This window comes from Dermacentor variabilis, chromosome 5, assembly GCF_050947875.1.
Source record: "Dermacentor variabilis isolate Ectoservices chromosome 5, ASM5094787v1, whole genome shotgun sequence".
Lineage (NCBI taxonomy): Eukaryota > Metazoa > Arthropoda > Arachnida > Ixodida > Ixodidae > Dermacentor > Dermacentor variabilis.
In genome coordinates, this window is record NC_134572.1 from 38,052 (window position 1) to 110,140 (window position 72,089).

The following is a 72,089-nucleotide window of genomic DNA, read 5'->3' on the forward strand; positions in this document are numbered from 1 at the left end:
TCTCAGAATGCGGACAGCTTCTTAAGCAAAGAAGGGAATATGAAGATAATGGTGGCACCTGTCATAAAAACGGAGCCAGGCAAGAAGACAGCTCGGGGTTGAAGAGCGTTATTTTCTGTGTGATAAAGCGGTACACAGAGCAGCTGATTGCTGGTCGGGGAGAATACAAAGTTCCGTCGCTTATGGCCAAATGAGTGGCAAGATTGCTCGTGAGAACGACAAGTACGGCATGGAAACGTGGACAAGAGAGAAGCGTCGCGTATGGTGGCTTTCGACAAAATGACGACAAAACCTCCAGAGAACGAGGGCTACGTCGTTCTTCAAGCCGGAGAGACGATTCTGATCGTTAGCACTACTGTGACCCGCCGTGGTTGCTCAGTGGCTATGGTGTTGGGCTGCTCAGCCCGAGGTCGCGGGATCGAATCCCGGCCACGGCGGCCGCATTTCGATGGGGGCGGAATGCGAAAACACCCGTGGTATTTAGATTTAGGTGCACGTTAAAGAACCCCAGGTGGTCGAAATTTCCGGAGTCCTCCACTACGGCGTGCCTCATAATCAGAAAGTGGTTTTGGCACGTAAAACCCCATAATTTAATTTAATTTTAACACTACGGTGAGCCGCCCAGCTGATGCTGGTGGTCTTAGCAAGATGCCAGTGGCCAACCGATTTCTTGATAAATATCCAGTCACAGGGCTGCGCGACACTGGCAACAAAATGAAAACGAGCCACATGAGCAATGGTCCCAAGATAAGGGCACGATCACCGAAAAGAGTATCCTCCACATTGATTTGAGGCGTCACCAAAGTGGAAGATTGTGCCTTCTAACGACAGAACTCTTTCAAAAGGGTATAGAAATGTGGTACTTCGTCTGCTGTAACATGGTCCTGCGCTCAAAGAGAAGTTTTGAACATGAAGGTTGTGTGTTTGTTGCAAGCGTCAAAAAAGCGCCTCAGCACACAGAAGCTGCTAGGAAAAATGAGCGGTAGTTTTGCGCTCGTCGAAGAAGAGAGAGAGAGAGAAAAAAAAGACGTGTTGAGACCACTGCGCAGCCGGTGCGATACAATGTGTAAACAGTGATTACATTGGTTTGTTGCTCCCTGATGACAGCCTGCACAGCGTTTGAGTGCTGATTGCAAGCCAATTCACGTGTGGTGTGTTGGGTAGAACCTTTAATTCTGTTATGCTAACTGCAACCAGTGTTTCAAGAAAACACTTGTAAAGAACTGCCGATTGAGTGTTTGGTGACTGTCGTGGGCGTTCTGACTCGGGACAGTACCCTGCCTGGCCAGGGCAAAGTTCAGTGTACTTTTGAATACATTGTTAGTGTTTGGGTGAAAAAGACTAAAAGCCAAACAAAATTGTGCACAATGATAAGAACTTTATTTCATTGTGGGGCGTTAGTTCTTGTTGCATTGTGTGCTACATTTCGTGCTGTTGTGCCATGCGCAAAAACAAGCTTTTCGGCACAACGTACTGAAAATGTGTAGAGGGGGGGGCGGGGAGTGTGACGAGTGGACGACGAAGTCGTTACGAGTGGACGACGAAGTAGAAGAGTGCGCGGTGGGGCGCGGCGGCGTGGCACGGGTGGGGAGCGCACGCTGTGATTCGGAATTGGTCAGCTCGGCAGAACGATCGCGGGACGGCGACGACCTGGTGAGACCTGTTCTGGAAGCGAGTGAGACGGCTACCGGTGCGTCTCAATCGCACAGCCGGGCAGCCCAAGCACGAGCGGCTAAGGGTCCGCTCGGGCAACCGGGCCCAGGGAACGACTCCGGTGGCTAGCGGTCCGCACTGGTGGCCGTGCCTGCTGACCCGCCTGAGAGCCGCCACCGAAACCGAACAGTACTGGAGTTTGCGTGGCCGCCAGCAGTGCTTCCGGCCCTGTTACGCTGGCAGGAACCAGCAGAGCTCGCCGCCAACGGGCCTGTGACGCTCCCCGAGCCCAGTACGGTGAGCGTCTTCGTCCTCTTTCCTGGTGCAGGGCCGTGGCTATGTCGTCCAATAGACGACATAGCCGCGGGCATTCGTAGTACCGTGAGAACACCACCGTGGTTCTGCGCGTGAGTTAGACGCCCGTCGGATGAAAGCGGACACTTCTCGACAGCGAACTTTGCCGCGTAGACACGGATGACTACAATAGAACCGCGAAGCCTGCCCTAGACTTGTTTAAGTGTTGTATGTACTCTTGTGTTTTGTGCGCATATAAATGCTCTACGCACCCTGGCATAGAAGTGATATAGAAAATGTCAGATATACATGCCTTTCTCGCTGTGTGCTGAGCCCTGGGCCCACGAATCACCATGTATATCACATAGCATAAGAACCCGACAAGCAAAGACACCAAGGACAACACATGTAGGGGGAATTACTTGTACTTACTAATTTAATTACAGACACGATGAATTAATCAAAATGAAAGTGGATGAAGAAACAGAGTGGTTTTCTTATCCACTTTAATTTTTATTAATTTATCATTTCTTTAATTCAGTTCGTAAGTACAAGTAATTTCCCCTGGATTGTCCTTGGTGTCTGCTTGTTGGCTTCTTCGACGAAGGCACGGAGGTCTTCTGGCGCTCGCCGCCGAAAGTTCGTCAGGAAAGTTCGCTCCATGTGGGTCGACCTTTATGACACATTATATATATATATATATATATATATATATATATATATATATATATATATATAAACTTTAGTCAATGTCAAAAGGGAAGCGGGAGGCCGGGAGACTAGCCCCACTGCAGACTCCGTCCCACAGGCAGCGGCCTGACCTTGAGTCTTCGCTGAGCAGCATGGCCTCCCACTGCTCGGGCGTGGTGATTTTGAATGTGGGACTGGTGCTGTGTTTGACGGTGTGTGGTGCTGCGGGGCATGCCCAGATAATGTGGTCGAGATCTGCGTGTGGCGCGTGGGATGTTTTCCCGCTCGGTGTGAAGGCATCGAGTTAGATGTGATGATAAAGGGACGGTGTAGTAAAGGTGCGCGTCTGTAAGAGCCTCCACGTCGTAGAATGACGCTTGTTGAGGGAATTGTCGGGAGGCGGGCTTTAGGGTAGTACGCGAACATCTCGCCATAGGTGATCGTACGCTGGTGCGCGTGGCTGCGCCAGGAGGCCATGGCCTCCTGATCAGGGGCTGGCGGATGGTGAGGCCGCCCGGAAAACTGCTGGCCCGACGTGGAATGACAGGCCCGGTAGACGCTTGCTCGGGCGGCGTCGTGCGCGGCTTCGTTTCCGGTAAGACCAGCGTGGCTCGGGGCCCAGATTAGGTGGACGCTACGGCGACGGGAGGGGTGTGCGCTTGGGACGAGATGAATCCTCCGGTGCGGTTACGTAAGGCCGTCTTGGAATCAGTGATGATGTACGATGCAGTAGTCGATGCATAGGCGAGAGCTATACAAGCCTACTGTTTACTAGCAAAAATGAGGGTGAGATCCAAAAACATCATAGTCCTGTAAACGGGTGCTTCAGCTGTTACAACAAGAGGCCTGAGGCATTGTTCTGCTAATTGTTAGTGTTAGGCCTGAGGCAAATTGTGTTCGTTGCCTCTCGGTCTCCTTATCAGAGAAAGAAATGTTTTTATCGCGTTAAGCGCCTGTGTCAGTTGAACTTGCTGGGTTGATTTGTTTGTGTGCCTTCCTTTTCGGAGAACCAAATGTTTTTGTCGCGTTAGCCGCCTGTGTCAGTTGAACTTACTGGGTTGAATTGTTTGTGTGCCTTCCTTCTCCCTTCCTTTTGTGCAAAAATGTATATATTTGTTCTCATGCAATAAACACTCAGTTGTTAGTGCTGTGTCCCGTCTGCTTCTTACGCCGTCTGTGTGCCTTTTCTGCTACTGTATAAATACAGTAACAACTAGCCCACCAGTCTCTCCCTTTGAACGCCATAACACACCCGATGAAATGGACGACCCTCTATTATTATCTGAAGCCTTGTACTGAGGGGCATGATGATGATGATGCTTGGGGTTTGAATGACGCAAGGGCCAAATAATTGACAGTCACTTAAGGATACGCCAAAGAAGGTGAAGGCGAAAGCCTGCGCGCTCAAGAGACATTCATGAAATTACTTGACATTCTCATTCGAATGCGTTGTTACTTGTAAGTTGTTTTCTCCCACCAAAGGTCGTGGATTCGAGTGCCTTAATTTACGTTACCTTAATTAACTGCGCGCCTTAACACCAAAGGTCGACGGTGCCACTCCCACCAAAGGTCATGGGTTCGAGTGCCTTAATTAACTCTATAATAACTTTTATTTGCATGATGAACGGCATCGGAGCCAGCTGTGGAAGACGACAACGAACACGCGAGCAGCGTCATGAGCGCGTCTCTGCGCTAGGCGAGGTGCCTTTTCAAGGCCGTGCACCGTCTGACGAGGCATTTAAGACTTTCGCCTTCATATTGACCAAGGAGCGCGAGGAAATGGTATGAGGTATTCTATGGTGCGTTCAATGACAAATGGTATACAGGGTGTTTCACGTAATTGTACCAACGGTTTTATGCGAAGCATATTAACGTAGGTTTCGAGCCTTCGCGCGACGCCCGGCGGTGGCCACCATTGACCCTGAAGTGGGGTCACGTGACATGACGTCACGTGATGACGTCACACAGGCTGCAGATGGGGCCTCATATCGCGCCGTCGGTCGCCTCCCGGCGGTGGCCACCATTGACCCTGAAGTGAGATCACATGATGTGACGTCACGTGATGACTGACGTCACGCCGGCTGCAGATGGGGCCTCATATCGCGCCGTCGGACGTCGCCCGGTGGAGGCATCCACGCTTCGGTTCGCGCCGTCGCGCGCAACGCGGCGGCGGCGCCACCATCGCTGCGTCACGTGATATGTGACGTCACGCCAGGGATGAAGCGGCGCGCGCCCGCCGTCGCGTCAGTCTCTGTGCCCGCAACCGCGCCAGCGTCTTTGCGCCGGGCGTGTATGCGGTCAAGATGCCTCCAAACGGTAAGGATACGCTAAGGTTAAGCCCAGTGGATGCGAAGCATCCACTGGGCTTAACCTTGATAAGCCTCCAATTTTCTAAAAAGTGGTTAACCACAGCTAAATGAAACCAACGAGATATGGTTTGCCATTATGTGACGCTCTTTAGAGTAATTTTTTATATTCCGCTGAATTAATTAATGAACTAAGATCAATTACGCAAACTATTTAATACTCACTTTAGGGCCAAGTGCGTTTCGTTGCGTGTAGAGGGGGTTCAGAAACGACCGATCCAATTTTTTGTAGCAACGTAGATGCTGCGTGGGGATTTTTTGGGCGTTTAAAAACAGCCTGCGAAATATGAAATCAAAACACGTGACTGTGCTTGTGCGTTATAGTATTGCAGCGCTCTCAACCGTGCGTCGAGCCTATCGCTTATCCGGGACGACGGCGCTTCTATTCCGTGTGCCACCATAGATAAATTCAACAAGAGGGGACACTCGGCGAAAACTGGCAACAGGAAATACGCCACGTTAGTAATAATGACGTCCGTTTGCTGCCGCGAGTATCGGAGTAAAAAAGAATGTGAAATTAAGTTTATAGACATTGTCTTATTTTTAAAAAAATTATTTCCCGCTAAAAGTAACAAGCTTTGCGTCTAAATGAACTTAAACTTTCTGACTTACTTTTCTTGTGTTACGTAGCGACAAGCTAACGGCACGCCAGACGCGCCAGATTCATGCGTCATGCGTCATGGTTTCTTACGGTGTTCTGCAAATCTGGGTATCATACATGGAGTCCTCAGCCAATAATTAAAAAGCTAGGTAATGAAACTTGAGTAATTTGTGAGTTATGGGGACAACCAAAAATTGACTGAGTTACTATAGGCTATTGCGAATAGTATGCGTTCGGTTCAATTCGCTCCCGACGCGCCTTTCATTTTTTAATTCTTGGCTCAAGTTATGTGGGACACCATGTATATGGCTAGGTGCTGAAAATTCTTGCGTGCGCGTACAGAGCATGTAGATCGAGAATTTCCCTCCACACGTTCTTCTGACGTAGTCATCGCCCTAGCGGCGTTATCAGCAGTTGCACTCTGGACTTGCCATCGGCAGGACGCGCGTAGTTCGGACGAACGTGCCCTCAAAGAGCGACAACGAGAGCAAAAGCGCGAATGAGCGCGAAAGCGACAAGAAGCCGCTGCCGCCGAACGCGCAGCGGCCGAATGGTCGGGACCATTGAGTAGCTGGTCTCTAACCGACGAAGAATAACAGCGTGCCCGTCCAGAGCCCAATCACTGCACTGATCTGCTCGATGAGTTTAGGCGACTAGACTCGCACCACCTTCGTACCATAAACAAAGTCTGCACTGACCAATTTAGCCAACCACATTCGTTCGCACTTGCCGCCTTAAACGTGCGTTCGTTGCACCTGCACTTCGCCGACATTACGCACGACGCCGTGCTTCAAGACATTCACATCCTCTGTCTGTCGGATACCTGGACGGACGTCCTCGTACAAGTGGACGGATACACCGGAGGGCAACAAGGGCTTGACTCCCGAGCCGGTGGCGTGGCGATGTATGCAAACAATGGCAACGTGGGCGTCTCACCCTACGTTCGCAGAGCAAGTCAAGTGTGCAGGCGTATGTGCCGTGCAGACGGAAGATGGGGCCGTCGTCGCGATGGTCCTGGTCCCTACGGCTACGTCCAAAAGAAGCATTGAGACCTTTCTAATACAGGCTGTCCGAGGTAATGCAAGGAAGACCCAGATCCGGCAGCGTTGGGTTTTGAACTGTTCTTTTTATTTTTTGTGTCGCACTGCGCCCGGTGCGCGGCAGCGAGCTAACTTCCTCCTCCTTGACCGGCGCTGCACGCGGAGCGAGTTGTAGCCTGCGGCCCGGGCCTGAGGCAAGGGGCGCTACAGGGCTCATCCCTCGTATAGCGGAAGCCAGAGGAGCCGCCCAGTGAACGTGCTTAGATGTGACCGCCTGGAGCGATGAAGGAATGGAAGCTAGGTTGAGTGGAAGGATCGCAGGAGCAAGAGCGGCGACATAAGCAGGTTTGACACGGTCAGCAGCCACGACGTCTTCGCGACCATTAACGTCCAGCGTGAACGTCTAAGGCATACGATGGAGTACGCGGAATGGTCCATCGTAGGCCCGGGTGAGGGGTGGACGCACGTGGTCACGCCGAACGAAGACGTGGCTGCAGGAATATATATTACAGGCTGACAAATACAGACAGGTGGTGCCGGTCAGCAGGAATTACAGGAGCAAGGTCACGAAACGTGGTGCACAGCTCCCGGACGTAGGTGGAAGCACCATGGGAGTAAGGTGGCGATGACGGCACGAAGAATTCTCCAAAAAGGCGCAGGTGAACGCAGTAGACGAGTTCAGCCGAAGAGCAACCTAGGTCAGCCTTCAGTGCTGATCGGATGTCCAGAAGAACGAAGAGAAGGTGGACGAGCCAACGTTCCCTTGGCTGATAAGTGGTGAGGGCAGCCTTCGGTTCTCGATGAAGTCGTTCCGCCATGCCATTCGTGGAAAGATGTGTCCGTGGCCACCCCGTCTCTCGTCACGCTCTGGCGACTCACGTAACCAAGCGGTCCGGCGAGTACAGGAACAATGGGAAGCTTTCCTCCCTACCGCCGTGTAAGCGGCGCTGCGGTTGTGACGATAATAGCGGCCATGTTGAGAAGGACGCGGGCACGCACTTTGTGACACTGTGGTAACGAATGAAACAAAATAAAGACAATAACAACCCCGAAGTTACGTGTCTTTATTCAACCAATATAGCAATAACCATATAAATTAATATAGTTGTTAATGTAGTCATACCAATACAGCTTCGCTGGTTATCCTTCTTCACAGAGTGGAAGGGCACTAATCTTTTTTTCTGGGTGTAGGCTGCTCTGGGGGGGGGGGGGGGGGCTCCCGGCGTATTCTTGCGTTCCTTCTGCACTTCGACACGGCACCGCTGCACTATTAGACTACGGCAAGCTGAGAAATTTTGTTTGACAGTCTGCGACGCATTTCAAGCAATTTTAGGCTTACGGCACAGAACCGAGACTTTCGCAGTTGGCGAAAAACAGCTAGGCTGTCCTGGCGCAGTTAATTTCAGTTAATGACTCATAGTAGGAGATGTTTGCGACGCTTTCTATCGACCCCAACATTATTGTAAATTATTTCGTCATTTTTTGGGCGCGCTCGCCGCACCCGGCTTTGTGACGCAGTTAGCGAAATGCAGCTCAGCCGTGTGGCGCAGTTTCGCGTGTACTGAATCTTACGGGGACAAATTCCTGACGCTTTCTGTGACTCCCAAAATTATTGGAATTAATTTCGTCACATTTTGGGATACTATTGAGGCACGCTCGCCGCGCCTGGCACTGTGACGCAGTTAGTTTCGCGTCTACTGAATATTACTACGGCACGTTCGTGACGCTTTCTCTGACAGCTCCTAGGAAGCTCGGAGGCCTTTGCTCTCGGATAGAAAAAGGAAAGAAAAAGAAGAAGAGGCTGCGTAACCAAGCATGGGCGACAGTTCATGAAATGTGCCGTAGGAATAGTTTATGAAATTCCCCTCTCCTGTGGTTGTTCCTACATAGGACAGACTGGGCGCTGTATAAATGAGCAGACCAGGGAACATGAACGAAATGTTGAGCAAAATAAAGAGAGCCCTAATATACCTAAGCACATTAAAAACTGCCTTTCGTGCTTTTGTGAGGCATACTTTTCTGACGTGCGGATTCTGGCCAGAAGCTAAAGTATGAAAGCTACGGAAATAATGGAAGCATTTTATATCACTAAGAAAGGTAGCTTGTGTGTTAGTAAAACGTCCTTATCATTGTATAAATCAGAGGGAACGTTCGTTGAACGTTCGTTAGCTTATCGCATTTGACGCTTGAATGTGCTTCTTGCACAGGCGCCGACTGAGCGTATATATGTACGCGTCTTCTGTAAAAGTGAGTAGGAGAGAATGGCGCTGTCCCGTTGTCCTCTGTTGTGTACTGTGTGTTGTTTTTTGGCGCCTTAAAGATAGCTATAATAAATCGATACTAACTTGCCCGGCAAAAAGTTCTCGCGTGTACTGAATATTACCGGGACAAGTTCGTGGTAATTTCTCTGACAGCAGTATAATTGTAAATAATTTCATTACTTTTAGGGATACTTTTGCGGCACGCTCGCCGCGTGCTGCGTTGTGATGCAGTTGGAATTCAGCAGCTCGGCCGTGGTGAAAAAGTGTGGCGTGTACTGAATTTCAGTGGGACAAGTTTGTGAGGCTTTTTATGGACCCGCAACAACGTATACCTTCTTTCGGTAGTCGCGTTGTCGAAAACGTGACGAGCAGTGGCCAAGAGTGATAACACGAGAGTGTGTTGCTTGCGCCGGCAGAAATCACAAAAGATAACGCCGAGGAGCTTAAATTCCAGGAACGTGTGACTCGAAAATTCTGCCTTCTGGAAGACTAAAAACAGGCTTTGCACCCACGCATTTGTCTCAGTGCGGGTATAAGGCATTCTGCGAGCGTCTAGAATGGTCTGGCTCAGGCACGTACCGAAGATTTTTTTTTTCGGAGGGGGGGACCGCGATATCTGCTCTTGACGCAGTGCTATGAATTTGTAAACTTCAGGCTTCTATATTTTCCAAACTTTCGAATTATTGAAATATCTTTAAACAAAATTCAGGACCTAAATCGAAATTCCGTTTCCAATAGACCCTAGATTTTACCGTTCTCTGTCAAATGCAATAGATTTCATTAAAAATTGGAGGACGCTTAAGCTTCGCCTTCAAGAGTGGAACGCGACAGCGTTCCCGTAGACCCGCCAAGGGGTGTAAGACAATGGGCTACGGCGCAGCGACTACGCGCCCCGCATCGGACGCGGTGAGCGTCGAGCAACGCAGCGTTCGGCGCGACAACGAAATGTGCGCCTGAGCAAGCGACGCACGCCTGAGCCTTAGAAACAGCTCGTTTCTAAGGCAACACCGCGTTCACTAGAGGCGCTTTTGTACCGCTTTGAAGCATCGAACTAACGTCTCCGTCTCACACTCCGGAGACCCTGGTTCGATTCCCACCCAGCCCATCTGGGAAGTTGCTTTTTATTTATGAAGTGCCTGCCGTGATTTATCGCTCACGGCCAACGCCGCGGACGCCAACGCCGACACCGACACCGACGACACCGGCTTTTCTGCGACACGAGCTCCTTAACGCTATCGCGTTAAAATCGGTCCAGGGGTTATCTCAGAAAAGCGTTTCTGCGTTTTACATGTATTTGAATAGGCCGCGTCGGAGTTGGGCCCGAGCTTCATTCAAAGACCGGTGACAGCTTTTCATGCTTCCCGGCAACTGCAGCTTACGCAACCGTAACGTTTACCGGGAAACGCTGGCGGCGAACGCTACGTATGAAGGCAAGCTTTCTGGTAGAAACTCGGCCTCTTGCGTGGGTCGATCTCCTGTTAAGAGGAAGATTTAGCTCGGGTGCTCCTATCTAAATATATGTAAAAGGAGAATTCGCTTTCTCGGCAACCACTGCACCAAGTTTGACGAGGTTTGTTGCATTTAAAAGAAAAACTTAGAATCTAGAGAGCGTTGGTTTCGAATTTTTTATTTAGGTCGTCATTTCTTATTAAATATTCGCAAAAATCCCGAATTCTCAGAAATCGAAACTGTCAAGTTTACAACTATGTAACTGAACAACGAAAAATTATAATACAGTTCTCTGAATTGCATCTAATAGTACATCTAAAGCGGACAAAATTCTTGTTAAGCTGAAACCGCATGGTGCGTTTTTCGCGAGCGAAAAACGCGACGGGCGGCAAACGCCCGCGTTGCCGCCGACGCGCGAGCACCCGTACGAAAAAAAGGAGCGGCGCTTTCGCGCCGCGTTTTCCGGGTTGCCAGACAACATAACTCTCAACGACATGTATTGTCTTTGTTACCGCATACATAATATGCCCTTAAACTTACAGAACACTACAATAAAAATAATCTGAGTGTAATTAGACAGCGACGTTTCTTTCCGAAGTGTATTTATCAAGCATAATTTCAAGCAGCAATATTGTGTGCGAAACTGCGACTATGTACCTTCCGCATGCTGAGAAGCCGCTGCTTGTTTACAACTTCACATATAAAAAGGAGGGCCGGCCGCTTACTACCGAGCAGAAGAGGCGATTGCTACTATTAAGGGGGATGCTGATACTGAAGCAAGAAAAAATGCGGGTCAGGAGGTACATGTGGGTGCGGCCTGCCTGGTTGAGAAGAGAGCGAGCACCATACACTGGTAATATTATTAGCAAATTGTCTTGCCAGTATTAGCGATGAGACGCGACGCTTCTCCACCTTAGTTATTAGGGCCTCGTTGAAGGTTGCTTTGTTCATTTTAGGTGAACACGATGCGCGAACGAAATCACGGTAGCACATGTTTTCCTTGACGCGCGCGCCAGTTCTGCCGAGAAAAAAAAATTTCCGCCAAGGAGGTTCCGTCGAGATGCGTAGAGAGCAGGGCCATCTGATGGTAAAAAAAGAACCAAAATATCACGTGACCAAATGCCACGTGACTTACCTGAACTCTGATTGGTGGACGCGACGCGCGACGCGTTTTTTACTACTCCGAGCAGCAGCACACGGCGGCGCGATTTTGTGACGGAACATACTGGGCACGCGGCAAAATGACGCGCGCGTCCCACCATCCGCGCGTCAATCGCGCCTGAAATCGCGCCATGCGGTTCCGCCTCTACACATGAATCTCAAAAAGATTTGTAATATTTAAATAGCTTTTGCAGAACCATTGTACACAACGTAACTAATTCACGTAATATATAAAATGGCATATCGAATTTGTCCGCTTTCAGTAGTCTGAGGGATGCCGTTTACAGAACCGCGATATGTGCTTTTGATGCAGAGCTATGAATTTGTAAACTTCGTGCTTCTGTGTTTTTCAAACTTTCGAATTTTTGAAAATTCTTGTAACATTCAGGACATAAATCGAAATTCCGCTTCCAACAGTCACTAGAATTGAACTTTATCTCTCAAATGCAACACATTTCATTAAAATCGTTCCAGGGGTTATCTCAGAAAAACATTTTTGCGTGTTACATGGATTTGAATAGGCCGCGTCGGATTGGGCCCGAGCTAAAGCTTCTTAATGGCTCATGCTCACTGCCACGGCGACGTCAGTTCGCAGATCATGTCACACTCCGCTAGGAGGCGCTCGTGAGGTGATCGGAGTAAAACCCCTCAATTTTTCAAAAGTAGCGCCATTAGATCTTTCCGCCACCCCGCTCACCCTGGCGCGTCCTGCTCCACGCCTCCTGTCGCCCCATTCTCCGCCGCTCCCCCATTGGCCAATCTGTGTCACGTGGAAGCAGGCGCCGCGCTTTTGTATATTTTTTTCTTTCCAGCGCGCGCCGACCTCCATTGTTGGGCCTGCGCGACGAAAGTACGGCAGGCGGACTGACGGAGTGCGTTGGCGTAATAGAATGTGTAGGGCCGAGAACTTAATTGCGATGTCATGCTGCTGCCCCTTCGGTTGCCGCAACAGGCACAGCGAGGGCAAAAAGCTTTTTGCTTTGCCGTCCGGCGGGCGCAACGCAAGAAGTGTGGATTCGCAGGATCGGGCGGGCTGACTTCGAGGAAGTGGCAAAGAACGCACGGCTTAGTGAAGTAAGGGCCACGGCTACTCACAACCTCTTATTTCGAGTCTAGTTCAAGCCTTCCGCTTCGAAAAAGTGTGTGTTCAAGCTCTGCGTGGTCTTTAGCGCGTTGCTTGACTTTTTTTTTCGAATGTGCTCTCTTTGTTTCTTGTAGTTTCGTCTTGCGGTTAAATGCACGCATCTGCAGCTGGCCTGTGACATAAAAGCGACATTGTTCAGGGTGCGTTTTGAGCTCCACCAGAAGTTAGCACATTCTCGACGCTTTTACAAGGCTCAATATGACTTACGATGTAGTCTTTTAGCTTCGAATGTACGCCCGCATGTATTGATTTGGTTTGTGGTGATTAACGTTTTTAGCGTTCCGAAGCGACTAAAGCTAGGATGCAGGTCGTAGTGGATGGCTCCGGATAACTTTAGCTAGCTCGCCTGGGTATGTTTAACGTGCTCTTTGATCGTAGAGTCGTACGTGGGCCGGCAAATTCCTGGTTGGCGTTTCGTAATACTCGCGCGGGCGCGCTAGCGCTGCTTTAGAAGTTGGCGCCTCGGCGCGATTGTATTTCTTCAGTAAATTTTATTTACTAGTTGTAACACTTTGTCATAACTTCGTATTATTGACGGCGCCTCCAGGGCACCAAAGTGGCAACGGGAACACCAAAGCTAAAACCAGGGCTGGATGGGGCTCGCCGAAGCCTGTGCATGCCAAGGGGGTATAAGATCGCGGACAGCCAATTTTGTATGCGAACACTCCCTGCGACGCCTGCATTATTGTAATGTCACGTGCTCTTCAGAGGCCTCTGTTAGCCATTACATGTGCCCTCCTGGAGCAGTACTTAAAAAAACAATATATCCTCACGATTACCAAAGCACCCCGCAATGAAAAAAACGGCCCTTCGGGGCCGTTTTTTTTCCCTGCGGGGTGCTTTGGTGATTGCTTGTGCTTTGGTAAGATTGTGACCGCACACAGCCATTCCGGCTGTGTGCGGTCAGCGATCTCTCACATGCCGGCCGAACAAAAGTATCCTGCAGGTACGTAAATGAACCTACGAAACCACGTACACATACTTTCACGCTGTCAACACCTGAAAATTTGGTAATTACGCGCGCGATTGAGTACACCGCGTGCTTGCGTCGTGTTTCAGCAACACGAACTCTCAACGTCGCGCGCTTTACGCCTTAAATACGCCTTGAATAATGGTCCTTTTCTCTATTTCTTCCGAAATTCCAGCACGAAATTCTAAAGGCCAGTTACCGACTGACGAAGAAAGATCTCGATTGAAAAACTGCTCCGCAGGGCTCGAACGAACTTTTCTGTGGATTTCCTCCCGTAGCGTGTTAGCCGTCGTCTGCTACGGCAGGCCCACCACCGGCGGCGCCACCGTCGAGGCCGCGCCGAGCGGAGGAGGAGGGAAGTGAATGGCGCTACTTTGGGAGACTGAGGGGTTTTACATCGGAGTAAAACCCCTTAAACTTCGCAAAGTAATGACACTCTCCTCCTCCGCCTTCACTCGATCCTCCTTGTTTCTCCTCTCTTGCACGCTCCCTCCTCGACCGTGGCGCCGCCTACACTGCTCGAGCGTAGCAACGGCGCCAGCAAGCGCTCCTCGCCACACCGTAGACACTTGTCGAGCAAAAATGACGCTGATGCGCGGCGCGAGGGCCCACGTGATGCTATTGGGCCAATAGCGACGCGGCGTCGGCCTCGGCCAGAGCGCGCGAGGAGGAAGCGGCATTCTTCAAAGCGTGGCACTACTTTACGAAGTTTTAGGGGTTTTACATCGGAGTGGCACGCGTACTGCGTATGCGCCCAGTAGATGGCGCCACCCTCCTGTTTCAAAACTGCGTCGGAAGACTTCTCGCTAGCCGAGTCAGTCGGATGTTTTCGATGCGCGCTCCCTGTTTTCTAGCAACCAAGCGCGCTCGCGCTGCCGAACGATTGCGCAAGTCGCGGCAGGCTCAGCGACAACATTCGAGTGGAGAGGAACAGCGTCTTCCACAGTCTCCCAACACAAGACGGTTGAAAGCCAATGAACGGATGCGACTGAAGCGACTCAACCGGTCTCCTGGGACGAAGGCTAAAGAGGCCGAACGCAAGCGACAACAACGCCTTCGGAACAAGCTCCAGCGACAGCAGCAACAACAAGGCACTTCACATGGGGAATGCCAGCTCCCAGGTTCTCCGTACACCAGAAGATTGAAGATCAACTAGAGAAAGCGTCTAAAGCGACTCAACACGTCTCCCGGAACGAGTGCTAAAGAGGCAGAATGCAAGCGACAACAATGGTTGTCAAGAACAAGTACCAGTCGAATCAGCCAATAAATGGTTTAATCAACATCACAGTGCATTTCAATCAAACAGAGCAGTTCAGACAACAGCAACAGAAGCAGTCATAGAAGGGCTTTCGCCTACCGCAGTTTAGCTCAGCAAAGCGCCCATACATTCTTGTTTCGCGCTTTTAATATTACATTCTGAGAAAACCTGACATAAAAGATATGCGCTGCCGGTTTTTTTTTTCTTCTTTCATTACGTTCTTTTGTGGGCTCGCATTCTCAAAATTCCCAGGAATAACTTTGTAAAGAATGAAAGACAAGGTATGAGCAACTTTGGTGGTAGATGAGTGGTTGGGTATGCGTGGTTCGGAAATTGGCGAGACATTTGTTGCGAAAGCGACGTCCGACGCTGGAAGCCGACGTCGGATTTTCTGCGACACGGGGCCCTTATCGCTATCGCGCTAAAACGTCTATGTTACAGGCGTACCTGTGCGATAAACATCTCCTTTACTTGGCAAACAAGGAACTACATCAAATGGGCTCGCGCAGAAAAGAAGCACTGCCAAGAACAAGTAAACATGCGAAAGTGTAAAATAAAAATTTCTTGTAGCATTTTTCGAACTAGATCTGGAAGAAATATATATATATATATATATATATATATATATATATATATATATATATATATATATATATATATATATATATTTGCGGAACAATCACAGTTCTTTTCGATCCCTCGTTTACTGCTCTACCAAGTTCAGTGCCAAAACCGACTCGTATTGTTATCTGGGAAGTTGCGAACGATGCGTGGCCGCCAATACCGTACAACCGCGTAGAGCGCAGGACGCCGCGGTTCTGTAGACGTACTGCGCCCACCGCGGAAGGTTAAAAAAACACCGACATAAGCACAGCAGAGAAGTTGCTACGTCTTTCGGCTCGACTGATAACTGTAGAAGCGTCATTCAGGACACACGGAATTATTCTGCACTTCCGGCGGCGTTTTCTCTACTTCTTTTTTAAATAAACACATGTTGGTCCATAACAGATTGGAACAACCTACCTTTTTCACAGTTGTCTAATGCTGATTTTTTAGAACATATAAGTCTAACATCACTGGCATTAACGTACTGCGAATTTATACCTACACTTATCTCTTTTCTTGTGTTCGGTTGTCCTGTGTCTCGTTGGCTGCAGTAACGGCCTCGTGAAATGTTTTTTTTTCTCTTTTTTGTGTGTATCTACGTGTGTGTCATGCTTTTGACAATTTGGTTGCGTTTCAAGTGCGTAAACAACTTTATATATCATTGTGTTGCTACGCTTCATTGCTCTGCAATTGATATTGCTATTTGCTAATATTTAGAACTGAGGTGAAACAGCGCGAAAAAGGCGAGGACACAAGGAAACAAATACCACAGACAAGCGCTTGTCTGTGGTATTTGTTTCCTTGTGTCCTCGTCTTTTTCGCGCTGTTTCACCTCAGTTCTAAGTATGAACCAACTGGCCCTCATCAAGATCTTACTAATGCTAATACTTGTACGGTTCGTGCCTTTTCCTTTTCATTTTTCTGCTTTTACAATTATTACTCCTCGTTGCTGTTAAGTATATGATCTTGTTATATGCTAATATTTGTACGCATTGCTAGGATATATTTTTATATACTTTTGCCACTCCTGCTTGGGCCCTCTTTCGGGCCGGCAGTATTGTGTAAATAAAATAAAGAAAACAGAATCCCTAGCCAATGGCTAGTGTTATGGGTCAAACATTAAACATAGTAGAACATGAAAAGAGCAATTCAAAACAACGCGGTCGAAGTTACTCAAGTAGACAAAAAAGACCGGGAAAATTTCGCTGACGTAGCATTAACATAGCATTTTTTTTTCGTTTTTATTTTTTTAATCGGGGACGCATATATGCCTTTTTCTGTCTGCATGTTCTGGGAAATAAAGCACGACTGTCAACTGATATCGTGAGAAGTCGTCATATAGCAATAATAATGCACTTTAGACCTTGTCTTCTCTCGGTGAAACGGCTAAACGCATCTGCGATAAAAGCGCAGTCTTGCAAACGCAACCTCCAACAACCTCATACGCCCCTCCTGCTTGGTCTTCGGACTGTACTATGTACCGAATAAAAATAAAACGAATAAATAAAATCTGAAGGTGTGACGGCCCGTCCCTTCCTAAAATTAATTTATGTGGGTGCAAGATTTGATTTAAATATTTTCGCAAACTTTCGCGCCTCAAAATAGCGTGCTTTTCTTTCTTTGTTTAATACTTTGTAGACTGTTACAAGCAGTTGCAACAAAGCTTGATCAACAAAAGCATTAAAATATCGGCAAACAAAACACACCACTACATACAGTAGTCATGAGTGCTCCTGCTTGCTCAATGTACTTGACAATGAGGCGCCGTACTGAATGCGGTGCACCCGCCGTGGTTGCTCAGTGGCTATGGTGTTGGGCTGCTGAGCACGAGGTCGCGGGATCGAATCCCGGCCACGGCGGCCGCATTTCGATGGGGGCGAAATGCGAAAACACCCGTGTGCTTAGATTTAGGTGCACGTTAAAGAACCCCAGGTGGTCAAAATTTCCGGAGTCCTCCACTACGGCGTGCCTCATAATCAGAAAGTGGTTTTGGCACGTAAAACCCCAAATATTATTATTATTATTGAATGCGGTGCAAAAGTCGCTTGTGGCTGTGCGACAGCCGCTTATGCAGAACGCGCAACAGACCGCAGGTCGATAGAATCCGAATATACATTGAGGCGCTAAACACGGCAGTGACTGTGGAGGTGCTGTCAAATTCAACCGCGCACATTTTGCTTTCTATGCGACAAATAATTTAGTATATGGCACAAAGGCAGTCACAACATCTCAAAAGGATGCTCGGATAATGTAAAATAATTATATATATATATATATATATATATATATATATATATATATATATATATATATATAAAGAATGAAACAACGTGTTCTCAAGAAAACACCACTGACGGTTCTCGGTTGTCTCTTTTGAAAACGATAAAATACGAAAACCTAATGTTGCATGTTTTTTCATGATGAGAATCACCTTCACATCCATCACTGAATAAAATTAACAAGATGCGCGTGCACATCGGAGCTCAACTGTTTTGATGGTGTGCGAATTTAGGGTTAGGTTCAATTTCATAAAAATCTGCAGCTTGTCGACAAATATTCCTTCGATTGTTCGCGGAAGTTACGCAGCAGAGTGAGTCGCTGTAGAAGTTTATTTGTTTATTTCTAGGCGAGTAGGCATATATCGAGAAGAAAGCAGGCCTACATCGGCATCGCGCATGTGCAATTTTCCAGCGAAGCCGGCTAAGTGAACAGATAACGATCTGTTACATCACGCACCACGCCACAACTGAATGGAATAATAAATAAATAAGCAGGCAACTTGGCACGCGCCGTCGCTCATCGGCCGCGCCTGACCCACCGCTATCTACGCAGAAAAGGTGCACGCGCCCCCTCTACGTGCATCCCGCGGAGTTTACGAACACCGTCTCTCCCATCCAGTTTCTTTGCGATACTGGAGCCAAGAAAGTGGCGAGCGCGCTCGGTTATAGGCGTCTCACTCGGCACATGTTAGCATTCGCTCATGAGACACGCGCAGTGAAGGAAGCCTGGCGGGAACGATGAAGGCTGTACTCCGAAACTCGGTGAGTGCTGTCTTCTCCGTCGTGGTATTGTCTGTCTCGGCCCTGCACACGCTTCCCGAGGGCACGCCGATCGTGCGCACGGAGTGCGGTCTCGTAGCCGGACAGACGCTGACCGTGAGCGGACAACAAGTGGACGCCTTTTACGGCGTGCCTTACGCAGAGCCACCCGTTGAAGATTTGCGCTTCCGCAAGCCCGTGCCGGCAAAGCCGTGGAACGGAACATTCCGAGCGACGGCCAAGCCCCCGCCGTGCGCCCAGACAAACCACTTCCATACGGACAACGTGACGCTGTACTACGGGTCATTCAACTCAGAAGACTGTCTCTACTTGAACGTATGGAGGCCGACCGCGTCATGCAAGGGCACCGTTTCCTGCAAGGCGAACCTTCCCGTCGTCATTTTTATCCACGGTGGCGCATTTCAGTGGGGCGACTCTGCCATCTTCCTACACGACGGCGCCAACTTTGTGGCACTCTCCAACATCATCTTCGTGAGCTTCAACTACCGGCTCAACGTCTTCGGATTTCTCTCCGCCGAAACGGAGGATGTCCCAGGCAACTGGGGCCTCTGGGACCAGAATCTGCTCCTCAAGTGGGTCCAGAGCAACATCCGCTTCTTCGGCGGTGATCCGAAACAGGTGACGCTCCTGGGCCAGAGTGCCGGCGCCATCTCGGCGGCCATACACACGGTCTCGCCTTATAGCGAAGGGTTGTTCAAGAGAATCATCATGCTCAGTGGAAGCCCGGTAAACGTCGTCTTCACCGTAGCAGCGAAGGGCGTCGACTCTGTCATGAGTCTCGCGCGTCACGTCAAATGCGTCGGCTGGAAGCCCCGCAACCTGACCGACGTCATGGACTGCCTCCGGACCGTGGACAAGCACGACTTCCTCCGGCTGCTGAACGGCGTGGATCCGCGCAAGACAATTTACGCGCCAGTCAGCGGTGACTCCTACGTACCCAAAGACTGCACGTTCCTCAGCACCTGGCGAAACAAGATACGCAGCACAGAGGTGATGGTCGGGACGATGAAAGAGGAGGGGTCCCTGTTCATGGACATCGCTTTCCGCTTGGCGCCCTTTGTGCGAAGCTACATTGACATCGACCACCGCACCACTGCCACAGCCATCATCAGCGCTCTGTTCAAGGTAAGCGTTCGAAAGTTGCGCTTCGTGTTCCGCAAACAAAAGCAGGTATAGAACGGAGCTGCCGGTGGTCTATATTTCTGCTATGCAAGTTGAATCGATTGTTATCCAGTCAAATGGCATCTGGCGACGATGTATACAACATGAGGCTATTATGAAGCTATTATGAAGCTTCATTTTAATCTCTTTTTGTAGGTGTATAGCAGTAAAAGAGAAAAAGCAAAAACCTGAGGCAAAGCTCTTTATTTTTGAGGAGGGTTTTCCAGTTATGTACAATAAGCATCTTCACTGTAGCACGCGTCCACACGTGCATCGTCCGCGTCTTTTACAGCGAAGCTGTTAGCCTCTCGTTGGTCGGGATTTTTCGTGTCCATGTCCATGGGCAAAAATGTGGGCCGATCCTGGAGGTAGTGTACTACCGGGCCGACCCGTGGCGGAGGTGAAGCATGCTTCAAGCAGTCAGCAAAGTGAAGCGAAAAGTGCATACTTTCTTTGTAATCTCGCATGCAACATACATAACAGCATTCGTTTCAATAAAGAACAAGCAAAAAACAAACATGAGAACCAGATAATTGATGATAAGGGGTTCCTGATAATGCGAACCACGTAATGCTCCCTGCATACGTTTCCAGGTAAAGATTGCTGTTGAGCACGCTGCTGCGGCGTCGGCAGCTTGCGACGTAGGGAGTTACGTCACTAGCCTCGTATATAAAACAACCAGCCTGGTAATTGATTTCATTGTTGCAGCACCGCTATGGGTAGGCAACGCGTAGTTAGGACTCCCGAGGAGCAGCGTGAATACGAGGAGCGGCAAAGGGAAAAATAAACGGCACTACGACCATCGGCGGCGTGCTGTTAAAATTACCATTATTCCAATTGCAACCATCAGTCTAAATTACCATTACTAGCATCAATCTAAAGCGATAAAGCACAGCATACCATTCTCAGCAGTTGTGGTGGTTTTCAACAGCTTCGCAGACACCCCCTTTCGCAGAGCCGACTTTTTTTTTTATCTTGACCTACCCTCTTATCACCTGCAGATTCCTGGCGCCTCGGCCCAGCAGGTGACCGAGGCATACTTCCCTGACGAGCATCCTGGAGACAAAGAATCCGTGCTGGGCACCCTGCAGGATGCGGCCGGCGAGGGCCTTTTCGTGTGTGCCTCGAATTTCTTCGCAGAGGTAGCTGCCGACCAGGGCCTGCCCGTTTACCGCTACGTCTTCGCGCACCGGCCTAGCTACAGCCTCTGGCCCCGCTGGTACGGCGCGACCCATGGCGACGACGTGCCCTTCGTGCTCGGGTCGCTGCCATTCTATGGGGACCCAAGTCGCTACACGGAGGCCGTGCTCCCGGACCGGGCGCTCTACGACGCCGTCAAATACACGAACCAGGAGGGGCGCCTCATGGCCGAGATGGTCGCCGCCATGGCCGCCTTCATTAGAACAGGGTATATAGACAAGCAGAAAGGTTGTGAACGCGGCGGGTTGACAAAGGGAGTGTTGATAATGGTGCGATTTCGAGAATCCTCGTCTCTACCATGAACATCTGGGAGAATCCGTTATACTGCGGGTAACCTAAAATAATAACTGCCCAGTCAACTTGCATAAGGTTGATACTTATGATGAAACTTATAAATTGATGCCTGCTAAAATTGCATTGTATCACCTCATTTTCAAACATATGCAGGGATTAAGTGATATACATTTTGATCTTATGCAAAAAGCAGAGAAGCGATGATGAAGCAACTATTGTATACGCAGGGTCTATCGCGATCGCTGCCCAGCTTCAAAATTATCGCTTTATGTCCTCCGTTATACAGAGCAGAAGACATTCATGCCGCTCATCAGTAAATACGCACCTGCAAAACTGTTGCAAGGTGAGGAAAGCGGCGCGCGTTGCAAAAGGGCCTTGGAAAGGACGCACGGCCGCGTAGTGGAATAAACTACAACTCTTGCGGCGTTATCGCGATGGCCGTGGCATCATCGGCCGCAGCTGGGCAGCGCGCGGAGCGCACGTGAGCGTTGCCCCCGCTGCGACTGCCAGTGCAAAGCACTGAAAGGGAACGTAGTGACCGCTTCAATTCGCAGCGAATACCAGAAGATTATTTCAATGCGAAGCATTACTAAGGCGGAAGCCTTAAGTGGCTCATATATATCCCCGATAGTCTGGAAAACGCGGCGTTCGGTACAGAAAGTCATGCGAGCTCGCCCCGCGCAGACACGCGCTCGTGCCACTGCTGCTTTATATTCTAGTACACTGTATTACTGCTTGCGCGTTCGCCGTCGTGTTTCACCGGTGGTTCCGATGCCGTTCATATGCCCCTACCCCCCCCCCCCCCCCCCCGCCTTGAGAAAAAAGTCTCAGTGCCCTTACACTCTGTGGAGAAGGATGACCAGCGAAGCTGTGTATGTGGGCCCCTCCTTAATGGCGAACTGCACCTCCGCTGCATGTCTGCCCGGCATTGCACTATCTTCGGGATCGGCCCACGTATGGGAAGTGCTTAACGCCTGCTTCACCTCCACCGCGGGTCGGCCCGGCATTGCACTATCTCCGGGATCGGCCCCCGTATGGGGAGTGGAGTGCTTAAAGCCTGCTTCACCTGCGCCGCGGGTCGGCCCGGCATCACACTATCTTCGGTATCGGCCCACGTACGGGGAGTGTTAACGCCTGCTTCACCTCCGCCGCGGGTCGGCCCAGGATTGGATTATCTCCGGGATCGGCCCACGTATGGGGAGTCTTTTGCTTACGACACGAAAATTTCTTTGGGGGTAGAGGTATACAGCTTCGCTGTAAAAAACAAAGAAAAAAACAAATTTAATTAAGATAGAGTTTCAGGCATTCGAACCCGCTACCTCCAGTGGGAGTCAAACCATCGACCTTTGGCATGAGTCGAACCCACTGTATTTTGTGTTAATTATGACGTATTTAATGTAGCGTCAATTAGGGCACTCGAACCCACGACCTTCGGTGGGAGAAAACAATAAGAAGTAACAACACGTCGGAATGAGAATGTCAAGTAATTTAATGAACGTCTCTCGAGCCCTTAATTTTTAATGAATGCCGCGATCGCACGGATACTACTCCCGTACCAAAGCCGACTAGCTGTTTGATACGTCTGGCGCATGCGTCACGTGCCAGTTTCTCGTGTTCTTTCCTCGTGACAGCTCACGCTTTGAAACGCTGTAGTAGTCTGCGCCCCGTCTCCAGTATATCGGCCCACCTTCCCAGTACTTCCCTCGTAGCCGCTAAAGCTATGCGGAAGCTGTCCGACTTTGTGCCGCCTTCGTAATAGGCACAAGTGGAACAGGTTCTAACTATAGTGGTGGCAGGAAAATCAAGCGCCGACCAATCGTTTTGAAAGATAGGTCGGCGCTTAATTTTCCCGTCATGAATTTTCCCGGCCAGATGGGTTTCCGTCGAACCCTGGATTTCAGTTAACTATAGTGGTCGGCGAATATTCGAAGATTCGTATGGATCAGTGGAGTATTGCGCACTAACTTATTCGTGTTCATATTCAAAAATGAATTATTCGTTATTTTCAAATAATTGAATCTAAGCAATTATTCCGCAAATAACGACTGTTGAAATCTGGTTGCTGTTCTTCGTTTGAAGTATCGCTAATTATCAGAAGAGAAGCTACGACAAATGTTTGTGTTTATTTCTGCTACGCTCGTTCAAAACATATACAGCACCCACGAATGTGCATGCATGTCGTAGGCTCGCCCAGAATGGCCGGAGTGAGAAATCATGCCGTCGCCGTAATACGATCGTCGTCACCATTGTCTTGCTGCTGTCGGCACACACGCTTGCGACAGCTGTTCGCCATACAAAAACACGATGTTCCACATAGTAACGCTTAGCGTAAACCGAAATGATGCTAGGTTAACAGCTACCAGCAAACTGCTCCGCATAACATCGATTCTCACAGTGAGTCAGATGTCCATTTTTTCTCTAGCCTAAACTGTAAAAAAATAAATGTGAAAGAACAGAAAGAAAGATTTATATTTTTACTACAGAAAATTTTCGACGGGAGAGACATAATTTTATTTTTAAAAATGTCATTTTACTGTCTATGGTCAAAGAGACCTTTTCTTCATTTTAACAGAATCGGTTCGCATATGGTAAAGCGAAAAATATGTCAATCAAAATTCTGAGCGAAATGAGATTTATTCATTTACTTCCTACCCTCAATTAACATTTGTGCGAAGCTACACGAGCCGCGCAAGTATAGGCATATATAGCTCTATTGTACGCGCGAGTCAATTGGTCTTAGTTTCTGAATAAGTTATAGTTGCAATCAGGGCTAGTCATGCCGCCGAGAGCATGGCTATATAAAATTGTGGAGTGGATAGTTGTCCCCTTCTGTCCTTGTTGTTTGCTTTGAGCGACCATATCTTTGTATGGTCTACTAAGCAATATGGAACGACTAGCCCAGCAACATGTACTTCTGTCGCCTACAGCGGGGAGTCTTAACACCAAATGTCTTGTCAGTGGTCACATCTGTTATATTCTACGTAGCGTACTTATCTGTACATGTATGATCTTTTACAACCGTATCCCAGCATTTGACTATATCGTACATGAAAGCTGTAGTCTTAAGAGGAGTATACAGGGTGACATCAAATCAAATGTGGAACGAACAGTGCTGTTGAAACTTATGCGTAAGAAGTACCCTAGCGTACTTCTATACCATGTCCAAGGATCTTACGCATAAACAGTGCAAAAATATAAATTTTCAGGTGTTATTCTAATCAGTGACTTAACTTGGGGCGCACATATATGTGCAATTTGTTAATCCACGGTTCAGAAACTGTGCTTTCTAAAGCTCAAGCTAGAACAGGCCAACAATTGGAGTTAAACTTCAAGCATACAATGTAATTATTACGCCGAAGTTGGACTATACTTCGGTAGTGTGTGACCTAATGGGACCCGTTTGCTAAAGGATACATCTATGCTGCTTAGAAATGGTACAGAGGTGAGCAGTACGGTACATATTTAAGAAATACAAAAGGCTAGACTATCCAACTGAACTGTTGAGAGCAACTAACCGTCTTACAATATACCGTTATGCAGAAAAATAGGCAGTGCGAAATTCTTGCGAAGTATTCTGGTGTCAACCAATCTATGAGAACAAGCCTACCCCTGACTCTAAAACCCATGACAACGCGTAAGACTCGTCACACTCACAAGCACTCCTGCAGCCATTTTTCTGATTTTGCGAAAGCCACGGCTCACCAACAGAGCTTTTTACCACGTACAGTCTCAGACTGGAACTCTCTTCCCGAGCATGTTATTCAGGCGGCTAACTTTAATGAAGCCGTTCAATTGTATTTATCCATCTAAACATGTTTTCCATGTCATATACAGCAGAAGCTGCAGCTGTACATGATTTTGCCGAATGTTCTTGAGCCCTTTTCTTTCTTTCCTCTTCTTACTTTGGAAATGTGCGCACGTTGAGAGTATCACATGTATGTTGTTTGTTGTCCTACTCCTGCTTGGCTCACTAAGACTCACAATTGTGAAATTAATAAAATAGAAAGATTACTGCACTAGTGGAACAAATATCTAACAAGTTGTTGCTTTAAAACAATGGAGAAATTATTTAGCGAAATAACGCGAGAACAAGCTAACAGAACACATGAGAGAGCAGAAAATGTAATTTACGAATTTTGCCATACTTTCCCGTTTTTTTTTTTTCATAAACATATTTACCAGTCTACGTATATGGCGGGTTTATTTTGGTAACGTCTTCTGGGAATGTATATGAAATGAGCAATTGTTTCTTCTGAGAGAAAGCATTCCATTACGTCGACCTATCTCGCCGCTATTTCGCTGAATGACAAAAAACCAGCTTAATTATTTGCCCGTTTTCGCATAGCGATGATGTGACAGAATTGTTATTCCTAAATAGCTGCCTGCTTCCTGGTGTGCGTAAAGTGAGATCAAATGATGAATGAGTACAACTTATTGAAGCTCGACAAGGGCCTCTATCTAAAGGAGCGTGAGATCTAAGCCGGTAAAAAAATGACATATTTTAATTAAGCAATTTTCGAAAGCTGGTATGCCCACTGTTCCAGCCCCCAGAGTATCCCTCAATCGAGAGGACCGGGCGAAGGATATATGAGAATGCACGTCATTCTGCATAGCTTTGGAGAATCTGGAGCACAGAGGCAACAATGCGTTTCAGATTAAACCCTCAAACCTGAGCTGTGTGTGAGGCGCGTAGATGTCTTGATTAGAAGAGGGGGCAAATTAACGCATTCACGGAGGATAAGTAGGCAGGAAAAGCGCTCGTCCTGTCGTTCGTCCTGTCTACTTATACTACATATATGTGTTAAGTTGCGCCCCTCACGTAATAGGTAAGTTTCATAAGCTAGCCCAACAAGAAGTACTTCTGCATTTTTTTAATTACTTTGATCACCTGGCGCATTTTGTCGCCATATATATGAATGCGGTTACCGACATGATCACTCTATGAAGACATGCCGTTCCATCGTTCCCACAACCACAGTCGCGAGCGTTGTAAGGATGAGCGTGCATAGATGGAGCAGATATTTCGCACCAAGTCGCGGTGAGACCCTCATTCGTGTGTTCTCTCTGGTGCAGGACGCCCACGGTGCCGCTGTCGAACGGCAGCTGGCCGCGCTACACGTCCACCAACCCAGAGTACGTAAGCGTGGAGCTAGACGGCCCAACGAAGCGGCTAGGACCAAGCCGCGAGATCTGCAACGTCTGGAGGCGCTTCCTCATAAGAAAGTACGTATAATGGGCACTTATGTAGAACGCCGCGGTTACGAGCCCATCAATATACGATGGGGAACATTTCGCCATCATCGGAGTATGCCTCCTGCAACTAGTTGAAAGGTGGAATAATCGCGTATTTCGACGGCGGCACGATGATCACAATAAGGACCAGGATCTGTGAAGATGCTGTTCATGTATTTAACGGCAACCCATGCTTCCTGACTGAAATCATCCATACCGAAGCTGCCAAAGATTTGAGCCGCGACCAGTGGGACTCAAGCTGAAAGGTGTGTGGGTCGTATAATTTCGAGGGACACTGTTCTACTACGGCAGCAGCTAAGAATTCAGATGAGTTCGCTTTGTCCGTCCCGTCTCTTCGTCCTTCCCGTTACACTAGCTGACGACGGGGACGGCCGCCGTTTTATTTATTTATTTATTCGGTATACCTACATCGCCTGTACGGCATTATCGTAGGGGGGTTAAAATACAGGTGGTCACAGTGGAAACATATTCAGCAACATCAAAAGAATACATCAGTAAATACAACATAGTTTAAGCACTGAAATTCGCAAAAGCGGAATACAAACTAACAAAGCACAAAACAAAGTGAGTAACAAAGTAACTAACAAAAAAAGTTGCGTATGTGCAGAGATGAATAACAGAACAATCAAAGAATATGGCTCTCAATAGCATTTTCAAAACTAGAAGCTGCCATCACTTCATTAGGGAGCTCATTCCAATCGTTAATCGTGTTGGGAAAAAATGAATACTTAAACACATTGGTACGGCACTGATAAGCTCTAATTTTGTTAGCGTGGTCTCTCCTAGATGAAACGTAATGCGGCTCCTTGATGAACAGTGTTTTGTCGATACCAAACATTTGCCATACTCTCGCCATAGGATACGTTTGCCATACTCTCGCCATAGGACGAAGAAAAAAAATTGCTTCGCCCACCTGCGCCACAGTATTGCTCGCGCTACAGAAAATAGAGACGGAAGGTATGAAGGAAGGAAGGAAGGAAGGAAAGGCAGGGAGGTTAACTAGACTTTGTCCAATTCCCGACTCTTCACGTGGGGATGTGTTTGATGAGTGAAAGAGAGAGAGCGAGAGAGAAGACATGGGTCCAGACGACACTCTCGCATGCACTAAGCCAGGTGCAGCGCATCTATAGTGGCACTGAAGTCTGTCGCCTGCAGGTATCACAGAAGAGCCCGTGCAGATTTCCGGGCGCTGCGCCGCGAGGTCAGGCTTCGAAGCTCCAAGGGCTTTGCTTCTACAAAAGGGCGATCGTCCAGTCAATTCAAGGCACACTTGAGTTGATGTCGTTGTTTATCGAAGCGGGAACAGTGGCACAGGAGATGATTCATGGTCTCTTCACATCTCTTCGCGGTATTTATTACACATGGGTGAGTCAGCCATTCCAATGTGATAGTTGTATGAGCCAGTGAAGGCTACTCCAACCCACAGTCGACACTGAGTCGACTGTGTTGGAGTAGCCTCCAGAGTTTCTCACCGAGTCCTCGTCGGCGTATCTGGGTCCAAACACGGTCTCCGGGATAGTACTCGACGTAGCGTCGTCGGAGGTTGCAGTGTCAGCTGTCGGTACGCTGCTGGTTCTTGATACGTATAGGCGGGCGAGCTGTCGGGCTTCTTCGGCGCGCTGGAGATAGGTGGAGACGTCAAGATTCTCTTCATCGGTGACGTGCGGCAGCATGGCGTCGAGAGTCGTCGTCGGGTTCTTGCCGTAAATCAGCTTCAACGGCGTAATCCGTGTTGTTTCTTGCACCGCCATGTTGTAAGCGAACGTTACGTACGGCAATATACGGCGCCCCAGGTCTTGTGTTCGACGTGGACGTACATTGCTAACATGTCGGAGAGGGTCTTATTCGGGAGCTCCGTAAGACCATTCGTCTGTGGGTGGTAGGAAGTTGTCCTCCTGTGCCTTGTATGACTGTACTGCAGAATGGCTTGGGTGAGCTCCGCTGTAAACGCCGTTCCATTGTCGGGGTTGAGGACTTCTGGGGCGCCATGACTTCGGGGCGCCATAAACTAACTTTGATTGGGCGAACCTGTGCCCTCAAAAACAGGCTACACTTAAAGAACGGCGACAACAGCGAACACAGTCGGCGATCGTCAAAACCTGATCAGCGGGTCAAGCGCGTCGGCTTTTATACATCAGTTGTCGAATGTTCCAGACTAATCGCTAGGACCCGCGTGTCTTCCGCAAAGTTCTACACCATTCGCGTCACACATGAAATCAGATAACACAAGGTTCGGTAAAAACAGACAGCGAATGGAACCATCGATAACTTTCGAGAAACTTCCTATAGATGCAGGCGCATCCTGCGCTGTGCGATAACATTTGTTAGGCGTGATACGTGGTCGCCCGATAGAGATATACAATTATACGTGTCAATATCATTGTTTTATTAACTTGTATTAACTAATTATCATGTTTTATTAAATATTGTGCACACTGCAGGGCGCAGAGTGGCGATTTCGGAACCCGTAATTTCATGAAGTGTGAATTTTTAAACTTGATGATGATCAATCGGGATGGGATCCAGATGGGTCTGCGGAAACATAGATTCAGTTAGGGTGCGAAATATGTAAAAGTTCCAATGTGACCTCCTTGAAAGCAGCAGTGGACAGGCTACCGTTCTTCGCAACTTCTGAAACAGCAATGCACACGGGAGTCTTTTTTAGACGCCACAAAGGAGATGTTCTAGTTGCGGGCGAGTATCTCAACAACACAAAGTGCTGGTTAAGCACAATTTACGTGTAAAACGCTGCATTGGGTCTCTTCTATGGGGATCGTTAGTGGGAGGCTCCTGGCTATAGTGATTGTTGCTACGTTTAAAGCACACCAAATAAGTCCCTGACATGTTAGAAGTGCTTGAAACAAAACAACGCTCCTATTTTTTCCTGGGCCACAGACACCTCAAACAGCCCTGCATGGCAGTCAGTAGAGTTATTAGACGTCTCGGCGCTCGTACAGTGACCCGAGATGGCGTGCGCGCGTCTGTATAATTACGGAACACCAAAAACGTTACGTGACATTAACCCATTTCGACTTTTAATATGCTTCACCAAAATGTCTTGCGTATTCTTCCTTACTTCACCGTCAAGTCCACCGCTGTACTGCGGCGAAGTTGACTGAAGGGAACTGGCCATTATGTAGCACATAATAAACCTGTGCCTCAAACGCACTCCTCAACGCATGTCTCGAGCTGAAGCGAACTTAGTCAGACTTCGACTAGCTACCTAGCGCACAATGACAATTACGATGCGGCTGTAATGCAATTATACTACCCCGTAATGGGGTCATTAACGCAATGAAGTGAAAAGTTGAGCATGTGCTGCAGCGAGTTTTACAGCGAAGCTGTATAGCTCTACCCCCCAATGCATTTGTCGTGTCCGTGCGCAAAAACTCAACCAAGCACAGCGTGAGGCGCGCGCAGCTGGGCACCTTGCATACATTACCTGTCGGTGCTCGCCTCCACGCGTCCGCGTAGAATCACCCAACGAGACCAGTACGTAACGCACAACTTCCAGAAGCGCTTGGATTTAAAGTAGACGGAAGTATCAACCGGTCAGCAGTCGAGATGAGCAAGACACGTTTGGAGCATTGGTGCAAAAAAAAGCAGGCAAGAGAATGATACGAACGGGTCCATTACAGGCATAGGCAGCGGTAGAAGGTAGATAGTGAAGAGTTAAGAGATGTATACAAGAATGCTAGAAGGAACAGCATAGAGAGCATATCTGAGAAGCTCAATCAGGCCAGGCAACGATTTGTCCCCGCCCCGTCTCATGGGGATGCCAATCAGTCATCATCATCATTTTCACCTCAACAGCGGCGGCACCGGCCGTGCGGGAGGAAGAACGACAGCTCGCCTTCACGCATAGAGTTCGCAGCAATCGCTTCCCGGTAAAGATTACGCTTGCGTAAGTTGCAGTTGCCGGAAAGCGGCAACTGTAGTGTGATCCAATCTCACTAGAGTTAAAGTCAATCGAATTAGATTGAAAGATTAAGCTTCTGTAATAACGAGTTTGTCATGGTGAAGCGGGAACAAGATCTTTTGAATGCGAGAAAATGACAAAAATGAAAAAAAAAATCTGCAGATCCCACGCACTGTGGGGAACGATGTAAGCGAAACTTTGTGTGCAGTTTGCTTTGATTGACGATAATTAGAAGTGATGATGACGGCAAATGTTTGATCTGTTCAACGTTGAGTCCAACAGGAGAGTAATGAGTTGATGTTAGACGTTACCTTGAGTGCACCACTGCTGTTCGACTGCAAGCGCACAGAACATACAGGGAGATGTGCTTTCTTGAGGCATTGTTGTGCGCCATATTTGATAACCTCCGAGAGGGTTGAGCATTGTCGTTGTCTCACATGGCACATCCCATCGTGCCAGAAATATTAAACTTTAATTGAATTATGGGGCGGCATGTGCCAAAGCCACAATGGGATTATGAGGCACACCGTAGCGGCGAACTCGGGATTAATTTTGACACCCATGGCGTTCTCCTGACGTGTCCCTAAATCTAAGTGCGTGAGCGTTTTCTATTTCGCCCCCATCGCAATGCGGCTGCCGCGGTCGGCATTAATTCCGCGACCTCGAGCAATCACATAGCGGCAAAGCTACCACGGGGGCACAGAAGGGTTGATTTGACGTGCGACCGCTTCCGTAGTGTCGCCTAGACCCTGCGGTGCGCTTGAATTATTGCGGTTCTGCTTCTGTATGTCCTGACGAGTTGTCCGCCTGACATATTTCCATGGTGTGTATTATTTAGAAATAGCAAAAACGTACCGTATCGTACCTTAAACTGAAACTTAATCTGTTTCCGCTTAAGTCTAGTAGTAGCGTTTCCTTGCCTTTTCTTTACGCCCCCCTCCCCCGCCCCTCCCCCCTTGTATGGGAACTGCGAGCGAAGAGTGGCAAGGCTGTGATTCACTCGTTTCGCGACTGCGTCGTTTCTACCCATTCTCTGCCCTGTCAGGATGGGGGCCTCAGTCCCATCGCTCGTAACCCGTTGTCAAGATTGGAGTCCGGCATGAATTCGAAGGTAGCTGGCCCATGCTGTCGTCCAACTTATCCACGCTGAGGACGTTGATGAAGGGAAGGACTGCTTCTCATCGAGAACGAGGAATAAGGGTTTATTTACAGTATTTACATGCAGTTCATCAGTCTAGCATGACTGCGAGAGAAAGTACGTCAGTCTAACACGACTGCTTGAGAAAGTGTCTCAGTCTAACATGACTGCTTAAGAAAGTGTCCTGAGCATCCGCACAACAGCCGTTTATAAACACTCGGTCCTCCCCCGATCCCAAGGTGGCGGAAACGTTCGTCCAGTCATCGTAAACACACCGCCTCTCCACGGGACGGTTTACACACACACACACACACACACACAGATGCACGGTCCGGAGCCGACGTCAGAGGGCCTTCTTAGAACTCGGAGCCGACCCGCGCAGTGCGCCCTGGTAGCCTTTGTCTTGCGTCTTGGTCGGCGCGTGGGAAGGCGTGTCCGACGACGTTCCCGCGGCAACTCCCCCACTCATAGCAGATCGGGTCCGCGTTGGGGAGTTCGGTAACAATAGTTGGCCTGCCGAACTCATTCAGTCACAATGGCGACGAGGCTAGAGCGTAACACCAAGGAAAGTTGCCGCCACTGTCGAAACTGGCCGGCAAAACTTGCACTGCAGCTGGCCGTTCTTAACAGCCCTCTCTTCCCTTTCCTATCTACCATTCTACCTATAGTCGGGTGCAACTTTAGAGAAAAGCCTCCACCAATGGGCGCGCACTGTAGACTCACGTCATGAGCCAGACGGCCGGAGACCGCGCCGATGGAGATGGCCGCCCGCGCTTCGAACTGGGCCGAGTATAGCCGAGTCGCGTCACTTGTGTGCGTCTTCCCCTCGTCATAGTGAATTCCCAAACTGTTTGTGGTGGTCTACTATGCCTGAAATATTACTGCGAGCTTACGATGCGCCATTCGTGCCGCGTGCGTTTATTCTGAGCCATGATCGGGCGACGAAAGATTGCAGCGAGCACCGTCGGGGCGGTGCTATGCTTCGTCTGAAAACAGGACTCCGCGACCGCACACCGCTACTAACAAACATCCGCGTGTTTGTTACATGGTGTTTTGTTTTGCTCCAAAGTGAAGTTACGACTTTGGAACGCTTGCCAAAGTCTGGTGCCTACCGTTGGTGGCGGGTGTGTTCGTGTACTGTGTCGCCGTACAAAAAAAGAAAAACAAACATGAAAAGAAACGAAAAAACCTATTACATTCTTGAAAATAAGGGTGTGAAAACACACACACACACACACACACACACACACACACACACACACACACACACGCACGCACGCACGCACACACACACACACACACACACACACACACACACACACACGCACATATATATATATATATATATATATATATATATATATATATATATATATATATATATATATATATATATATATATATATATATATATATATATATATTACATCGCCCAGCAGCACTAGTTCTATGTTATAGCAGTAAGCTTAAAGGGACACTAAAGGTTACTATTAAGTGAACGTGGACTGTTGAAAACACCATCCCAGAAACCTCGAAACGCTTGTTTCGTGCCAAGGAGAGACTTATTTTAGGAGAAAATGCGTTCTGAAGCGTCCGCGTACCTCTAGCGTAGTTCAAATCGCCCGCCCTCCGATCGAGGAGTACTGACATCATGGTCTCGTAGTGACGTTGCGCCATCGGTGAGTAGAACGGCGTCCGCAGACGGCGCTACGGCTTTTCTGCGCAAAACGCAAACGCGCGGCCAGAAACAGAGCCAAGACAGAGCCGACAGCTAAGCGAAAGCGGGAGTATGTTGGCTAGCGGAAGGAGAAACGCGCGACCATAAGCTGGTACTTTATTCTATGACGCAAACTTCGACGCTCGTCACAATGGACCCTGACAACGACAGATTGGCTCGCAATGCTGGGCTCAACTTCAGCGATTTGAGCACTGACGAGCGCGACCTGCTGCTGAGGGCTCGCGCTGCCGGCGTCATTGCGTACTACGACGGCGGCCTCGACACCGGCTCTCCGGAGCGGGAAAGCAACGAGGGCTTCCCACGACATCACAAGGACGTGGCATTCTCACTGCTTGTTCGAAATGAAAGTTTCGCGAGCCAGCAGAACCCGCACAGCACGACGCGATAACGAAACTACTGAAACTCCAAAGCGTGCTCGGCGCAGTGTCGAGCGCGCAGAATCGAGCGAAAACGAAACCTTTCGATCACCCATAGTACTGAAGGGTAACGCCAAAATGTTATTTTTTCTTAGAATCAAATAGACGTAGACAAGTAGCATTTTCTGCCGTGTTATAATCGAATGAAATGATATTTTTAATACAAGTAGTTGAGTATTAGTAACACAAATTATGAGGAGTGCTTTCGTCATCGGGCTAGTACCGGTATGTCGCTGGGGGTCTCAAATCGTGTCATGCATTTACCTCAATTTCTCGGTTACTAAAGCTCTGTTCGCGATTAGATTGACGCCTTAGACGTTCTAGAACATTGCTGTACCACTTTAACTTGACTTTCTGGTAACCTTTAGTGTCCCTTTAAACAGGTCGGCGCTATATCGAAACGGTGAAGCCAGCACTTCTCGTCGTTTTCTTCTCTTGCACCAGCACCATGCCCATTGCCTCCAGTACAATATATATAAAGTAAGGGTATAAACGAACAGTAGTTATTTAAAACGATGAATCAAGCATTTTTTGTACCTTTCCTGCCTCGATCACCTTCTCGGCCCAGGTTCGTAATTTTTTTTATTAACAATACTGTAGGCCTTTGCACAGGCCCAAACAGGAAGTGGATTGTAAAAATACACATGGGCATTGGAAAAACAGGAAAAAAAAAAGAACAAAGAAATATAGAAACAAAAAAAACTGCCATACAACAGCACTGGTATTCAACACAAGACACTTTCTTTGTTTCTCATGAATCAAGGAATAACAAAAGGTGCTCAAAACAATAGCAATATTAGTCGTATAACATTCTTGTAGTTATCGTGGATCTATAAAACACCACTATTCAGCACATTGCAATATTTACATTTGAACTCATAAGGCAGTATGCAATCACACGTGCAATAGTGTCCAATCACTCAACCAACGCATTACCTTTGAACTACGCACTTAAATACTTTGATGAACAACCAAAATATGGCTCCCATTTTGCGACAAAGCCCCCATCCACAGAATCTGATTCTACAATTTCCTTTGGCAACGAATTCCAGATTTCGATTGCCCATGGGAAATATGAACATCTAAACGTGTCGCACTGTGTAGGATACTGCCTGATGTGTTTATTATGACAGGTTCTATTGGAGTGTCGGTGTGGTGGCTGCACGTAATCTCACTTATCTATATCAATGTTGTCATTACATGGCATAAAAAGAAATTTCATGACAGCCACACGACGCCGACAAACAAGGGTAGGCAGTGCTGCCTGGCTTCTAAGAGCACTTACGCTTTCGTGTCGAGAATACTTATGGTATATAAATCGCAACGCTTTATTTTGAATACTTTCTAATTTCTGCGAGACCTTTCTGGTGCGGGTTCCACACTACGCTACCATACTCAAGAATTAGCCTTACTAAAGTTTTATATGCTGTTAGTTTCACACAGGATGGTGCTGCAGTTAATTTTCTTCGCAAGAAACCGAGTGTTCGGAAGGCCTTCGTACATGTATTATCGATATGGGTATTCCATTTTAACGCGCTTGTAAAGGTTATGCCTGAATATTTTACTGTGTCAGTTTGTATTAGAACGTTGCCCATTAATGTATAATTGAACCTAAAGATCGACCTTCTATGAGTTATGGTCATATACTGTGTTTCTTAAGATTAATTTCCTTTCCCCACATGTCACACCAGCGGGCTATATTGCTTAGTGTAGTATTTAGTCTAAGTTGGTCCTCGATTCCTTGCACGCTTGTATAAATTACCAAGTCATCGGCGAAGAGCCGCAATGTTACTCCATTTTCTGCACAATCAGCGCTGTCGTTAACGTATATGACAAATAATAATGGCCCCAATACGGACCCCTGTGGTACCCCTCAATAAACTTCGAGTTGGTCCGAGTCATAATTATTTATGGTAACATATTGAGTTCGGTTTGACAGATAGGCTACTATCCATTCTACTACATTGTGTTCAATTCCGATAGACTTTATTTTCTCGATTAGTTTACAGTGCACGATGCGATCATAAGCCTTCGAAAAACCAATAAAAATAGCATCAGCTTGGAATTTGGAGTTAATTACTGATGCGAAGTCATGTGTTATCTCTAATAATTGTGTTATAGTTGACAATCCTTTCCTAAAACCGTGTTGCTTAGGATATAATATGTTATCTTCTTCTAACTATGTCATGACGGCTTTACTTACTATGTGTTCCATTAATTTACAGCAGCAACTGGTTAGGAATATTGGTCTATATGTTTCAACGTGTAATTTATTGCCTTCTTTATGAATGGGGATTACTTTGGCACATAGCCAATCCTTGGGAAGAGAGGCTGTACTCAGCGATTCAGAAAATATAATCTTCAAAAAGGAAGACAGCTGCTGCGCGTATCGTTTCAAAAATATATTTGATATATTATCGGGCCCCGGCGCCTTCTTGGCGTCTATTTCCAAAAGCAAGTTTAAAATGCCCGACTGTTATCACAACTCCGCCCATCCGGGTGTCAGCGGCTGTCACGGGCGCACTCGAGATTGGCCAGTGCATGAAAACGGATTAGAAATAGGTGTTAAATGTATTTGCTACAACGCGCATGTCTTCTATGACCAAACCTGCCACTTCTATTTTACTGCTCACTCCTTATGGCTTCGACAAGTAGCGCCAAAACTTTTGCGGTGATTCCTTATGAAATTTGTTAACTTATTTGAAAAGAAATCGTCTTTTGCAGCTTTTATTTCTAATTTCAATTTGCATGTTTAGGTGAATTATGCTCCGCGTGATCCATGGTGTTTTCCGCTCAGTTCTTTTGAATTTTGTATTCGATTTGTATTTTGGAAATGGTTTCGATAAATGCATCGTTCTTATTAAAGTACTTGTTAAATCGCAACTGATTCATCTAAAGCTCGGAAAACGAGCAGTAAATGTGCCGTGTACATGTAAACCAGTACAAAAGCCATGCCGAGGTGCTCTCTCTACTTCTGTCCCTTGCATCAAAGCTAGAAAGCAGACGACGCGCAGCGTTGTAGAAGGCACGGGATTTTTTTTTTTTTTATCCTTGCCAACTGGCGTAGCTTTCTGTCTTTCTAAGGGTTATTTTTTTCTCGCGATCCGGCATGTCCTGTTGCACTCCATTCACGAGAGCTCTACCAAACCAGTCATCAGAATATAAAAGTATTTATTTATTCATACCGAGAATTACGCGTTTTAGACGCACAGTTTCTTGAGCGGGACTATTTTAGTAGCGGAGGCAATCGGCTGTCACGCTTCGGTCATCTGGGCGGGACCTCCCATTTTTTATGAAGTTCTAAAGACCCGACTATTGGCGGCGAGGAGTTACGGAGTCGCCATCTATCGGAAGCGCCTCGCTGGCGTAGTATGAGGGATCATGCGGCGCGCTCCTCATAGGTTTTGCTGTCAGCGCTCACTGAAAACACCACGCGCGAGCTCTCCCGGACATTTCTGTAAGTACTTTCGAAACGAGAGAAGTATCTTACTGTCTAAATAATAATCTTGGGCAAACTGAAAGCACACAATCGTTTACAGATGCTATCTCCTTACCGAATACATACAGTGAACGCCACTGCGCGCGGTCGCCGCGATGGAGTCTGCCGAACCGGCTTCTTGCGTGAAAGGTAGGTAAACACTGAGAGCAAACTATGTGAAATATGTTCTTATAGTGTTTGTATAACTAAATGGAGCGTAATAGAACGAAGCCTCAATGCAGCGATCGCGCAGATTCGCAGCGACCGACTGCGCGTCTGCACGCTTGTCCGCGCACTGTTTCGCTTTCTCCGCGCGCGCGTTTTCGCACCGTGCCATGAGCTTTAGGCCGTAGAATATGAGCATTTGACAGTATACAAGCAACCATTGTTGCGTGGGCGCTATCAGAGCTGTTCAAAAATAATTTCATTGTAGAGACTTCGACGCCTACGGGGACTGTGATGTCCCGTCGCGACGGTTCAATCTTTTTTTTTCTTCTAAATTCTTTGACCTTTCAATATTATTTCTCGAGTTGCGTCGCACTGTATGTTTATCGGTGTTCTCAGCGTGCAATTTCCCGCTGGTCCTTTTTTTGTAATCCAGTGCATTAATTCATAACACAAACATGACCATATGCCATGCTTTTTTTTGAGTGTGCTTCTTACCGCTGCCTTTCCACTCCACTGAACTTGCGAGCATCTATAGCATCGACAAATTCATAGACCAAACCGTCATGGCATTAGTCGGGCAGCGGACTCGGGCGAGCGTCTCAGTGCGCGTTTTCAGAACATCGCAGACCGGGCGACGTAGCAGAAATCTTCCTCGCGTCTGTGCTTCCTGCATACCCGAGTTGTAGCCGATGGCTGTTTGCCGGTTTTATGTTTCGCGAGCCAAGCTTCATGCAGCTTCTTGTCCCGCGGCTACGTGTGAATAAGGCTGACACCGGCCTCCGTTACGTGCGTCCGGCCCTGCGGAACCGAGCAGTAGCCTACCATGTTGCGCGCCTTCAAAGGCAGCCACTACCTATTGTAGTGCTTTGAAGCGTTGTAAAGGAGACACTTGAAGCGGGAAAATTTCGCCACTAAATGAGGACCGCAGCGTACGAGGGAATTTAAACTCGTTTTCAGCTCGCTTCGGCGCGCCCGAAGCAGCCGACGCGGCCGCTATGTCCACGTGATCCCTCCTAGCACGTCACGCCGACGGTGGCGCCAGCTTTTCCAGTGGTGGAGCTCGAGGCCAATAGCTTCTATCTAGACTTGCACGTTGGTAGAAAGGTAAGCACTGCAATTTCTGCAACGCTTTTGAGGAGGTCATGGATAATGGAAGCTGTCAAGAGGCTAATGTGGCGACACCCGCGGAGCTCTAGAGGGTATTGTGCATATTCGACGCGGTGCAAAAGGCAAACGAGTTTCTCGCGTCTCCTTTTTTCTGTGCCACGCTCCTTTAATGTATACACATGCTTTGAACCATCCACGACGCGGCGTGCAAGACAGCAGCAGCAGCAGGAAGGAAGTCGAAGGAAGAGGCAAAGAAAGCTTAGTTTTAATTTTAAAAATTGAAGCGGCACCACCTCTTGCGGTCTCTAGTACCTCTCGTATGACGCCAGCACTGGCTGATTCACAGAGAGTATCATAGAGAGTGGTCACGTGAATATTACGTAAACTCGTCGTTTTGGCACGGGTGGTTCAAATTGAGCAGCAGCTGTGACATTCGGCGGCAATGCTCTACCCAGAAAAAGAGACATATTGGCACAGAGACACGATGACGAATAATTGACGAACAATTATTGACGAATAATCTATTGATCTAACTCAACTGAACAAATTATTTAGTGACCATTTAACGTACCTGGCTCAGTTACGAGCTTTGACAAGTAATTACCGAATAGCTGATTTTTTAACACTTTCCATACACTCCACGAAGCATGAAGTATATAGGTTTCTCCGAAGTCCTTTGTGAACAGAGCGAGACACCTCATTTATATAGGGTGCAAATGAGACCACGTTACGGGTGATGTGTAGGCAAAGTGTAAAGTGCGTGGGCTCATTACAGCCTTTGTAGTAAATGCAAGCGCTTCGGGTGTTTTGTGAACGGCGCCCGCTGTTCTGGGAGACCTATAGTAGCCACCGAGATGAAATTTTATGAAAATGAGGGGAACATTAAATTTATGGCTCATGTGACTGCGAAGTGAAAATATATGCGCGGATAAATTACGGGTTTGGTAAAAAAGGAAACAGAAAGAAGTTGCAGTTTCGCGGCTGGAAGGCAATCGAAGCATCGATTGCAATAGCAAATTAGTGGACAGCTGCACGAAGTACGGATAGTAGTTCTATCGGCCGTATAAACTTGTAAACATACGCATACTGACTAAATTAACAAGCATGGTGCCACGCGCGCACGAGTAGACATGAACACATTTCACTTGACGACAGCGGAAACTCGCTGTCAAAAGGTCGGAGTGAGGAAGTGCGGCAGCAGCAGCGAGCGAATTGACTTTTGTGCTGCGTCTCGCGTCCAACGTGAACTAAGCCGCGAAAACACAGGGCACGGGCGAACTGTGTCCCCGTCGCAGATGGCTTTGAAGATAGAACGGCCCGACATAGGACGCCCCACCCCCACTCCATACGCTCCCCCCGTTAGCCTTGCGCTCGACGGAAGACGGCGCCCTTCGTCCCCACTTTCCTCGCTTGCGTGCGCAAGATCGAGCCGCGAACGCCGGCTCACCCTCGTCCGCTTTCACTCGCACACACAAACAGCGCGCGACGACAATTTTATCGCCCTTGGACTTTATACGAAACTTCACGGCGACAGCAGAAATGTGCCTGGAGTACTCATATTGATATCGCAAGACAAGTGTCTTTAAACAAGTAATTTTAAACGTTAGAGGGTTATCTGCTATGTTCTCCCGGTGTACCAAGATGACTTGTGATAAGTGCTCAGTCGCGGGTCATGCCGGACAACGGGTTGAAAAGAGCACTGACCAAGCTGGGGCATGTGCACCGTACTTATTTCCTTGAAACTGTGACACTCCTTGGGCGCCGGAACGACAGTTAGGCTTATAAGAAATTCTACATCGCACCGAGTTTACTTGCACTGAAAACGAGGACAATGCTAGGTATGAAATGGAGACAGTTTTAAGCTTCTGGTTTAATTATGATAATTGCAAATATTCACTGAATGCTCATTTCTTCCCCGCGTCTTTATGCGTAATATACAGACTCGTAGTCCTGAGCGACCGAAACGAGGCGCCTTATTTATATTTTCAGAAAAAGGCAAAAATTACAGGTGATGTGTATAGGAAAAGTTCAAGGTGTGTAGGTTTATCACGGCTCTTGCAACACGTTACTGATTTGTGCTCTCCTAAGCGTAATAGAGAGTTTTAGAATATATGGGACCGAAAAGTTTGGGGCCACAGAGCTTTGTGGGTGTAAGCATGGGGCACGCAGAAGTGAAGAGTTTTAAGATAGGGCTTTGCGTCTGCGGATAGCGTCTTGCACTCGCAGAACCACTACGGCGTAAAAAAAGAAAGAAAGAAAGAAAGAAAGAAAGAAAGAAAGAAAGAGAGAAAGAAAGAAAGGAAAGAGAGAAGGCTAATATACGTAACTAAATAAAATATACCATTTTATGGTAAGAGTAATTTTGCCATTCATGTATCCGCGTTTAATTGCAATTTAGAGGTTACTCTATCAGCAGCAGGCAATTAGCTGCGCTTAGTTTTGAGTAACCACCTTTACGTGCCTTCACCAGCCAAGTTAAGCCGTGTTAGGCGTACGAGCCATGAAATCGACAATCTAATTCGGAATCAGCGGCGTCTAACGAATCAATCTTAATAACACACGCTAGTTGAGAGAAAGCGATAACCGCACTCACTTCTCACAGCTTGCGAACTTCACGCGTTACGACGAATGGAGCCCAGTTTGGTGATAGGTTAGAGCCGTGGCTTCGATGGGTGCCTCTATGTTTGTTGATGCAAAGCTTTTGGGGCAGCGTTTGAGGCTCCCGATAAATCAGTGAAATTGCGTACCCGACGCAGAACCCAAACGTAGTTTGCGTCTCGCACATGCGCAGTGGTTTTTACGCTATTTCTTTGGGGCCCCAAAACGTTTGGGTCCCCTGTGCTAAAACTCTCTAATAAGTGTTTTACAACTGGCGCAAAATTTTGCCCCTCGTGGTGAAAGAACTCCACCAACCAAATGTGGAGAGAATTGGGGGAAGATTATGTCCAATGGGCATTCGAAGTTAAATGTATGAGGATGAATATAGCCTTGTATTCAGAAGGTGCTCTGCCGTTATCCACTACGTTTTCCTGTGTCCCGGGGGAGCTCTAGATGACATCGAGTTTACATTTTATGAAAATGGGCATTTTTAAGAGTAAGGAGTGACAAGAAGTAACGTTTCTGGTTTAATTATGAGCTTTGCAATTAATTACCGAACCCTCGTTTTCTCCTGATTATTGTGCCTTATTATGAGACGCCCTAGGTGTCCTCGACGAAATAATATTTCCTGGAAATAGGAAGCAGTGTGATGTGTATGGAATGCAAAATTTCTTGTTTAGTTGTTTTCAGTAAAAGAACATATGCAAGCGCGCCATGCAGTCTTATTAGTATGTTTTAAGAACTTTCGAATTAGGCTGTATACTGAAATAACTGTAACAGCCACCGACACCAAATTTGGTGGAAACTGGGCGAACATAATCACTACTGTGCATACAGCTCGGAATGTTTGTTGGTGAGGTGTTTTGGTGAAAAACACTCGAAAGTGTTATATGCTGGCAACGTTTTAAAGTGTGTGGTTTAATTACAGGTCCCTGAAATTGGTATTGCCACTGCTCTAAAGAAACAGCTTTTTCTGGAAACTGGGCTGTGATCCTGCAAGGTCGTACAACTCAGTCTTTAGTTAATAGGTTAAGGACAATAAGATTTAAACAATACCTTTAGTTAACGTCATAGTCACATCTTGGGCAGCCAGTAACATTCTCGTCCGAGCAGCTATAATCAATGAAGAATGGCGCAAACGAACAGGGACTAGATAGAAAACCTTGAGTATGGATTACCAACACGCCACAGATTAACAACTATAATCTTCACAAAAATTATGATCGGCGTTCCCCGTAAGACAGCAACCGTTGTCTAACAACGGCGAGGACGATCTGAGATTGCGCCTACATGTAGTGACCATTGGTCGCCGGTACGAGCCAGTTCAGATTTTCTCTGTAGAGAATATCTGGTAATAAATGTTCGGCAGTGCTTCAGCAGTTCTAGTCCACCATGGGCCCAAAAGTCCAGTTTCACTTCAATGGTGCTATGTACGTTATTCCTGCAGGTAGCACTACTTGAGGAAGTAACAGTAAGTCCTGATATGCGCGCACTCGTGTTGGGGACAAAGTCTATAGGCGGTGTGTTGATGCGTGATGTCTTCTTCTTAGCAGCCGAGGCGGCCAGCAGCAGGCGTATCCAGGGAGAGAGAAGAGCAGGACGATGTTGACCACCCTATGCGTGCTAGTGTCGCTCAAAATTCGAATATCTGTCATGCCTTCCGAGGGGCGGGCTGACGACGACATCTACGACTTCGACTAAACGGAGTATGTAGGCCCTTTCAATCAGAAGTGTTCCATATCAGTCACATTTCATGGCCATATCCTGTTCAGTAAAGTGTTCGACTCGCTCGGCCCTTCTCGATTCCTCGCAGGCCGAAGCTCGACACTGCACGCAGGTCGCTTCGTGTTGCACTGTTCGTGGGGGCACGCTCTGTACTGCAGGCACAGGGGCCCGTAGTAACGGACGCAAAAGCAGGTACGCAAAATGACTTGCGCATGCAGTGCGCCAGCGTGTCTGATGTGAGCGAGCAAAAACTCTCTGCACATATGGTACGAGCAGCGCATAACGATTTGACTGGCTAAAAGGAGAGCTGTTGGCGGGCACACTTAAAAGCCTGCGCTATAACCCGTCTCTACTGCGTGCGCCATCGCGCTGAATGATACGGGGAGCGTAATTCTTACGCTGAAAACGGTGGCTACAACCGAGAATTCGGCCGCGGAGTGGTGCCTTCTCCACCCCTGTCTGTGCAGCACGCTAGAGAATCTGCGACACTTACACTACTCTTAGACCAGCACCGCGCGCCGGCTAGGCGCACTTAAACGCTCGTATATGACTGCCTAGGCAGTACAGAGGAGGAGGTTTGTTTGCGCGCGTTGTATGCATTTGTCCCTAGGCATGCAGGCATTGCGGAGTATGGTCGAATTTGTTTACGCTGGGACGCTGGCTGCCGGCGCGGTGAAATAGGTGCAGCAGAGGGCACTGACGCCCCATTTGGCGACCATCTCGACTGTGTCTCGCACCTGCGGCGCTCGTGCTGTCAGTCGTGCCGGACCATAGCTTTCTCGCGCCTTACGGCGATGTACCTTCGAAATAACTTCACAGGTGTTTCCGTGGGAACAGTAGGGACCGTAGTAGCGGCCGGGCCGCATACATTGAATAGCTAGAAGTCAGAGCGCCTTAGCAACCGCGTTTGAACGCAAGTGGCTAAAAGGCCGTCGGTGACGCTTGGCGCCCCTGCAACCGCTATGAGAATACGTCGCACTACCCTAACGCCTCTTACGCTAACCTAACGTAACCTAACGTTAACCTAAGGTAACGTTAACATAATCGAACGTGGCCGCGACGAAAAGACAATAATCTTCACGGCGTAACCGCTGTGAGAATGCGCCGCGCCACCCTAACGTCTTTTACGATAAGTAACGTATAGTCTGGCGATATGGCTCATAAGAGCCTCTTCCGTTCAGTCCGCGCTGTGCCTCGAGAGCGACGGTGCACAGTTCACAGGTGCGGCCCTCGACAGATGCGAACGGACTTCAGTACTTTGACACTGCGGGCCCAGTATGGCAGTACCCAAAGAAATATGAAAAGGTGCATCAGTGACGCCGTTCTCTCTCTCCTCTTCATTACGAGTGCAGACCAACAGTGGCGCAAGCTTTCGCTGGCACGGGCTTCATCGCGACCTTCTCGTCTCTTTTTTCTTTTCTTTTTTTCCTTGCATGGTGACGCCAGGAATCGACGCAAAGCGTGCACTACTCCGTTCCGAACCTTGTCGCTTTGCTGCAGCTCGGATAATCACGTTTGCTAATAGCAGGAGGAGAATGAGGAGGAAATAAAGAGAGAAGGCAGGGTTGTTAACCAGAAATGCGTCTGGTTGGCTGCCCTACTCTGAGGGACGTGAAAGAGGGAATAGAAAGGTGAGATGGCGAGAGGTAGGGGAGGAGGAGGAAAGCCGCGGTGAGCTCGCGCACGCAAGCGGAGGCCCTGAGCAAGTCAAAGGCGTTCAGATAGGCCAGTCGCGCTGAAGAAAGCCAAAAGTGCCTTTACAGCTTAGTGGGCCGGTGAGCGACAGGGACGGTATTCAAGTAGCCCCTGAACGGATAACGGCCGCTCGTCCAGTTGTCGCAATGCGATAGATAATGTTGCTCTTTCCGATTGAAATCGATGACAGTGGCACAATAAATGTTTGATGTTCTCTTCGCCACCGCAGACTTCGCACGCAGCACTGTCGGTCATTTCAATGAAAGTAGTGTACGCCTTCGTTAAAGCCATTCGCAACCACAGCCGGTATAGAAGCGATGGGTCACGTCTGTGCAGCCTCGGTGGAGGTCGGAACTGGAGCGAAGAGTTCAGTTCGTGCAACCTGGTGCGCCTTCTATTTGGCGTGTTCCACTCTGTTAAAGGAAGCTTGCGTGCCAGGTGACGAAGCTGCCTTGCAGCGTGTCCTGGAAAGAGGAATGGGTACGCTGTGTTGTTCTTGATGTGCCTCTCGGGCAGCTTTGCTTGATCATTTCCACTGACCTCTCAATGTCCAGGTATCCATTGGAAAATAATTTTGTGGCCTTTCTATTTCAAGTCTTGATGAAGTTTGACAATTTCGTATCTTAGCTGTTCGTGAGCTCCACGTCGGAGAACTGATCGCATGCTGCGTAAAGCCGGTCTCGAGGCCCACGTACCAGGACTCTCTCTGTCAACAAATTGAAGCACATTGCGCATAGCCATGAGTTCTGCAGCCTTGGACGTCGTGACATGTGACGTCTTGAATCGCAGTGTTATTCCTCCTGTACGCATCAACGCAGCACCGCCAGAACTGGCCGATGTAGTCAATTTGTCATTATAGATGTGTATGTGGTTACTATATATCTCTCGTACAACAGGAGTAAGCTCAATTGCTTTAGTGCAGACGGTGGTAGATCTGACTTTATGATGTCCTGGAATTCTGAGATGTACTTCAGTATGGCACAAACACCCTGGAGGCGACACCGGTCTGGCTGCAGGTGTGTACTCCGATGTAAGCGAGGCACGATATGCACTGAGAGTTGTGCTAAATGACGTGCGGGGTCTTTCCATGCTCATTGCGGTGATGTGGTGGCAAGGGGTCCGGGCAATGTGCCTGGCATGTGCACGGCATGTGCACGCATTGTCTCGACGGCGATGTGCATCGCAGTTGAATAATTTGAGCAATCGCAATGGTTTCAGTCGTTGACGTACTTCGTGATAATTCAAGGCATATCCTCAGAGCTTGGGCTTGAATGCTCTCAAATGTACGCAAATTGGTTTTGCAGGTGTGTGATATAACAGGTAGGCTGGACCGGAGAGACCCAACAAACAACACCCTGTCCAGCTGTATCATGGATTGTGTGGACGCACCCCAGTTCTCTCCTGCAAGGAACCTGAACAGATGGCAAATAGCAATCAGTCGCTTTTTCACGTGGTTCACGTGAGGAGTCCAGGACAGGTCTCTGTCAATCACAACCCCCAAGAACCTGTGAATTCTGATGGACGATATCACTTGTCCGTTGATTGATATGCCGCATGCAGACATTGGCTTCCGGGTAAATTCCACCACTGCGCACTTTTCTCACGTCACCTCCAGTTCCTCGTTTACAAAGGTAGCATGATCGATGTCGATGAGGCCACCTTCTGAAGCCGAGCGCGAAGCCATGTCAGCCCTGAAGTCCAGATACTGATGTTGTAGGCGTACATAGCGTAGAACGGTGCTTGATAGGTCCTCTAGTAGTTCAGTCAAGGCTAGATTAAAATGCGTTGGGCTTACTACTTCGTCTGAGGGACTCCGCGGCTACTGTAATACTCTGGTGTTGGGCCATCCCCGGTGAGCACGTAGAATTATCGCAACCCAGATATATATATATATATATATTGCTACCAAGTCCTATCGCTTCTAACGCTTTAAGGATGGCTTCATGGTTGACATTCTCATAAACGCCTTTAACTACTAGAAACGCCAGCAGACAAGCGTTTACAGGCCTTCTGGAATTCGATGTTACCAAGTCGACAACATTGTCTATAGGTGAACGGCCGCGCCTGAATCCTGTCAACGGCTACGGATAAATTTCACAGTGCTCTAGGTATCACTCTAGATGGATTAAAACCACCTTTTCCCATTACTTTTCTTACACAAATAGCAAGTGCGATCGGACGGTATAGCGCAATGTTCAAAGACGACTTGCTAGCTTTGAGAAGCGTTATCAGGCGACTTGACTTCCATTCTTGGGGAACCATGCCAGTTTGCCCCGAATTGTTGCACAGGAGCAGGAGTGCTTTTTGAGCTCGTTCACCAATGTTGCACAGAGCGCGGTATGTAATGTCATCTGGTCCTGGCGCTGAGGAACGCCTGCATAAAGCAAGCGCAGCCTCCAGTTCCTCCGAAGAAATAGGGCACTGTTGCGACTGGGGGTCCGAAGATGTGGCATGTACTTTGCTCGTGGAGGAGTAAGGTAACGTGCGGCTGGGCCCGATATCCAGGACGTTTTACAAATACGTTTATATTTACATATTTACAAGAAAATTCAAAGTATTACAGAAAAAGTTCATCAAGTTGTAGCAGCCGATTACTCCCGCCGTCCTTTGCTCTTTTTACGCCCTGCGTGGTCATTGTTCAGTCACTTCCCCCAATCCGGCGTCAGTAGACCGATCACATCAGGTCCCACCTATCCGGAGATCTGTTACCCTTTCCCTCCGAAGGGAGCTTTGTCGGAAATACACGCTGATCACTGGGCAGGGCGAACGGCCGGTTACAACAGCACTCCGTACGGGGATCACGTCAGACTGGTGAGTGTTCGTGAGCCTGCACTTCCCGTTGAACTTGCTTCACCGGCAATCCTCCTACAGAGGGATTCTGTGCCTTCAATCCCTTCGCATTGAAAGAGCCAGGGAATTAAATGGGTGGCGCTGTCCAGGGGTTGCACGGAGGCCATGAACAGTTCTCCATATAACAGACAAAGGATTCCAGGGATCCAGAGACTCGCAGAAAGACATCCATGGTTATGAAAACCAGCTTATTCATACGACGCTGTATTTTCTTTTGTGTGCGTCTGACAAATTTAAATCATGAATGGACTTTGTGCGCCTATATCTTCGTTCCGCAAGTACCACGCCCCCCTGTACTTACTAGCAATTGTAAAGTCACGTCCCGGTAAACGCAGGCGCACTGGGCGTTGGGTGGGAAGCGTAAACGTGAGCGGCTTGATAGGTGCTGTCACCTCGTGGAGCAGAGCCGCAAACACAGAGCTAACATTTCATCAGGCAAGTATATTCTACTTCGCTGCTGATGCAAATTTTCGGCAGCGGCGAATAAAAAAATTTTAATTATGGGGTTTTTCGTGCCGAAACCACTTTCTGATTATGAGGCAAGCCGTAGTGGAGGACTCCGGAAATTTAGACCACCTGGGGTTCTTTAACGTGCACCTAAATATAAGTGCACGGGTGTTTTCGCATTTCGCCCCATCGAAATGCGGCCGCCGTGGCCGGCATTCGATCCCGCGACCTCGTGCTCAGCAGCCTAACACCATAGCCACTGAGCAACCACGGCGAGTAGCGGCGAATCGTGACACAATTACGCCTATACAAAAATTTAGACCAGCAGCGAAAAAGAGTACACTTTGTTACTGCAATACTAGCTCTGTGTTTGCATGGTTGAGCTTTGTCCCACCAGGTGACTGCACCGCTCCAGCCGCTAAAGTTTACGCCTATGCCCCTACGGTAAAACGCCCAGTCCACCTGCGCTAACTGGAGTATCGGAGAAGCTAAATCTCCCGCGCGGTATTGTGATAGCAATTATATGGACACTCCAGGCCCATTTCTGCCACCGCCGTGAAATTCCATATGAAGCCCCAACACGATAACATCGCCTCCGAGCGCCGTATGCGAGTGAAAGCTTGCGAGGTTTAGCCGACGGATCGCGTCTTAATCTTGCGCGCGCAAGCGAGGAAAGCCGCGCATAAGCGCACCGTCTTCCCTCGCGCGCTAGGCACGGGGGGGGGGGGCGAAGTGGGGGGGTCTTCTACTTCGGCGGTTGCGGCGTGCGGCGCGGTTGCGCTGGTGCACATATTTTGAATGCGATCTGCGATGTGTACTCGGTGGGCGGTCGCAAAAACAGCTATCCCTATTTCGTACAGATGTATGCTAATTCGCTATCGCAATCGATGCTTCGCCTTTTGGGCGAAACTGGACGTTTATATCTATCTGCCACGTCGTTTATCCTGGCTACCGCAATTTTAATGCGAAAACAGTATATGCCTCATGAAGCGGTAAATGCGGCGTCCGGCGTTATTATCTGATGGTACCAAAACACACGTGACCAAGTGATGACGTCACGTTCTCGGCGCTAGACCTGCTGCGGCTCGCACTGCAAAATGACACAGTGAACAACCGTGGCCCACACCCAAAAAACTGACCTGGCTCATTCCAAAATTGCATTAAGGTGGATTTAAGTGGATTGAAGTTAAGGTGGATTAAGGTTGGTACAAATAAGAGCAATGTCGAATGAGGTGGAGCTTTAATTTAAGGCCATAGGTTAGACCAGCCCTCATACTTTCACATCACAGAAGGATACGGTCAACTGCAACGAAATTTCACTTGGGCTCATTTGCCTATAAATGCTTAGCATATACTATAAGTATAACCTTGGCAAATCTGCGGGGCTAGTAATTGTATAATTTTCTTATTAGCAGCATTTAAATATCGCCTACGCAGACGATGCGTGCACCTGGCGGTAAGCGGTAGCGATGCGAATATGGCGAAGGTTGGAGAACCGTACAGGACTGCCGATCTGTCATTTGGGCCTAGACGTCCAGGTGTGTCGCTCGTGCAACACGCGCAAGTTGATGGGTGTTTTTCTCGGCGTGCTTTCTGTTGCGCAGGCAATTTGAGCTGTTGGAAGAACTTCTAACACGTTGTGTGGCTGTCGGGTGCTCGAACACGTACTCGGGCACGAGCGATGGCTGTACAGCATACAGTGTTGAGTAGAGGAAGCCCGAACACATCTTTCCTGTCTCAGCTTTCAGAGCGCAAGAGTGCACCGCGGCACAGCAGCCAAGAGTGACGCGGACCAGCCAGCGCGCACAAATCACGTAAACTGCAGTTGACGAAGTAGCATAAACTACATTTCAACAGCACAATCAACTACCTATGCAAAATCTGCTTGGAAAACGTTTTCTCTAGATGACTATAAGTACTACATATATATAAGCCGCAATGACGCACGAAAGCCATAGGTATAGGTTGTATTCCGGCACAATATTCACCAACGATCATTTCATGTAGTGCACCACCTTCGAGACATTTCGCGCGTGCGACGCGTTGAAGTAGACGAATGAGACACTTTCTGACATAGCGATAGAAACGCTGTCAGCAGGAACCGCATGGTGCATTTGCCACCAAGGAGAACGCGGCGCGGCGGCCATCGTGTAGATGCAGCGGCAAGCCATGCAGGAATGCGATGTCGCAGAGCGAAATGAGCAAAATTTATCACGGCTCCGGCCTGTCTGGCCGTGAGTTTAGCGCACCGAGCCTACGGCCGGGCTAGAGGGTAGACCGGGTAGACCCCTCTAGCCCGGCCCAACGTTAACAGAAGAAGAAGTAGTTTAATGACTGGAAAATGTAGAGAGGTCGGACGTTAACAGATACACTTATAAACGTTGGCCCGGCCGTGCCGAGCCTCAGCTACTTACCACAGATGTATAATTTCACATGGTCACGAAGGCGCGGTTCAGGTGTGGTCCCGTGCGATTGAAGCGAGACTACATCTTCCGGGGCAAAACACTAGTCGATGAAAATTATACATCAAATACGTCACCAATGGTAGCATTTGAAAAAGTACAGGCAATGTCATTACAGTAGGAGAATGTGAAGTCACAGGCTGTTTGCTTTCATCCACGAATAATTATGAGTACGAAGCTTTACAGGGGTGGAATCTTAAGAGGAAGCTTTAGCTAGGGCCCAACTCCGACACGGCTATTAGATTAGTCGGATGATCCCACCGCTGTTACCAGTTGTAGGAGTTGTCGGACGATCTCGCCGCTGCCACCATTTGAAGGAATTAAAGGTCGTAGAGAGGAACTTGGGAGGAACTAGGCGTACAGGGTTTATTTACAGTATTTACATTTCAAACAAGAGATAGATCGACAGTCTAGCGTGGCTCCCAAATGGGGCACGCAAGACGAAGCATACAGCAAACGAGCACACAGCTCACAAGTACATTAACGAGCACGAGCGCTCGAGCACAGTGTAGCAGCGACAAACAGCTGCTTATAAACACTCCGCTCGACGTCATAGTTCCACGTCATCGTAGATGACCCGCCTTTTTGGAGGGGGCGGGCTCTCGACTTGGAGGAGGAGGGCTTTCGCACTCTGGATAACCCCAGCCGGCGCCTCTAAATTCCAGAGTGGACCTCGCACAGTGGCCTCCGCCGCTGTCCATTGTCTGGCGTCTTCAAATGCCCGTGAAAAGGCACCGCGGCGGGTGTTAGAAGGGCCGGCGGTAGAAGGGCCGGCCCTTCTACCGGCCAACACAGTAATTGCGAGAGAGACTTCGTGGACAGTGTCGGTGGCAGAGATCTAGGCCACTCCGACTAATGCTTCGCTTCCGACCGACCTCTGGGAGCTGCAGGTCGGTGGCAATGAACCGCAGCGCGCAATTCCTTCCTCTACGTGGAATTACCACTGGTACGCTTGTACGAGAGCCTCCTCCAGTTGGTAGCGTAGCCTGCAAAAGGTATACTTAGAAAGCCGGCAGGGGGAGTGCAAATAATTATCCGTCATCTCTTCGAACGCGTATCGCACTTCTAACCGTGATCCACACTGTAAGAGCAACGTCAAGCAGACCAGAAGGGCAAGTGATAGCCTCCGAAGCAACCAACGCACGCGCGCGTGACGCCCACATGTCTCTTGGGTCGTGCGACCGCCGCGCGCGGCCAGGGTCGCAAGCCACAGCCAAGCCACAGCAACGGAACCCAAAGCGGACTACTCCTTCGCCGTTTCCGCTCTTAGCCAACGACGGGTTCGCTGTGAAAATGATTGACAGATGCGTGACGTGATCAAAATTTGCGGTGGCGCCCCGCTGTCTCTGACGACCTATGGCGCAAGCAAAATTTTGACCAATGAGGTGAGGCCAAGTGAACGGTTCCCTTTCCGAACCATTTACAAGTTTCTGCCCCAGGCTTTCTATATTTTGCTCGTGGCGATGCACGCCGAGTTTGCGAAGGTTCCATTACACTATTTAACACTGTAATGTCGTCAGAACTCTTATGCGTAGCCTAAAAGGTAATGACAATATCTATTGTACTAACCTTATAATATTAGATCAGTAACTTTATTTTTTAACCGCCTTTTCACAAAATAATAAGCTTTAGCTATGACGTCAGTGCCACAAACACACAAAAAGAAAGTACAGGTGGCACGCGTGCTGTGTTAGTGAAGGTTAAAGTGTTTTTTTGTGAATTATTTTAACGTAATGTTGATTTAATCTTAACGAAATAACAGACGTGTGTTGGTAGTAACAACACATGCATGTGGTACTTAGTTCAATACCTATATGAACCCATTGCTCTGAATTCATGCAAAACTATCAAGGTTCACCGGTGTAATGCCTGCTGTTATAGAATGACGTCTATAAATACAGATGGGTGTACTTGTAACCGACCGTGACGCGGTGCTGTGGCGAGTGTTCTCACTTACGCTTCATTTGTACTGTTGTTCCCTCTTTGCATGCGATGTGACGTGAGCTGGCGCAGTAGACGACTTGGCACAACAATTCACGAACGGCAAACGCTGACTTTTTTGCTCCGAGAAGTTGGCCCCGCGAAATGTAGATAGCGCTGCCATGCTTCCATAAGTCGTCATTGCACATTGCAAGGCGTATGGGTTTCTGTGGGAGCTTCGCTACCTTAGTACTTGTCTGCATAAAGTTTCCTGCAATAGATTATACGGAACTCTGGCACTGCAGTCGTTGACCTACCATGGGAATGATGGAAAGTACATGGATTTCTGTGATATTCGTGCTTGTGAATTCAGACGTTCTTGTGGCTTTGATTATTACGCTTTTTATGTCTTCATTGTCGTAAATTTCAGAGCAATCTATACTCTTCGAGCATGTGTTGGTGGACTAGTTGGTTAAGCATGATTACAAAGACAGCGCCGAATAAAACAACACACGAAGAAGGGGTCTCGTGTCCCCCTTCTTCGTGTGTTGTTTTGTTCGGCGCCGTCTTAGTAATTATACTCTTGGAAGTGCAGAAGACGTTGTGAACATGCGCAATCGCTACTAATTACAACGAATGAGCTTTTCGAGATGGCCAAATCGAAGCACGTCAAGCGTCTCAAGGCACTGGCATGCCGCGATAAATGTATAAGGGCGTTTCACATCGCTCGTCGATGCATAGCTCCGTGGCTTAATGGCTTCAATTACAGGTCTTTGTGCTAGAGGTCCTGTGTTCGAATCCGGCCCTCGGACAATTTTAATGATGTTCATAGGATTACTTATTACGCAATACATTGTCGAAAATTACAAGCTTACAAAGTCACAAGGTCGTTTGAGGCCAGAAGGACGAAGTTTAGGCAAATTCACGTACTTCCCATAATTCCCATACTGGAATGCACAATCACTCCCATTGCAGTTCCCGCAGACACTAGCGCCAGAGTTCCCTCTAGTAATTATTGTATGAAACCCTATGGTTGTCTGGTCGGTCGACGAGTCCGACGCTTCCAGCGTGCCAGGCAGCGGCCTGCGAAGTCGAACGAGTCATGCCGGAGACGCTGAGATCACCTTAAAGGGGCGTTGAACCACTTTTTGTCGAAGTGGAGAAAGGCATTTGAAGTGAAAATAGACTACTTCGGAAATACTTGCCGCAGAAAGTACTTCACTGCGTTCATCAAAAGCGGAGTTCTTGGCACTCAAACATGGCCTCCGCTGTGCGCCCGTGTCTTCTTCAATGCCTTGCACTGCGAAAGCTACGGCGAAGTGGGGCGTGCCTGCAACGCTCCGCCTTCTAATTGTCACCGTGGCGGGCAGTTAAATTTTCATTTTGGATGTAAACGCACACGCCACGACTTCCGACTTTGGTGCCTACGACGCGCTAAGCAGAAGGCAAACGCGACTGTCCTCAGCGAGCCGCAGTGCGCTTAGACAGTGGACTAGTAGCGGCAAGCACCTCGCGGCGGCCCTGTATCGACTCTTTCTAGCCGATCACAGCTACTAATAGCAGTCGCGTATGGGAACCCGCTTTATTACGAAATAAATCGTAAGCTTGCCTCTTTAAGAAAGTAAGGAGGCTGGCTTCTGTTGAAAAGAGAGCGTTTGAGAGAAAGGTGATTTCTCGACCCGCTTTTAAGCTCCACGTACGACAGCAAAACGTGGCTGAGATGTTCACAGAAGCGTACACTTTAAAAAAATGTTAACAATCTTTGGGGCTTGTCTTGTCCCCAAACAACAATCGTCATCTGCCTTGCTTGCGTTTCCTCTCTTAAAAACTCGGCGCTCGCTAATTTCCTGTCGAGAATGCTGTGTCAAGCTGATAACGCTCAAGCCGTTCGTGACTATGAAGTACCAGGCTCGCAGCGTTAAAGCAAGGAAATGCAGGCAAGACAGATGACTATTATTGTTTGGAGCCAAAGGAGCCGATTATTGTTTGGAGCCTTTGGGTTTACAACCCAAAGGGTGTAAACTTTTTTTTAGTGTATGCTACGTGCGGACTAAGTTATTTCACCAAGCCCGACGGTTGGTTCAGGGCCCCTTTAACCCTGCACTTTTAAAGGGGCCTTGAACCACTTTTCATCGAAGTGGAGAAAGACATTTGAAGTGAAGATAGACTATTTTAGAACCACTTTGCCGCAGAAAGTACTTCAGTGCGTTCAGCAGAAGCGGAGTTATCGGCAATCTAACACGGCCTCAGCTGTGCTCCCCTTCGTTCTTCAATGCCTTGCACTGCAAAGGCTACGGCGGAGACGTCAACGCGGCGCGCAGCTCAAATTTCCGATTTGGTGCCTATACCGCGCTCAACGTAAGCCAAACACGGCTGTCCTCAGAGAGCCGCAGTGCGCTTAGCCACTGGACTCGTGGCGGCACCTCGTGGCGGCCGCGGTGTAGCCGAGCGCAGCGACCAACAGCAGCCGCGTATAGGAGAGTGCTTTATGACGAAATAGAGCACACAGAAAAGAGCGAGGAGCATGGGGTTTTTGAAACGAGAACGTTTGAGAAAAAGGTGGATTCGCGCTCCGCTTGCGAGCTCCACGGACCGCGTACGACAGCAGAGCTTGGCTGAGATGTTCACAACAACGTATGTTACCCGCGGACTATGTTATTTCACCAAGCCCAAGGGGTGGTTCAGGGCCCCTTTAAACGTGACCCACAGTAGCGCGGCGAACAGCTGTTGCCCCAGCGCAAGCCCACAAGTGCGCGCCGGGCTAGCGCTTTGTTGTTTGTTGTAGGCGCAAACTCAACACGCTCGCATCAGTGAAACCGAATTGTATACATTCTGCTGGTCAGCCAAGCTAGCGCGCGATGCACCCTGTTCCAGCGGCTCCAGCGTGCAAAAGGACAGTTCTATTCCCGCGCCAGCCACACTAGACTGTAGTGCGTCGCATTTTCGCAGACGTGGAGTAACTGCGTGGATAGCCGGACTAGATTCGAACCTTTACCTTGGCCACCCCAATGCGCTCTTCTTCGAGCGGAGGCAGAACGCATGCAGGCTCTGCTTGTTGAACGCAGGCAACCACATAGAGAAAACCGGCTTGACCCGGAGAATAATTCGCATTGAAAGAACATCGCGGGCGCGCAATGGCGTCGGCACAGCGCACGAAGCAGCTAGCAAAGTATACTAACTCTGTGGTAAGCAGACATGCGGGAACTGTTCGCTGATACACGGGAGCGGTATACGGAAGCAGACAAGCCGGTCGCTGGTTCTCTGCAGTCTCCAAATTACGTCACTTCCGGCAACTGGTAATGGCGGCGATATTTGAGTTTCGGTGTGAGAAACATTAATTTTTGCGAGCGTTTTGTGAAGCGCTCACTCGCATTTCAAGCATAACATTTTCCACAGAGGCTACTGTATGTCTTATCTGAAACGGGGCGTTTTACGCGGTTCAAAATTTTGGTTACAGTTGGCCTTTAAGTTACTTTTTTTTATAGTACAGCCGGCGCTAGAGGTTCTTTAAGGTAGCATTTTGCCTTTTCTTTTTTTAATTGTGCCACTGCGCGCTTTGAGCAAGCACACAGTTACACGCACGGAAATATATGAGCGTCAATGCACACACCGTGCCACTTTTTATAGACATGCTTGTTGCCTGTTCGCCGCTCAGCGCTTCTGCTTTGCTCGTTTAACTCTTCGCACTTGCACCTGACAATGGCACATGCAGGGATCCTGAGGAGGAAGATATAATGGAAGTCAAAAAGGAAGAAGAGGAGGAAGAGGAAGAAGAGGAGGAGGAAGAAGAAGAAGAAACAGAAGGCAGTCATTCTGGAAACACAATACAGCAAGCGAGTCCAGTGACAACACCAAGGACCTCCCTGTCCTCCTTCTCTGCCGCTCTTCAGCCAGAGCGGACTTTAAGTCGCGCAGGCAACGGAGTATCAGCATCAGGTTGTTTACAGTCACTGTTGCTGGTCGCTTCTGCAATCGCAGCGTCAATAGTCGGCAGTTTGACAGTCTAGTGCTGTTCTATTACACTAAGATAGACACTGTACGGACCATGCTGAGCAGCAGTGTTATGATGCATCCATAATTTCAGTGTCCCGTCAGAACAGTGTCTCTTAACTGACCAGCTTTACCGCACACACTTGCGTCATAGACATGGTTCTCAAAGGCTGCGCTCGTGTGTCTTAGCCTCTTCTCTGTTCTCGTCTTGTGCGCAAAAAGCTGCATTCGTGGTTGTCAACATAGCCTAAGCTACCAGGCGAACCCTAGTCGTACTCAGAGGCTAGACAGACATTGCTGGCAAATTTTGCAATGCCACGCCTTTGAGTAACTCTTACGAAGAGTAATTTCTTCTGTGTCGCATTTGAATATTGAAAAGTTGACGCTATATGAAATCCGCAACTAAACAGCGTGCGTCGAACGACAGTTGACGTTGAGTTTGCTAAACATAATTGAATGTGAACCTTCATGGGGTGTACGGTAGCGCGATTAAATGACGGGACAAAAGAAGACACACAGGGACACACACAGCGCTAACTTCCAACAATGTTTATTATCGAAAACCAGGTCGCACTTATACACTCAGCCAACATGAGTCACAGCCACGTGAACAGATAAACTATCAGAGCGAAACATCTTCGTGAGTGATACGTTAAGCCCTGCGGAAAAATTTCAGCTCTTTTTCAGAGAGAGCCAATGACGGTTTGCTGATACATGAATCCCCTAGGGCATCAATCTGCTCAGCTTCTATTATAAGTCTAGTGAGTTCGCACTTATTTCTACCAGTAATGATTGTTGATTCGAAGAGAGGGGAGCACTTATGTTGCTTACAATGAAGGGAGAGAAAGCCATCTGATACAAGTTTGTCCACTTTATTTTTGTGTTCGCGCAGTCTATCATTAATGCATCTATCTGCCCGACTGTCCGACGTAATACTTCCCACATGATAAGGGTATACGATATATAGTTTATGTCTTACAAGCTCTAAACTTCTTTCAGTGTTTAACTTGGCAGCTAGGAGCACTTTCTTTCTTTTCTGGTCTTGTTTTCCTGCACAGGCTGATTTGTTTGTTAGGTGCAGAAAAAACATCAGTGTTGCCTCGGCGGGCAATTTTCTTTAGGTCGTGCGACAACCGGTGGGTATAAGGTATCCCTGTTGGTCTTTTTTTCTCTCGGTTGCTATTTCCTTCCGCACCTTCATAAGTCCCTGACTGCTGCAGTTGCCTAAGTATTCCCTCTGCAACTGATGCCAGAACACGATTGGGATAGCCTGCTTCATGTAGCAGCATGGCCTGTTGTGTGAATGCTTCGTCAGTGCAATGATGGCATGATTGAGTAAGTGTGTTAGTAAAACGCATTTTCGCAATTCCTCTTTTTACCAGTTTAGAATGGGCTGAATGATATGACAGCAACGGTTTATTTGTCCTGGGACTGTAACACCAGCAAGTTAGATCATCACCGAAGGTAAATTTAACATCAAGCAACTTGATCTTCTGTTTTATGGGCACTTAGAACGTAACTTCCAGTGGACAAATACACTCGCGTATAATATTACTAACAGCTGAACACTATGTGTCAAAGTTGCCTAGCTTAACATTGACAAACACTAAATAATCATCAACAAATCTAAATATTTTAATAACTTTCGTATCATTGATGCGTGAGCACAGGTCTCTGTCTAGCTTGGCTAAGTGCGATCTGGTTTTCGATAATAAACATTGTTGGAAGTTAGCGCTGTGTGTGTCCCTGTGTGTCTTCCTTTGTCCCGTCTTTTAATCGCGCTACCGTACACCCTTTGAAGATGCATTCCCAACAATCCCACATTTCAACCCTCGTGAATGGGAGCGTTTTGACAACAACGTCACCATAGTGACATCTCCTTCCATAAAAACATGTCTATTTGCCCATATGCAGACCCGCCGCGTGTTAATAGGGGTTTTATATAGGAAGCCCTGTCATCACATCAAATTATTAGAGATACAGGATATAGGGCATATGTGCTTCTTAAAATATAAATTTACAATGTAATTTAGCTGCAAGAGCCTAACATACATCTTAGAAAACTGTATTTCCTTGGGTGGCACTGTGTTTTAGGTAATTATTTGAGCGGTTGTACAAACATGCATATATCATATTGAGCAGCGTGGGGGCCAATGCTGTCGACAGGTTCACATCGACTTATAAGCGCATGGTTCAGCAAAGTATTCTGTCCACACCAACAAAGCAGAGCTAGTTTTTAAAGGTACTTTTACTGCTCCCTGCAGTCTTTGATGCCCTAGTGCACGCATGAAAGGAACCATCTACTTGCCACTAAATTACGATTTTTGTTCAGCTGAGCTGGACACCGCGGTAACTTGATTCAGCAGTACAGCACACATATTTCTTACATCTATATGTACACATATAGCATACATGCTGCGCATATAGCATACACCCATATGCGCACACATCGCATGTTGGTGTTACATGGCCTATGTAATACGTCAGACACCATTACAATCATAATACTACTACGGCAAGAAAAGTGAGAAAAAAAGTCGCAGTTTCGCCTGAAATGCCAAGCACCGATTGCGGTAGCAAATTAGAAGACAGCTATACGAAGGATTGACTTTAATAGTTATGTTAACGATTTAGTGAACATTGATAGAGACTCACATTTTATAATGTATGCTGATGATACCACGTTATATCTTTCATCTAAAAAGCCAATTGAGTTAGTCTCAAAGGCAAATATCGTATAGGAAAAATTATATAAGTGGTCAGTCAAGAACGGCCTAAGTATGAACTCCTCAAAGACTAAAGGAGTGCTATTTCGGGCTAAAAATATGCAGGTCAATTTACAAGAAAACCTCAGGATTAATATCTCTACGATTGGAATTGCTGAATCTGTAAAATCTATATAGGTGTACACTTTGACCAACACATGAGCTGGAATAAACATGCAGATTTTGTTGCAAGCAAACTGTCCCAAATTTCTGGTTTGATCTGCTCACTGAACTCTCTCTCCTGTTCCATTAAACAGTTCATATATTATTCCTGTTTCATGAGCCACTTAAACTACTGTTGCCTTGTGTGGGGTATGCCTTCTGCAACAAACATTAAGAAATTGTACGTGCTACAAAAGAAAGCAGTTTGTGCTATATGTAACAAGCCGTACGATTTCCCATCTGCCTCCTTACTTCAAGAGCTTAAAATTTCGAAAATTGCAAATGGTATGGAATGCCGTCTGGCAATAGCCTGTAGAAAGGAGCACAAAATCAATATAAGCCTTATACAGTCAATAGCCCAACTCAACAAGCGTGAAGCTCTTTACACAACCCGATTTCCGGAATACTGGTACACACCCCGCTCACGTACCCATTATGGCATGCTAATGCTATGTTCTAGACTGCCTAGGCTACTCAATGAACTGAAGAGTAATGAAATTTATGTACTGTCGTATTCTCCAGTTGATCTTTTTAACTTTTTCACGCCTCTAAATGATTCAGTTATGTCTTTCTTCACGTCTAAACTATGTCTGATTCAATTATGATTCAAATATGTCTTTCTTTACTGACTAGATATCAATATCTTTGTATTTACATAATCGCAAATTTTTTAGTCATTACGAAATAAGTTGCTCCAACCTGCTACTCAGATGTTTCTCGGTTCTTGGGACCAGTCAAGCCGCCATGAGCAGCTTTTTTTCCCACTTTCCCATCACAACACTGTATTGCACTTGTTTTGTGGAAATAAATATTCATTCATTCAAGTAAGGATAATAGTTTTAGCGGTCGTATAAAGTTGCAAACATTCGCTTACTAACTAAATTAACAATGATAGAATATGTAAGCTCGACTGAATGAGGACGTAGACAGAAAGATACACAACGACAGCGCTGTCTCTGTGTATGTTTCTTTCTACGTCCTCGTTGAGTCGCGCTTACAGATTCTATCATGGATTCATACCAACTATATAGCCCGCCAACGTGTTTTAAGTAAATTAACAAGCACGGTGTCCTGCGCGCACTGGTAAACATGAACAGATCTCGTTCGATGAGCGCGGAAACTCGCTGTGAATATGCTGGAGTGAGGGATCGCGGCAGCAGCTGTGAGCGAGTTGACCTTGGTGCATCTCTCGCTTCAACGCGAGCAAAACATCGAAACACAGCGCATATGAAGCTACCGGTACTACGCGCACTCCGCAAACACCGCACACCACTTTAAAGATGAGACCCGCGCGGGTGCGCACTTTGGCCACGTCACAGACCGCTTTCAAGATACGGCGCCCGTACGGCCGCGCCGTAAGCAGCCGCCGCTGGATAAGAACGCCCGTCGTGCGACCAGCCTCCCTCGGTATCCCTCGGCTGACCCCCATGCCTCGCGCGGCTTGCCTTCTAAAGCCCCTTTACAGCCTTCTTCGCTCGGGCACCCGAGATTGAGCGGATTGAGACTAATTCGCCGCGTCTCACGCTTTCACTCACACATACAGCATACTGCGAGCAGCGACGATCTTATCGCCCTTGGACTTTATACGGAACCTCACGGCGACGACAACTGCGACGGCAACGCCGACCGCAAAATGGGCTTGAAGTGTGCATATAATTGCTATGGCAATAAAAGAAACTTTATTTGACCACCGATTTTTCATGAAAGCAACACTAATACACCCCAGTCACTGCACACACGCCAAAACGAATCACAACTTCATTGCACTGCTCACTATATTTATTTATTTATTTATTTATTTATTTGATACTGTCAACCCCGTTGTTGGGGTCATTACAGGGAGGGTGATGTGTCAAGAATACATGATACATAATTTTCTTTCTATGTAACATACAAATGCACTGGCGCTCTTGGAAGTTAACAAAAGCAAATAACAGTAGTTATACAAAGAAAAGTCAACGAAAGTGCTCGCAGCAACAATTTAGTATACATTCTCGTAAAAGAAAGTATCCAACGCATTTTCAAATTCGGCAGAGCCCTCGTTGCTCACAACTGCATCAGGCAATCTGTTCCATATTTCAATTGTGTCAGGAAAAAAGGAGAAACGAAAAGCATCAGTACGTGTTAAATAAGGTTGAATAGCTCTGCTATTGTTTAGACGATCGCATCTCCGTCCTGGGGGTTGTAGATATAGATCCTTGTTTATTTTCGTTCGCCCACTCATGATTTTAAAAAGAAACTTTAGCCTATGCTTACTTCTGCGTTCCTCCAGAGGCTCTAGTTCACACGATTTTAACAAGGCTGTAACAGACTCCATGCGTCGGTATTTACCGCATATGAAACGGACTGCCAATCTTTGTATTCTTTCTATTTTTGCTTTCAGGACTTTCTGATGAGGGGACCACACAACACAAGCGTACTCCAAGACTGGTCGTACAAAAGTTTTGTAGGCTGTTAATTTCACGTCCCGTGTAGCGCATTCCAGTTTTTTCTTTAAAAGTATAGTTTTTTGGTTTGCCTTAGAACATATATTATCAACGTGTGAGTGCCATTGCAATGTGTGCATAATACTGACTCCTAAGTATTTGAAAGAAGCTGCATTATTCAGAGGATGGTTTCCGATGTGGTATATGAAGGAAAATTTGCTCCTGCTTGAGCGAATATGCGTAAATGTTGTTTTGCTATAGTTTATTTCCATGTCCCATGTTAAACACCACTCGTCTAATGCCTGTAAGCATCTATTTAGATTAATTTGGTCATCTTCGCAACCTACTGGCGAATAAATCAAACAATCATCAGCAAAAAGTTTCATTTTAACAGGCGGTTCGACTAGTGCACCGATATCATTAACAAACAACAAAAAAAGTATTGGTCCCAAAACGGAACCTTGGGGAACCCCAGAGTACACACGCAATGGATTTGAAATGCAATCCTCAATCCTTACGGACTGTTGACGCATAGATAAATAGGCCTCTATCCATTGTATTACTTTACCTATTCCTATTTTATCGAGCTTAAAAAGTAATTTACGGTGAGAAACCTTATCGAAAGCTTTCCTAAAATCAACGCTTATTACGTCTGTTTGTAGGTGTGCATCCATGTTCAGGTAGAAATCATGGAGTGTTTCTGTTAACTGTGTCACCGTAGAAAGACCGCTCCTAAATCCATGCTGAATTGTGGAAAGTAACCCGTTAGTGTCAAGAAAACTAATAATATGCTTTGCAATAACGTGTTCTAGAGCCTTGCAGCAGACTGACGTCAGGGATATGGGTCGGTAATTGTTTACTTGCATACGGTTTCCACCTTTAAAAACAGGGATTACTATAGCATTGCGCCAGTCTTGTGGAAGTGAACGAGTTTCAATTGACTTCGCATATATTATCTCTAAGTAAAAGGAAACCCATTCGGCGTATCGTTTCAAAAATTCAGTTGGTAGACCATCCGGTCCGCTTGCCTTCTTCGCGTCTACTTCAAGAAGCAATTGTAAAACACCTTCACGGCTGACAATAACTGATTCCATTGCGGTCCTCATGTCGCCGTTCATGTAGTCGCCTATCTTATCACCTTTGTCTGTCGTATAAACAGATTGAAAGAAGCGATTGAAAACATCAGCTAAGTCTTCAACTCGTGTCAGAACTTTCCCTTCATGTTCGATCTGTTCAACTTTTTCCTTTCTTTCACTGAAGTACCGCCAAAATTTGTGTGGTGAACTTTTAAGAAAGTTGGCAAGCGTGTGATCAAAGAACTGTTTTTTTGATTTCACAAGAGCTTCTTTCATCTCAATTTTTATAGCTGCAACTTCCATCGCTCTCACTTTCTGTTTTCGTAGTCTTTTAATTTTCCGTTTCATATGGATAATGCTGCGTGTTATCCAGGGGTTTCGTTTGCGCGTTTTCTTAATACGAGTTGGAACGAAGTGCTCGACGCAAGCTATGATGCTACTTTTAAATCTTTGCCACAGTTGTTCCACAGACTCGCTCTTCGATGCCTGCTCGAAGTAACTAAACTGTAATTCTAAAAAATCTATGATGGCGGTGTCATCTGCATTTTTAAAGTCTTTTACTTTTACCGGTAGAAACGGTCTCCCTATACTGCCCACATTGGTCTGTATGTCTAAAGATAACATTTTATGGTCTGATATGCCCTCCAATATATCTAATGTATAATCTATTATGTTGTGCGATAGGAAAACAAGATCCAATAATGACTTTGACTTTTCTGTAACTCTAGTTGGTTCTTGAACAATTTGTTCGAAGCCATGACAAAATTTTATTTCCAAGAGCTTTTCCGAGCTAGCTGTTTCTGTCTCGCCGGGCAATAAACTTTGCCAATTAATGTGCGGCAAATTAAAGTCCCCAGCCATTATCAGCCTCGTGTTCCTGTTAACATGGTCAACCAAGAATTCGCTTAGCAGTTCCAGAAACGTTGGCGAAGACGCAGGTGGTCTGTATACTACGCCAATGAAGTACGTTCTGTTTTCGAATGTAAGCTTACACCATACACTTTCGGGAACATTAGATTCAATCGTGGAAGCATGGACGGAATTTTTAACTATGATGGCAGCACCACCGCCTCGTGAATCTCTGTCCCACCTAAAGAATTTGTACCCGGAAGGAACAATGCAATCACTGCGTATTCCCTCACGCAGCCATGTTTCTGTAAGTAGTATTACATGGGGACTATGCGCCAGTAGAATATATTCTAGTTCTGTGACTTTATTAACGATGCTACGGACATTTTGCACAAGAATTCGTAGCTATGAGTGGGGCGGTTTTCTTGAACTGCTGGCAGAACTATCCGAGTCAAAGGATTCATGCCGGTCATGCGCACTTGCTGTTGGAGTTGTTACGTCTTTATCGATCTTGTCACTCCGGCTTTTATACAGACGCCGTTCATTTTTCTCTTGATCCCAAACAAACATGCGTCCATTTATCTTTAGTTTATCATACACGAGTGATACCCGTGCCCCCTTAGCTCGGTCCGGCGCACTACTTTCCCATAATTTCTTTCTGAGATCAACGGTCTCGTTTGAGTAGTCATTATTGATACTGAAAGAAGTGCCCTTTAGTTTTTTACAGTTGCGCATTACTTTCTCTTTTTCGCGATAATCCATGAACTTCATAATGACTGGTCTTACCCGGCCTTCGCTTTGTTTACCAATGCGATGAATTCTTTCTATCGATTTAGTTTCTACCCCCAACAAGCTTCTGACAATGTTATCTACGACAACTTTCCGCAGATCTGTTTCCGTCTCAGTTCTGGCCTCGGGAACACCAAAAATTAGCAGATTATTTCTTCTGCTTCTATTTTCATAATCCACCAGTCGTTCAGCTTGTTGTTGGACTATGTTTTCTAGTCTCTCAATTTTCATTTGCATTTCCTGCATGGCCATGAGATGCCTGTTCATTCTTTCAGTCTTCATATTAAGTTCAGCGACTTCTTTTCTAATCGTGTTCATCTTGTCATCAGATTCCTTCTGATTATCCAAAATTTGTTGTAACAATTCAGCCGTCTTCGGGCCCGGGTTTTCCTCTACATCCCCTGAAGTTAACAATAGCAATAATGTCGACCAACAGTCCACCACGATAGACCAACACATACGAGGGCACGGCACTACAATCAAGAATCTGTTGTCGCTTTTGCAACAAACTGCATACGTTTGTACACCAACCTGCAAAGGTAGGAGCGGTGGTTTAGCCATCCTGCCAGCTTGACAAGTGCCGTGCCCTCTGCTGTGCCCATCGCCGTGTCGGTTCTTTAGTAGACTTGTGGTTGCTGACGTCACCGTCGTCCATCGAAGATCATCCAATGAGCTGTCAGATGCCTTGTTTCCCAGATGATTCAGCAAGGGTGTAAACTGCTCGTGTACGTTGCTCAAAGAAATCACGGCAATAATCCACGGCCATGCCTGCAAAGGTAGGAGCGGTGGTTTAGCCATCCTGCCAGCTTGACAAGTGCCGTGCCCTCTGCTGTGCCCATCGCCGTGTCGGTTCTTTAGTAGACTTGTGGTTGCTGACGTCACCGTCGTCCATCGAAGATCATCCAATGAGCTGTCAGATGCCTTGTTTCCCAGATGATTCAGCAAGGGTGTAAACTGCTCGTGTACGTTGCTCAAAGAAATCACGGCAATAATCCACGGCCATGCCTGCAAAGGTAGGAGCGGTGGTTTAGCCATCCTGCCAGCTTGACAAGTGCCGTGCCCTCTGCTGTGCCCATCGCCGTGTCGGTTCTTTAGTAGGCTTGTGGTTGCTGACGTCACCGTCGTCCATCGAAGATCATCCAATGAGCTGTCAGATGCCTTGTTTCCCAGATGATTCAGCAAGGGTGTAAACTGCTCGTGTACGTTGCTCAAAGAAATCACGGCAATAATCCACGGCCATGCCTGCAAAGGTAGGAGCGGTGGTTTAGCCATCCTGCCAGCTTGACAAGTGCCGTGCCCTCTGCTGTGCCCATCGCCGTGTCGGTTCTTTAGTAGGCTTGTGGTTGCTGACGTCACCGTCGTCCATCGAAGATCATCCAATGAGCTGTCAGATGCCTTGTTTCCCAGATGATTCAGCAAGGGTGGAAACTGCTCGTGTACGTTGCTCGAAGAAATCACGGCAATAATCCACGGCCATGCCTGCAAAGGTAGGAGCGGTGGTTTAGCCATCCTGCCAGCTTGACAAGTGCCGTGCCCTCTGCTGTGCCCATCGCCGTGTCGGTTCTTTAGTAGGCTTGTGGTTGCTGACGTCACCGTCGTCCATCGAAGATCATCCAATGAGCTGTCAGATGCCTTGTTTCCCAGATGATTCAGCAAGGGTGTAAACTGCTCGTGTACGTTGCTCAAAGAAATCACGGCAATAATCCACGGCCATGCCTGCAAAGGTAGGAGCGGTGGTTTAGCCATCCTGCCAGCTTGACAAGTGCCGTGCCCTCTGCTGTGCCCATCGCCGTGTCGGTTCTTTAGTAGGCTTATCAACGTAACAGTCTGATAAGCAGCAAATGAACTGAGTGAGTGGAATATGACGATACAAATACTACAAGAACTACAGTAGGCAACTTAGTACCATGAGTTACCAACTTATGCGAACTCACTTATGAGTCGGATGGCGGACAGACAAGTAAGCCCCAGCATGTGCAAGTGGCCCCAATTCGAACAAAACAGTGCCAGGACTTGTTTGAGAGAAGTTAAAGCATATCACAACACGTAGCAGTTGCGAACATGAAGACAGACAGACAGACAGACAGACAGACAGATAGATACTTCGTCCGTAAAGTTTCGAAACAGATTTATTTTCTTCTCTAGATATGATTCCCCAAAACAAATATTGCTGCGTATGTGTAGCGCCATCTTTTAGGGCTAACCTGAGCTATTTATGTTAATTGGTGTGGCACCCGCTAGATGGCACTAATTGTAGAAAAATACGTTGTGACTAGTCGTCTGCGCATTCTACTGCGAGTGAATGTGGAGAGATGGACGTACACTTCGAACAGCGTGTAAACATAAAATTCTGTGTGAAGCTTGGCAAGACAGCCACATAGACGTATGAACGCCTTCGTGACGCTTACGGCAACGAGACATTATCGCGGGCGCGACTTTTCGAGTGGCACAAGAGGTTCGTTTCGGGGAGAGCGTCAGTGGAAGAGGACACAAGGCAGGGGCAATTATGTCTACAACGAATTTGACTGGCCTAACTTTCACATCATTTACATCACGTGATTTGGAATTTTTTTTACTATAAAACACACTTTCAACTTCATTCTCACTTGTGGGAAAAAACACCATATTACCAGAAAAGTGTGATGTTTTATGAATCGAGGGTATGATGTTCTGTTCCAACTGGTAGGCCCTCCAACAGCTATGAAATGATCATTCAAAACATTTGACAAATTTGCTGCGCGGGCAACGTGGTTGTTCACAAGCATGCTGTTAAAGGGACACTAAAGGTTACTATTAAGTGAACGTGGACTGTTGAAATACCATCCCAGAAACCTCGAAACGCTTGTTTCGTGCCAAGGAGAGACTTATTTTAAGAGAAAATGCGTTCTGAAGCGTCCGCGTACCTCTAGCGCAGTTCAAATCGCCCGCCCTCCAATCGAGGAGTACTGACATCATGGTCTCATAGTGACGTTGCGCCATCGGTGAGTAGAACGGCGTCCGCAGACGGCGCTACGGCTTTTCTGCGCAAAACGCAAACGCGCGGCCAGAAACAGAGCCAAGACAGAGCCGACAGCAGAGCGAAAGCGGGACTATGGTGGCTAGCGGAAGGAGAAACGCGCGACCATAAGCTGGTACTTTATTCTATGACGCAAACTTCGACGCTCGTCACAATGGACCCTGGCAACGACAGATTGGCTCGCGATGCTGGGCTCAACTTCAGCCATTTGAGCACTGACGAGCGCCACCTGCTGCTGAGGGCTCGCGCTGCCGGCGTCATTGCGTACTACGACGGCGGCCTCGACATCGGCTCTCCGGAGCGGGAAAGCAACGAGGGCTTCCCACGACATCACAAGGACGTGGCATTCTCACTGCTTGTTCGAAATGAAAGTTTCGCGAGCCAGCAGAACCCGCACAGCACGACGCGATAACGAAACTACTGAAACTCCAAAGCGTGCGCGGCGCAGAGTCGAGCGCGCAGAGTCGAGCGAAAACGAAATCTTTCGATCACCCATACTATACTCAAGGGTATCGTCAAAATTTTATTTTTTCTTAGAATCGAATAGACGTAGACAAGTAGCACTTTCTTCCGTCTTATAATCGAATGAAATGATATTTTACTACGAGTAGTTGAGTATTAGTAACACAAATTATGAGGAGTGCTTTCGTCATCGGGCTAGTACCGGAATGTCGTTGGGGGGTCTCAAATAGTGTTATGCATTTAGCTCAATTTCTCGGTTACTAAAGCTTTGTTCGCGATTAGATTGACGCCTTAGACGTTCTTGAACATTGCTCTACCACTTTAGCTTGACTTTCTGGTAACCTTTAGTGTCCCTTTAACATCAGAAACATAGGTCTGTTTTAGTCGCTTCCAGAACAGAGCAGAGTTGCTCACCACATCGTTAAAAGAGGCTTGGAAATACTCTTTTTTTGCGTCATTTAGTTTAGCGTTGAGCGTATTTCTAAACACCTTGAAGGCCTTAAGTGTCAGTGTCTTTAGTTTTCTCAAATTCTCAGTACATGCGGTTTTTCAAGTTTATCTGCTTGTGAAGTGAAGTGTTTATCCAAGATTTTCGAGAGTTCTTACATTTTCCGATTACGATATCTGGAAAAAGTTTTATATATAGCTTTAAAATCCCCAATGAACGCTTCGTATATGCTATCTACGTCGGTACATGATAGAACGTGACTCCAATCATGAATCTGAACTTCCATTCGAAAGGCATGAAGGGAACGATCTGTAATATCCTGCGTATGCACAGCACTGCTACGTTCACGCCTTTCTTTATTTCCATCAGAAATAAAAGTAAATACAGGAAAATGGTCACTAATATCGCGCATAAGTGTTCCACTTGACACAATTTCACAGTTTGTATTTGTGATAAACAGATCAAGTAGACTCAATGTTCTATCAGTGATGGGGGTTGGTTCATTTATAACATTTTTAAATCCACTAGATGTGAGAACTGACTGAAAATCACTACTAATGCTGGAAACAGATAGTAAATCTATGTTCAGGTCACCGCTGAGGAATAGTACCTATTTGTTTTGGACACAAATTCTAACATTTCCTCAAAAAAATCAAGAAAAACTTGACACCGAGCGTTAGGAGGCCGGTAGACCACTGATATAATCCTGGAGCCGTTTTGCACAGTTAATGTTTCAAAATTATCATTTGAGACAGAATTCCTTCAGAACTTGGACGTCGTGAGCGCAGCTAATCAACAGCAACATGCCACCGCCCCGGCGTTGCGGACGGTTCAGCACGACGGTTTCATAACCAGTACGCGTAAACAGAACGTTTTGTCGTGAGTACTAAGTTTCCGAGACCACTATGGCGTCAAAGTGAACACCAGTAGAATCTATATTATTCTATACAAATCTATATTATCATGCTTATTTTCCAATTGTCGCGCATTAAGATGAAGGAAGGCTGGGGAGTTCTTGTTTCGCAGTGTTTTTAGGTTTTTCGGCGCAACAGCCATCATCGCGCAACAAGAAAATAAGATATAAGCTTGGGATTGACAAAGATTGCTCTCAAAGGCTTATTACGGCTATTCAGCATTGTTTGTCGTAAGCTGCACTGCATCGAGGCTGATGAGCCGAAGCACAAGGGAGCCATCTTCTCGACGTGCGAATACTTTCTTGTCTTTGGTCCATACGTGCTTCCACCTCACCTGCCTCTCTTTAGCTGTTGCAGCGCCAAGTATCTGCATGCTTTTTCGGGTGAGATGCTCGTTAATGTACACGGCACTCGCTTTCCCTTACCCCAGCACAGCAGTCGAGATCCGCATTTTCTCTGCTTTCGTAAGGACTGCATTACGCTTTATTTGGCGCCTATACCCTATATTTGGCGCCCAACGTGGGGACAGAGGTGACAGGTTGAGTGTTTGTGTGAGTGATTGCCACCACACGAACGAACTATGGTAGCATACGGGGCTGACTTACAGCCGTTGTATACGCTGTCACAGGTTGCTACCAGCAGGCAACAATTCGAAGCGGCGGTAACTGCTGCCGCTCGGTCATACCCTGCGGCGAACGTTAGCCCTGGGAATTTGATAAGCTTCGAAGAGGGTAGCGCTACACATGAGGCGCTCTCTCCGGCAGGACGTACCCTTGAAGGTGTGTGGCACAATACGCCGAACCCTTCGCCAGAGTTTGCGGAGAGCATGGAGCCACAGCGGCACACTTGCTCAACGCGTCCCCTCCTGTGCCAGACATTACTGGCCAGAGCGAGCCTCATCAGGCGCTGTTGCACGATGCGATTCGCCCGATTGAGAGGTTGACAAGTGCCGTGCAGAACACTGCTGACATCTGCCGCAGCTGCTAGACCGAGAGTGAGGGTGGACTTACCCACCTACAGCGTGATCATGATTCAGTTAGCGTCAACGAATACCTCGATCGCGTGCTGACTTACGAGCGCGCAACGGGGCTGTCCGACGGCGAGATACTGGAACGCGTCGTACCAGTGTCGTTGACTGATCACGCTGCCCGCTGGTTCCGGCTTACTGGCTACCGGTCTAGCACGCTGGCCGAGTTCCGAGCGACCTTACGCGAGGAATTCCTGCCCGCAGATTACGAGCGTCGTCTGCGGCGCGAGTTGGAGCTACGTACTCAGCATCCGGACGAATCCTTGCTCGAGTACGTAAGGGCCATGGACTAACTTTATCGTACCGCTGACCATTCTGCTCCGAACTACGATAAGGTGGAGAGACTCACGCGACAAGCTCATCTCACCTTCGCAGCATACCTAAGAGGCAGCAAGTTCAGGGATTTGGATGAGCTGGTCTCGGAGGCAAAGCGCATACGGGCCGACATAGTCGCCTCGCGCTCGTATCGACCTCCACCCCCAGCGTCGCAGGCACTTGAGCCGCGATGCGCGTGGAACGGGGACATTTTTCGCACTCGTTCCCGGGGAGATGGTGCGGTTGCTTTCAATGACGGACCCCTGAGAAGCGGTTGGGACTTATCTGACCGGGCTCTCGACCCGTTCACTTATGCCATGCTTGCAGCACGCGCTGCCGAGGTATGCAGAATCGTGGTCGACATGCCGACTCGAGGATGCCAGAGCAGAGCGTGCCTGCAAGGGAGCAGTCGATAGAGAGGAACAACGGTCAAACGGCGCTGGGCACTGAACGCCAAGCGCGACAAAGGACGGCTCTCCTCTGTTATCGGTGCAAACAGCCGGGGCACTACGCCCGGGATTGCAGACAGCCTGCGAATCGAGAGCACGCGCTTTCGGGAAACGAGCGGCGCCGCCGGTGAGCAACGCTGCATGGCCGGCGGCGGTTACAGCGGCGCGAAGTGAGGCACATGAACTCCTTGCCCAGCTGGCTTGTCGTTTCTGACCACCCAACGGCACGCGAGTGCCGCTCACTGAGGTTACAGTCGCCGGCGCGGGTTTTTTGAGCTGTTATAGACACAGGAGCAAGCGCTTTACTATTTGGCGACGAGGTGTGTGAACATCTCCGTCGGAGCGCTATCAGACTGAGAGAGAGTAATGTGACTGACCTTACACTCTAAAAACAGTTTGCACCCTTTGGGGTGTACATTTGTCCGACTACAATAATCGTCATCTGCCTTGCTTGCGTTTCCTTTCTTGAAAACTCGGCGCTCGCTACTTTCCTGTCGAGAATGCTGCGTCACACTGATAACGCGCATGCCGTTCGTGACTGGGAAGTACCGGGCTCGCCACGTTAAAGAAAGGAAACACGGGCAAGACAGACGACGATTATTGTTGTGGGACAAATATACACCCCAAAGGGTGCAACTGTTTTTAGAGTGTACGACTCGCCAGCGGCAAGGCGCACGTGAGCGGCGCTGCTAGGCTTGTGGTGCGGTGGGAGAAACGGGTGAGGCGACAACGCCTCGCTCACCTTCCCGGCATGTCAGCTCCTTTAATTCTTGGTAGAAACTTCCTCGCCAAGACGGGTATTGTTATTGACGTCTGCAACGGAGGATATAGGGAACGAGCATGTGGCACCCTGAAACCTTTCGTTCCATTTCAAAAAAAAAGCGTCACAGACAACTTCGTTCGATGATGCTTCGCGCGCAGGCCGACCTAACGATTGCCCGAAAAGGTCCCTCAGAACGGTTGCGGCCGGGTCGACATGCCGTCCGGCCAACCGCGCTGAGAAAAGAGGCGCGGAGGGGAACAGCTCCCCTACCGCACGGGCCATAACCCCCGCTGCGGTGACACTGTACCACAGTGAGGAGCGAACGAGACCACCCGCTGTTGAACGACTCAAACAGTTTGTCGGGGGAAGAAAAGGCTCGCCTCCCATCGCTTCTGACTGAATATGACGCCGTATTCACAGAGCTGCCTGGTTGCACTACGCTATACAGGCACAAAATTGAGACAGGCGACGCCTCTCCGTGGAAGTGCAATCCACGGCCGGTGAGTTTGGCAAAGAG

General features: G+C 47.8%; 1 protein-coding gene across 1 annotated transcript; it reads left to right on the forward strand.

The window, feature by feature from the left end:
* Window positions 1–18,334: 18,334 nt before the first annotated feature.
* LOC142582164 (acetylcholinesterase-1-like) lies at window positions 18,335–59,860 on the forward strand. The gene is made up of 4 exons (XM_075691558.1): window positions 18,335–19,677; window positions 20,715–21,121; window positions 26,281–26,430; window positions 55,834–59,860. Exons 1-4 carry the CDS (start codon window positions 18,511–18,513, stop codon window positions 56,126–56,128), a joined length of 2,019 nt encoding a protein of 672 aa, XP_075547673.1. The 5' UTR covers window positions 18,335–18,510; the 3' UTR covers window positions 56,129–59,860.
* The last annotated feature ends 12,229 nt before the right edge of the window (window positions 59,861–72,089 follow it).

Bases quoted from the DNA above. Each gene is read 5' to 3' on its own strand.
- LOC142582164 (XM_075691558.1), top strand. From the start codon at position 18,511: ATGAAGGCTGTACTCCGAAACTCGGTGAGTGCTGTCTTCTCCGTCGTG. The intron at 19,678-20,714 runs GTAAGCGTTCGA...TATCACCTGCAG, and splicing joins TCATCAGCGCTCTGTTCAAG to ATTCCTGGCGCCTCGGCCCA. The intron at 21,122-26,280 runs GTATATAGACAA...TCTCTGGTGCAG, and splicing joins GCCGCCTTCATTAGAACAGG to GACGCCCACGGTGCCGCTGT.